The 72089-nt window shown below is 40.6% G+C and overlaps 2 protein-coding genes across 2 annotated transcripts in view; both read right to left on the minus strand.

The window, feature by feature from the left end:
- Positions 1-10949, minus strand: part of LOC119731969 (E3 ubiquitin-protein ligase MIB2-like) — a 19967-nt gene extending 9018 nt beyond the window's left edge. The window contains exons 1-9 of the mRNA XM_038205309.1: positions 10943-10949; positions 10273-10349; positions 9700-9835; positions 9136-9396; positions 7658-7789; positions 6583-6687; positions 6217-6388; positions 1492-1598; positions 1013-1222 (exon numbers count right to left, since the gene is read on the minus strand). Coding sequence (XP_038061237.1) covers positions 1013-1222; positions 1492-1598; positions 6217-6388; positions 6583-6687; positions 7658-7789; positions 9136-9396; positions 9700-9835; positions 10273-10349; positions 10943-10949 — 1207 coding nt within the window. The remainder of the gene's footprint in view (positions 1-1012; positions 1223-1491; positions 1599-6216; positions 6389-6582; positions 6688-7657; positions 7790-9135; positions 9397-9699; positions 9836-10272; positions 10350-10942) is intronic.
- Positions 10950-23845: 12896 nt separating this feature from the next.
- Positions 23846-51568, minus strand: LOC119731970 (E3 ubiquitin-protein ligase mib1-like). The gene is made up of 17 exons (XM_038205310.1): positions 51562-51568; positions 49901-49983; positions 49622-49766; positions 49079-49306; positions 48646-48777; positions 42759-42863; positions 42380-42554; positions 41747-41853; positions 39478-39488; positions 37531-37729; positions 36987-37112; positions 30056-30150; positions 28676-28827; positions 28120-28285; positions 27654-27817; positions 25298-25424; positions 23846-25005 (listed from the first exon to the last, which is right to left on the minus strand). The coding sequence occupies exons 1-17, from the start codon at positions 51566-51568 to the stop codon at positions 24883-24885; spliced, it is 2145 nt and encodes a 714-aa protein (XP_038061238.1). The 3' UTR covers positions 23846-24882.
- Positions 51569-72089: the final 20521 nt, after the last annotated feature.

Raw genomic sequence — 72089 nt, forward strand, 5'->3', positions numbered from 1 at the left:
TGATCCAAGTATGTGCTAAAAATCGTTGTGATAATTTCTTTACTTTTTGTTGAAATTGGAAAAAATAGGCCTGGCTACGTGCACATTTGAAAGCTGTAACACTGGCGTTAGCAATGTTTGTCAATCTTTTCAAGCCTCACAAATATTAATAAGGTTCTTTTCCATTATGATGTGCATTAAAAATTTGCATAAAAGCCTTCTTCACGAGTTATTAATTAATAAATATCACCCTTTTTGCCGGCTTCCATTGGTCTATACCGAGACCCACGCAAGTCACGCCAGGTGACGCTAATGAATAGGCTAATATACCCGTCGTTATTGTGCTGTGCCAGGCCGAAATCGGTCAACCGTAGCGCCTACGGCGCTATGAAAACCATGCAAGTGGGTTGGGTTGGAAAAGATTTGTGTCGACATTCCCTTAGAGATAGTTCGAGCTGTAACACAAGCGTTAGCAACAACAGATTAAGCTATAATTCGGAATATACTTAGATGATATAACTGTTCAACTACTCGTGAAATAACAACTTTTGTAAACTTCTAGAAATTGATATAATTACATAGATTTGGGGACGTTTTCTTCCAGACTTGAAGGTCTGCTTTTCCCGTAACCAGTATTGAGGTTTCGGCATCGATGACGGCGATTTTTTCACTGACATGAAGTTAAGAATTTCTTCTTCGATATAATTTAACATTTCAATCATACTTAGCATAATTATTTTCTGAGAAACAACGTTCAAAAGGCCATGGGGGGGGGGGGTTCACGTGTTTCACTGCCCTGTTACAGCGTCTAAGTACGTAATCGGATTAGCTAATATACTTGACAACCAGCCAAGCTTCACCCTCGCAACCATATGGTTAACTACGAGAAAGAAGAAAGGAAGAAGATACAGCGGCGTCTAACTTTATGCACTGGTGCAGCATGCAAATCACTGGAATGCTCGTTGAGCCTACGTTAGTTAAGCACAGTTTTATAGCACACGTACAATGAGACTGTAATTTGTACGTAACATACCGAGCACTGGGAGGTGATCGATGAAGAATTCCCCGTTGCTCGCTTTCTTGAAGTACTGCAAATCCATTTTACCCTGAAAACTGCATCGATAATTGTAGGAGTTTCCTGCAGGCCAACGCACCCTCACCAAAGATCGATAGGAACTTCCGGGGCTATCGCCATCTTTTCCTTTAACATTTTCTACTTCAGTAACAGTTCCAACGCTTTGTTCTATGTATCGGAAACAATGAGATAACAACTTTCACTTGAAGTACTTGAAAATCATTACAACTTCTCTACATCTCGTAATTAACGGCAATGAGCATTTTGTGAACGTGTATTTTCTGCCACATTATTATTTCCTGCCTACATTGATCACTTTAACAGTATTGTTTCATAACTTTAATTTCACTTATATTTCAGTGTTTTGTTCCGATCCCTGATGAAAGAATAAAACTTAAACGTGAAGGATATGGAAATGCGTGAACATTTTTTTTTACCGTCCTGGTCTTTCCATTTCCAATCGGGCCCTCGAACAACCTTTGCTCCTGGAAAAATTCCGAAGGCTTTTAATCTTGTGGCGCCCAAGCGACAAGGTACCTTAACACTATGGAGAAAACAAGATTCACCGTCTCAGTTGATTTTGAAACAAATAAAGCAAATTTAAAAACTGATGTAGAACCCTCATTCATCTATCATCCTCAGGTAATCTTTGAATAGGGACAAAGTGGACTGAGTAGCTTCCTCAGTGGGTCTTTCTAGAGAAGAAACAAACTAACAGGCCTGTTTCAGACGTCATGTCTATGCCGTGTCGAATAGGAAAACAACTTGAATTTTCTGAGGCCTGTTTCCGGCCTGTTTCAGACGCCGTGTCGAAAAATTGACTTTAGCGCGACGTTAGCATGGCGTTAGCGCGGCAGTAGTTTCAAACGTCGAACTTAATTACAAACGCCTGGTCGAATATAAATACATCCAACATGGCGGACCATGCAACCTGTGGCGTAGCCACGGGGGGGGGGGGGGGGGGGGGCGACAGCCCCCATGAAACCTTGTCGCCCCCCAGTCGGCCCCCCCCCCACTGAGATTTTGAGTTTCTAAAAAAAATGTCATTGATCTACATGACGCCCCCCCCCCATGAAATGTTCAAGCCCCCCCCCCCCCCAGCGCCCCCCCCCCCCCCCCCCACTGAAAATTCCTGGCTACGCCACTGTATGCAACAGTCACAAAAAGACGTGATTTTGTGCTCTTAATCAAAATAGAGTTGCACGAACAAAACGAATTTGCTTCAGCGGGTATTTCTTAATCAAGTTCCTATTCCTGCAGGAAAGCTGTGAAGTGCCTCATTGTTGTCCTTTTGTTGTGAAGGCCTAATGAGAACGTTACGCTAAATCCCCATCTGCCTATGGATTCACCTCTGAATTAAAATTCCCATAGAAACAAATGCTAAATGCCCATACTTCAAAATTCTTTTACAAAAATTCAGAACTCTCACAGGTATTTAAGCTGCACAGAAAAACGATGATCAACATGTTATTTTTCATTTTCTTTTCAATTTGTTGGTGGGTTGACCATTGACTTTTCGAGAAATCCTCACCCAAAGAAGACGTTCCCTTTTTTTCCGAAGCGGAAAAGTACTGAACCATCTTAAAAAAACGATCTTTCTACAAGACTGCAAAATAGCAGCAGTTTCGAGTCCAATTGCATCAAAAATGCTCAGAATTGGAACCCCTTAATCTGGGCCAGAGGTTCATTACCATATCTCTTCAATTCCCCAATTTTATGGCTTTCAAAATATACTATTTTGATGGTATAACTTTAATTCATGAGCTCGACGGGTATGTTTGGACCTATTTACAGGTGTGCACCCCTATGATTCTGGAAAATTGTCAATGTAAGTCGCCATATTTGTTGATGCGTTTGTTAGTTGATTATTTCTATACTCGTACACACGCTGCGTGTGTATAAACGATGTTCACGGCAGTAGCTGCACGACGCGCGGTTTCAAACGTCGTGCTACTGAAGTTGGCCGGCCTGTTCATAATTAGGAATGCGCGTGCTCGAATGTGTGAGCGAGTTAAGAAATAATCAACTAACAAACGCATCAACAAATATGGCGACTTAAGTGGAAAATGTTCAAGAATTATGGGGGTGGACACATGTAAATAGGTCTAAACCTATCCACCGAGGAGCGAGAGTTCTGAGAGCCATGAAATTGGGGAATCGAAGAGATTATGGCAATGAACCTCTGGCCCGGACTTGGGGCTTCCAACTCTGAGCAGATATTGGGCTCAAAACTGGCGCTATTTTGCCATGTCACGGTGGAGGGATCGTTTTTCAAGGTGTCTACTTTTCGACTTTGGGAAAAGGGTTGTCTTCTTTGGGTAAGAAGTTCTCAAAAGGTCAATGGTCAACCCACCAAAAATTGAAAAGAAATTAACATGTTGATCATCATTTTTTTTGTGCAGCTTGAATACCTGTGAGAGTTCTGACTCTTTTAAAAAGAATTTTGAAGTATGAGCATTTTGCGTAGGTGTCTATGGGAATTTTAATAGAGGGGTGCTTCCATATGTAGATGAGGAATTAGCGAATTAAATGTTTTCATCAGCTAGGCCTTGACTGCAAAAGTACTAAAATAAGGCACACAGTACCAGTATAGCTTTCCTCCGAAAATAAGTACTTGATGAAGGAGTACCCGCTGGAGCAAAATTCGGGTTTTTTTTCATGCAACTGTAATGCAACTGTTGGGCCGCCAGCGATTTTTTTTCCATACCACAAGCTCGCTACTATAAATAGAATTATGCTGGAGAGCCCTATATAGGCAATAGTATACTATTTAAAACTATCGCATCGATCGATCACTGCTGTAGTGTCATGGATACTACATCGGATTACAAATCCGATGGTGTGAGTTCGATTCCCATTGAATGTTTTTTTTTACGTTCCTCTTCTTTGCTTCTTTTTTTTTTCTCTTAAAAAGGTTTGTTAGTCATTTGGAGCATTTTTCTTATACCAATATGTGGTTTGGAGGATTTTTTTATAAGGAAAAATAAAGTCCGAGAACCTGACTTCCAACTCAACGTACTTCGAAATACGCCCATGTGTACGTAAAAAAATATCGCGGGCCGCCATGTTGGATGTATTTAAATTCGACTCACGTCGTGTGACAAGGAAAAGGTCGTATTGCAGCCCAGGCACGCAAAAAAGCACTTTTGGAGATAATCGAGTTGAAAGGATTTGTGCTGCAATTTCTAGATAATAAATCACGAAAGGTTGAAATTTTGACTGATGACTTTTGTTAATGAATAAAATAACAGGGTGCATTTTTATGTCAAAATATTTCTAAATTTTGAAGTTATTTCAATTTTTATGCAAACGACCTTTTACTGGGACCTTCAAAAGCCTTAAACGTACGCTTAAGGGGCATGTTAAATCCTTACGACCTTTTGCCGGGAACAAAATTGGCTTTGCGTACCCACTTGAGTGGGACGTTAGGGCGCTTGGAACATTTTTTTGTTACATTAGAGTTGCACGCTTACGACCTTTTGCCGGGCACAAACAATGAAAAACCTCCTTCCGTCCTTTGTTTAGCGTTAATTACGTCAGAATGACGTAGCCGCTAATTATGTTCATCAAATAAAAGATATTTCCAAGCTCTATCGATTACCCAAAAAATCCGAATTGGACGTTTTGAACCATTTTTCCAGGCAACCGACGTGACAGTTCATCCCTTCCACTTAGTTTGTGCGCATGCGCCAAAATCTCGGCTAATACCAGTGACTGTTGAAATGGTAGCGCGGCGGAGAGGAAAGACATATCAGTTTTCATCTGGCAACCGACGTGACAGTTCATCCCTTCCACTTAGTTTGTGCGCATGCGCCAAAATCTCGGCTAATACCAGTGACTGTTGAAATGGTAGCGCGGCGGAGAGGAAAGACATATCAGTTTTCATCTGAAAAAAGAAAATGTAGTTTTTGATCGTTGTTTGCTTTCCATTTCCATGCAATCATCGGAAAAAGGGCCGACTTAAATTGGGATTTTTTTAATGTTCTCCAGTTTCCCCAAAAATTTGAATGAGATATTAAAGAATATTATTACAGGATTTACGAGTTATTGCAAATAGGTTTGCGTTCGTTATGTGAGTGTTGTTTTTGAAGTTTCCGACCGTAAGTTTACATGTACGAACCGCGCGTCGTCAAAAACGATGTCACCGTGTACGGACGGCCAATGTTGGGCCGTCCACTGGAGCACTGGCCAAGCTTGCGCCATGCCGAAAATCACGCTGCGATAATGGGGTCAGCGGGGGGGGGGGGGAAGTACACAGGTCGACAGATACGTCCTTCTTTCTTGAGCTGTCCAATTCGCAATAACTCGGAAATGATATCATTATTTTCATCTATTCTTTATCTATATGGCAATGTCTTTAATTTGTCCAGGAAAACTGGGAAAATATTTTTTAATTTTGGATTGATTCACGTAGGGTTGGAAGAACTTTTTCGCGGATTTGGTTTTTGTTTCCAGCATGATTGTACAATTCATTTAATGTTCTCAGAATTGTTCATGAGTTTAGGTCGTCTGTAACTTGTGGAAATTATGTGACATTGTTTTCACCTGATCAACGGGTGAGGAATGGCGCCATCTGTCGTCTGTACGATTTCAGAATCTTTTGGTCCGGGACGCATGCGGGGAAAAAACTGGTGGTGCATTGGCATGAACATGAATAGGCGTCTGTAATTAATTCCGACGTTTGAGACCACTGCCGCGCTTATGTCATGCTAACGTCGTGATAAACTCAATTTTATTCGACGCAGCATAAGCACGACGTCTGAAACAGGCCCAAGAGAGAAGTACTTCATCGTTGTGAGCATAAAAATGGCACGTAGTCCTGATCCTAAGAGAAGAATCATATCACATATTACAGGCGTTTCGTTTGGTAATTAAGTTTGACAGGTTTATAGCTGAAGGCTGACAGGCCTTTACATTGACATTATTTTTGTTGCTTGAGAGATCAGGCTTATTCCATGATACATTTGGCCACCTATCTCCTTACTTTGTACGATTTGTTAGCGTCTGTTTCAAACTAGAGACGTCTCCATTCGTAACATTTCTCATATTTGCATGTTGTGTATAAAAAAAGATATCGGGATAACTTCTCAAATCAAGCCGATCCTGTGTATGTCAGACACGAATGTCAGAAATCTAGATTTTGTATATTGTATTGCTCCTACCCAGGCACACCAGGTTCATCTATCCTCATAAATGGATGATCAAGATCGTGTTTGCACTCGTTGTAACAGCTGTGGCAGAGATCGTAGTCATCACATTGCAGACACTTCCATCGGATTCCAACAACACCATTCTCCAGACAGCCATCACATGCAACACGTGGATGTTTAACTCCTGTTTAAGAACCATATTTGTTCGTAACTCGTGAAAAAAATAACGAGCTGTGTTAGAGCTGAATTTTTATATTCTGGCTTGTTCTTCTTACTAGTTTGCCTCACAATGCACTCCCAAGAAACTAGAGCAAACAACAATATGGTATGTCCTAATGACGTGTGTTTAAAAGTTTATGTTTCCAGTCTTGTGATTACCTCTTTGGGCGTTGTCGAATATCCGCAAATCAAATTTGTGGCCCTCTCTTCCGCCGTGATACTCGGCCAAAATACCAGAGTCCCATCGTACCCATATTCTAGATTCTACAAATTAAATTGAAAAAGATTCCTATGTATTAACATTGTTTGAAACCATATCGTCGCCTCAGTGCTATAAGAGATTTTGTGAATTTGAAAAAATACAGTTGAAGTTTTGGTGGTCAAGGAACATTATAAAACAATCTGTCAACCACCCTGAATATGTTAGTTGGGAAGATTTATATCAATTTTTTCAATAAACTAAATATTTTTTTAACCATTTTTTTTTCTCTGAGAAAACTTAGTTATTGTTGTCAAAACCCTAAGGTGTCGTTTGCAACAAAAGGTCGTTATCCGTTTATTAATAGTGACCTTTTGTCAATAACGCATTATGGAGATACTTTTAATAGGTGCCGTATGAAACAAAAGGTCGTTTTATATCCGTGAGCGGCCTTTGGTCGATCACATGTAAAACAGAACGACCTTTTTTCGGTAATAAACAGCGGGCTTCTCATCATAAACAAAAGGTTCTTATCATGCTAGATACTTTTAACCGTAGGCCTATATGTCGTAAATTAGCGACCTTATAAAAAGAATACAAATGTGAAATAAAAATAAGGTCCTTTGTTAATTAGTTAATTTCTAGTATAATTAAAAAGATAAAAACCTTTTTTTTTGTGAGAAGCAAACTTTTTGATAGCTTAATAACATGCAACAAAACGTCAGTTTAGACAAAATTGCCTTAACGACCATATAGCACTGACATAAAAACTATTCAAAAGAATGAAGAAGTGGTGGTTTACATTTTTTTGACTGAGACGTATCAAATTTGGTAGTGTTTCTTTAACAGGCGATGTCACCTTTTAAACATGAATCGCAACTTCTTTGCGTAGAAGAAGGCTGGCGAACACGGTCCTGGTTTGATCCCGTGAAAAAGACGATACAAAAGGATTGGCCACATAAATTAACACTTAACATTGATGTTCATAAAACTGAAGGTTGTTGCTCGGTTAAAGATCGATGTTCATTTACTTACTGCTCTCTGCGTCTTTTACCGTCACCACCGTTCCAACGCACCCACATCCTCCATCCTGGTCACCCTGCTGCCAGTCCGGACCACGTACAACTCGCATCCCAATAAAAGACCAGTCTCCTTTCTCCTGTTTGTCTGAATAATCAAAAATCAAAGTTTAACATTGGTTCACAATGATCATTTACACCATGTTTTCACATGATGTCTACTTCTTGTGATGTGTTTAATTGACACTAACTTAGTCGGGGGTATCTCACTGCTGAGCTTAGCTGGCAATGCCTTCTCCCGTGTGCTACTGCCTAGGCTGCAGGTCATAATTGCAAACAAGATCCTTCATGAGAGTTAATGCGGCTTTCTCTCATCTCGCTCTACTGTTGATGCGGTATTCTCTCTATGACAGATCCTGGTGAAATGTGTTGAGCAGCAACGCCCGCTATCTACATGTTGTGTTCATCGACCTGACGAAAGCATTCGACCTCGTGAATCGGTCAGGCCTGAATGACATCCTGAAGTATATGGGCTTTCAGACACCTTTCTTTCCATCCTGATTGGATTTCATGGGGACATGAAAGCTACAGTCCAACATAATGGATAGATTCAGGAAGTTCGTCTTTCATCAAAGTATCATACAGGAATGTGTGCTTGCTCCAACCCTGTTTAGAATCTGCTTTTCTGCACTACTTCACCGTGCATTTCCTGACCCTTCAGGATTACCGCGACGCAAGCACAGTTCTGGGAAGTTTTTAACCTCTGCCGGGACCTTTCCATCAATCTGAAGATACGGGTTTACACGGCTTGCCTACTGAGTGCCCTATACTCTACCTCAGCGAGCCTTGGTCATCCCACCTCTGTTGCCTTCGTTCCATAGGTGGCATCTCCTGGCATGATTGCGTCCTGGAACACCTCCATCCTCGAGATCACTGGAACAACTGATATGTTGTACCATGTTGAGAGTGCATCACTTTCGCTGGACTGGTCACATCTTTCTAAGGACATCTTCTATTGTGAACTGGTTGGCGCCCCACACCAATGTGGTCGCGCTAGGCTGGGCTTCAGGGACGTCCTTAAGCGAGACCTGGCTACGTTTGCGATCTCAGATATCACGTGGGGAACAGTTGCACAGGATCGCACCCTCCTGACGCTCTGCTATCCATTAATTTTAGGCGTTTAGTCTCTTCACAGACATGCTATAATGATTGTGAAAGACGTCGAACTCGTCGTTTATGACGGGACAGGCCAAGGTAAATTGACAATACCTCAGTCAGGAGCACACACACATCCAAGATATGTGGGTATGCTTGCAGGTTTGGGTCCAGCACGTGCAGCAAGATTGCTGCCAATTGCTTGGTAGCCTGCTTTTTGCGCCTGAAAATTGCACAATACATATTATTACTTTAGGAGCCGGTATATAACAATGATGTAGAACCGACATTTCATGGTAAGTGCGCTCGATGAATACGCGTAATTAAATTATTACTTACAAGGAGCAGCAATGCATTCCTGGACAGTATGCTCTTCTTTGCAAACGTTCTCCGCAAGTTCCTTCACCGTAGTATCTTTTATTTCTCGACCGTCTTCCTTGAGTTCCAGGTCTTGCTTTTTTGAGATCTGTCCTGTGTCTTGGCCATCTGCTTTGGGTTCTTTGTCCTCCTGTTCTTTTAGCTGTTCTAGGCCCGTGCCTGTCAATACTTTGTGTTGTTGTGGGTCTGGGGGGATAGCAACGCCTTTTGCTCCGTTGTTATCTGTATTTTCAAGAATGCACAATTGATGGATTGTCTTAACGTCATCTTCTTAACGAGATAACTGTGGAGTCAAGCCAATTTAATAGCCAAGTACAGTCCTTAGAATTGCTGAACTGAGAAATGTATTTACACCAAGGCAATGAAAGGTAAGCGAAACATCTCAACGTTCTGTTAATGTTTTTCTTGAATTTTGGAGACAAGTGTGCGATGGCCACCTTGAAGTTGACCGGTACTTCCATTTTTGTAAAATATCATTATTATGTGCTTCTAAATGAAGTGACAGTATTTTTGAAGTGTACATACCGTACGAATAGTTGATATAGCTGTCCTGGAGATTTCCACCTACTATCGGACTGTTGGCAATGTTGTAGTTGAAGTGCACTACGATTGGTTGTGATTCTCTTACTGCCACTGTGCCACCACTCTCAGGTTTATCGACCTGTCAATTATCGTGAATTAAAAATATCTTGGATGAATACTTCGCACGGCGACATGGGCGTCGCCAGGATTTTTTCTAGAGGGGGGCAAAACATATTTTTCCCCAAAAAATTCTTGTATTTCTCAACATATTCTCGATTTATCAGTTTTAAGGGGGGTAGGGACATTTTGCCCCCTCCCCCAACCCATTAAATTTACACCACTATGACTTCGAGCCTCTGTTTCTTTTCTTTTTTCTCTTTTTTTTCTTTTTTTTTTTTTGCTTTTCCGGGGGGGGGGGCGCAAGCGCCCCCTCTCTCCCCCCCCCCCCCTCGCGACGCCCATGCACGGCGAATCCCCATTTGTATCGTTTTTGAGAAAGCTAAAGTAAATTTGAAGATTAAATAATGGGGGTTATGTTCAAACGAATTATTTTAAGCAAAAACTCTTTTTGTTTACCTTTACTGATTTTAGTGCGGCCTTGTATTGAACCGTCTTGGCGACCAAGCTCCGAAGTTCGGAACCTAACTGCTGTTCTGTTGATATCAATTACAGAAAAAAATATTGAAAAGATGATTGGTCGTAAATTTTGATAATTCTGTTAATAACAGGAGCGCATCCAAGGTGGTTTAGATTGCACAACGTCACCTCCCCTGGAATGACCCATGATGAAAACAATCCGAATTTTCTCAAAAGTTCCGTGCATAGCGTAATCAATATTGCAAATCTTGATTCACTACTTCTACCCCTTTCACTTTTTACGCGTTTACTGCAACGCTTCACCCAACCCAAACCATCGCTCTTAGGAAATCCTGGATCTGACTTTTTTAAGTTAACTGTGCAATGCAGATAGAATTTGCATCAAAATAACTGCAATGTACAAAGGATTGCAAAGGAATAAAGTATGTTTTTTGTCGATACTCAGTAATCAATTTATTCTATCTTGCATGTACACTTGACGATATGTCAGTTAAAAAAATCTTTCATCTGATCTTTCACAAAATACGGTAATAAATTAGTGTTTAAATTTGTTGCAAATATTTGAAAAATGTGACTCAATGTAATGTCACCGAGAAAATTGTGAGAGAATTGACGTTCTCAGAATGAAATCTTTTGTCAATATACCTACCATCCATCATCAACCTTTTAAAATTCTGTATTCAAGAAGTTCTGCGGGGAAAAAAAAAACAGATAAAGAACAACAGTTACCTTCAGCACATATTTGTTTGGTCAGGTAATAACTTGACTAATAATACTGGAAAAGAATATATCTCTGCAAACTGTTGGATAAGTGATGCAGAGAAGTCTATATCGAGTGATGGTATGATTTTTCTCAAGTTTCCCTCAACAAAAACGTCAAGGTAATAGGCTACTAATTTCCAACCGAGGTAAGAGATTTTTCGTTCGGTTAATGAATAATAAATGCAATGATGTCGTTTTGAAAATAAAATGTTGGTTATTTGATAAACTCTCTGTTTATTTGTGTGTCATATACAGGAAAACTCGCCACAAAAATTGTACAGAAACAAAAAATAAAAAGATAAATGAAGCAATAACAAACTATAAACAAATATCAGCCACATTTGACCTTAAACATTAATTGTCCAAAAGTATACATGTATACGGTACGATTTACAATAACAACGAGGTATACAACTGTTGCATATTTCTCTCATGGACAATAAATTGACAGTTTACATGTTAATTAGTCTATGATATCAGAGACCATTTTACCTGGCGCTGCTGCCTTTCACAAGGAAATAAAGGCAACATACGCTACATTATACTGCACATGTCTCAAGGTAAAGCTTGGATCATAGAGACGGATATAACTGTACACAATATCAATATATACGAAAGATGCATTCGCAATAATTGTAATGCCTTTCGGCAATTACGGTTCAAGAATCCAACTTAATTTCACGCGAAATGGGTCTAAATCATCTGATTTCCTATACTTTGAATATAATACACGAACGTGCTCAATTGATTGCCTAACGAATCAACGTATATAACTTCCGATGTATTGTGGAGGCAATGATACATAATCTTAAATATTTAGGGTTTTCAGTTTATACCTTTGTGATAAAGAGCATCTCAATGGTAGGTCCTTGTAATTTCAACGACCAAAAGATCAGGTGCTACTGGTTGGTGGTTCTCCGGTTATAGAAGTACCGTCCAGACAGGTACATAGGAATCAATACACAATAAATGACAACAAGTACATGTTGGGAACCCAGACATTGTTGAAAAGCGTGTGCCGACTTGGAAATCCCCTCTTTTTGTGTGACCGTGCACAGACACAGTGTAGATGTCAAATGTGATAATTGTTCACCTTTGCACTGCATATATAGTTGCATACGGAATCTGTACTCAAGCTAAACACGTTGGAGCCAGTCATATACGCGAACCGAACGCTTCTAGCCTCGTTTCCCTTTTCGTTTCCCTTTGCTTTGTTTAGGAGGCCGGGGGCTGAAATACTAAGCTCAATTTGAATGAAAGTGGGAACTCCTACAGAAAACATACAATTGCAGGCGTGTTTTACGGGTCGTGTAATTTCTTTATTATTCTAATTGATTGCATAATCGAATTAAATAAACTTCGAGGGTTGTTTTTAAAATACTGACCTGGTGAGTTTATATTACGAAAATCTTTCCAGTAACTTTTCAAAATAATGTATAAGCACTGTTTCTGTTTTTAGATGTTTGATATTCAATCAAGTCCCCAAGTCCGTTCCAAATGCCATGTTGACTTAATTGGGCTCAATGGGGCTCCAACAGGTCCGTAATATGAGATTTAATGAGATCTAATTGATCCAATGGGATTTTAGTGCGTTCCCATTGAATATGTCCCAAATTATATTTTGAGTCATTATATCAATGGAAAATAATGGGATTTCATGGAAATTATACCTTATAGGACCCAATTGGAATTGTTTTCGTAGGCAACATTCCCAGAACGAGGGATACTTGAAACAGAAAAAAAATGATTCTCAAATCTTCTTCTAAATTAAGAAAAAAATCAACACTTACTTGCAATTATTCTGGCTTGGCAAATGAAAAATCGGACACTTTTTTGCCAGGATCACAATGAAACGATTGGGAAATCCTGGTATTTTTTATTTTTTTTCATAATCTTCAAATGAAATCCACTAAATTATAGATGTTTAGAAGAGACTTGTTCTTATCTGTACTTCCTATTATTTCAACGATCGAGGGATCAGGGGATACTAGAGTGGTTGTTCATTAACATAAGCACTGTCTAGCCGGGTACCGACATAGGAAGAATAGTAATTCATGATAAATGACAACAAGCACAAGTTGGGAACCAGACATTGTTGACAAGCGGGTGCCGACATGGAAATCCCCTGATATGTTTATGTCAAATGTCAACATCAGTTTGCCTGTTTTCTGCAGTGTGTTGCATGCAGACTCTGCATTCAAGTAAAACATGTCAAGGCCAGTCATACACGAAAAAATGTATAACAGCGGCTTCTAGTCTCATTTCGTTTGTCGTTTCCCCTCTGCTTTGTTTCGGAGGGGATTAATAATACTATAAGCTTTGAATGAAAATGGAGATTCCTAAAGAAAGTAACTAATCGAAGGCGTGCTTAATACGGGTCATGAAGTCTTTGTCAGTCTCATTAATTGCATAATTGATTTAAACCTTGTGGATTTGTTTATAAACTAATGATCTGAGGAAGGAAACATACTTAATGTATAATTACGGATTGTCTCTGTTTTGGATAACATTACCTGAACGAGAGATACTCGAAACAGAAAACATGATTCTAAAACTTCTTTTGAATTCAGAAAAGAAAAAAAAAAACTTACATGCAGTTATTCTTGCTTGGCGGGTGAAACATCGGATGCTTTTGCCGGGATCAAGAAAACATGAATGGGAAATCCAGGTATTTCAAATACTAATGCAGAATCCTCAAATAACATCCCTCATTTTACCATGAACATGAACGTTTTTAAAGAGCATTGTTCTCACCTACAGTTCCTTATTATTCCATCGCTCGAGGGATCAGGTGATACTGATGGGTGGTTATCCGCTTAATTATAAGCACCGTCTAGTCGGGTATCGACAAAGGAAGTAGTAATACACAATAAATGACAACAAGCTGAAGTTGGGAACCCAGACATTGTTGACAAGCGTGTGCCGACGTGGAAATCCCCTCCTTTGTGTGACTGTGCACAAACAGAATGGTACGGAGCCCCTAAAGGGACATCCAAAAATAGTTTTGTTTTTATCTGGTGCGCACGACAGAATATATCGTGCGTACGACATATATCTCGTGCTCGCGACATAATTATCCCGTGCGCACGAGAAAATTATCTCGTGCGCAAGAGAAAATTATAAGTAGAATGGAGCTAGCTGCACGTGCAGCGGACGAGTTTGTGTTTGTAACGAAAGCAGCGTGTTTTATTGGGAGGGGGCTAATAATACAGGCACTATACGTTACATTTTAAGTCATATTATTCAGGACCCGGATTATTTTAAGGGGCCGCCACGGGTGATTAATTTTTTCAAACTTTTCCTTTTTTAACAGTTTTTTATCCAAGAAAGAACCGGTACATGCAGGCAAAGTTCAGGGAATTGCCTTAAAATAGCAAGAAAATTGCCGACGTGAATTAAAATTTATTTAAATGGGTAGGAAATGAAGATATGTTACCAGCATCAGCAGTTTGTATGGATGCGAGTCAGACGGTCTTTCTATCCCTGCCATTTTCAAACGAAGTCTCATTATGAGGAATGAGTGGGAATAACGAAGGATGGTCGACCTTTAAAGTTTTCTAAGGGTGGGAGAGCAATCAGTTCAATAATTGACAGCTTTCTAGCCTTATTGTCTTTGCCTCATTTTTACGCTTTATGCAAATAACGGGACTGGTCAGATATTTTAGATTTAGATTTATTTTGTTGGCTTGCTCATAATTATTGACATTTTTCATAAAGAGCGACGTAAACATAAATTTCATCACAAAATGGGAATTCGTGCCAAAAGTAGATACATTTTCGGTTTGAAAGAAGTACACATGAGCTTCTCATTGATTGAACAACTTAGGCCTTAAGATCGAAAGTCGAGTTCAAGACAAATTCCCAGAAATCCACATAGATTCTACATTTAGTTTGTTTGGGACCGAGTTGACCTGCAAACTATGTGTGTTGGAGGGAGGGAGGTATGACAAAGGACAACAAAAGGCAGACACAGTAGACAAGATATTGTCACAGTGTCTGTTGTTGTTTATTGACACACCTTCAAGAAATAAATGTAAAAAAATCATACATTTGCCTATCAAAGTATACACAAATTATTGCTTTACTGGTCTACAATCAGTGGACATTTTATAACTTAAAAAACTGATGTCTTACATATTGTGCTTCTCAAAATTGAAAATAAAATATTTTTTTGTGTATCATCCAGAGATTATAACTATCATTTGAGTCTCCATTGCTTTTGACATTCTAATCTCGAATCTTTGGATCTTCGTAATAAACGGGTGTCTTGTGTATCTTCTTCCATTCAATAATTTATTACATGATGTTGAAATCAGAAACTCAAATTGACTCGAGCATAAATTTGACTCAACTTGACCACAATCTGTGACTCGACTCGACCTTCTTGACCTAATGACTCAACCCAACAGGAGTAATCTTTTAAAAATGACTCGAGTCACAAAATTCAGTCTAACAACCCAGTCAACACTACTTATTGGGCCCTAAATGGGTCCCACTAGGGCTATTTCATGGGGCCCATGTTGACTGCCCAGTTGGGGCCCACAGAGTTTTGTCCGCCGGCGGCACTTGGGTCCCACATGTGTAAGCCCAGTTAATTTAATGTGGGTCTTATGTGGGTCCCATTTACACTTTAACCAGGTCATAAGTGGGCAATATGTACGTATGAATGTGGGCCCTAAATGGGTCCCACTTGGGTGTTACCTCATGGGGCCCATGTCGGCTGCCCAGTTGGGCCCCACAGAGATTTGTCCGCCGGCGGCACTTGGGTCCCATATGGTCAAGCCCAGTCATTTAAATGTGGGTCCCATTTGGGTCCCATTTGGGTCCCATTTACACTTTAACCGGGTCATAAGTGGGCAATATGTAGGTATGAATGTGCGTCCTATGGGGGTCCCTCCTACACTTTAACTGGGTCATAAGTGGGCAAAAAGTATGTATGAATGTGGGTCCTATGTGGGTCCCTTTAACACTTAAACTGGGTCATATGTGGTCAATATGTACGTATTAATATGAGTCCTTTGTGGGCTGCTAAGCTGGCTCAAGTATGGGTCCCATCTAGGCCCTGTGTAATTTATACAAAGGCAAGCAGCAGGTGAAGCATGGGCTCATTATGGGCACTCCATAAGGTGGCATTGGTTTAATACTTGGTGGTCTCAGTGAGCTCTCGTACAGTTTGGTTTTGACTCTGGCAACCAGCTAACGTCAAGGTGACTAGAAGAAAGACCTTCAGAGCTTTGTTGTCCTGGATGTTGTTTGCTCCGTTCGGGTCGTTCGCTCTGGCGCGTTAATCATGCCGTCGGCTGATTTGAATCACACGCGAGTAGAGGCATATCATCACGGCAGTCGGACCAATGTCGGTGATAAAAAGATGCAGAATACTCATTTCAGTCCAACCCGACCTCATATAGCATGTGGACGAAATTGGGAAATATTCGGCAGAAGCTTTAGATCCGAATAGTTATAGATTTTACGAGCGACAGGGTCAAAGATGCAATTATTAGTATGATGGTGCGTCGCCGGGAGCACCAGATGGGGAATTTGTAGGGCCGGGTGACGGCTATGAAGCGCTCAATGTTCAGGTAAAAAAGCGAAAGAATTGATATGAAACACACGTTGGTCACAACGGTGACTATTAAGCAAATTGCATAGCCAAACGGCCATCGGTCCAGCGCTGAAGGGATGATGTCAAAGAGCACTATCACACCTACTAAGAGGTCCCATACAGCCAGTGACGAAAGCAAAACTTTTGTGCTGTCAGCCAAGATGGGCACGCGGCGCGTCACGGCGATGCAGAGTACATTTCCTCCCACAATCAGCAATCCAAGGATCGTGATGAAGCAAGTACGCACGGCAATAAGAGGCGGGGAAAACCCTGAAACTTCCGTTGCCATAGAGTCGTTGAACATTTTCAGCTTCTTTAGGAGTATACCATAACAAAGCCAGTTGCACAAAGCTTGTTCTTCGTCAATTGTCTATTCCTGTCCCAAATCCGAAGTTGGACAACTAAGAGAACAAAATCACTTTCCCAAGAAAATGTATGCCTGCTTACATGGAGTCAGTCATCTTCAAAATCCTCAGCTTATCGTAGTCGCAGAAAATAACAGAAACAGACTTGCCCAAGCTGGTTGTTACAATGTACAATGCGGTTCATCCTTTCTTGTACCGCTTGAGAACCTCAGTCGTGTTAACAAACTCCCCAGCCAAAATTGTTCTTCGGAAGAAACCATCAGTTGAGCAAACACACGCACGACTTCATCAGACTTCTTAAACAATTCGTCGTCTTTTCAGCAATTGGAAGTTTGATGTTCGTTCCAAAGTTGAAATAGACCGGCTTGAAACACGGGTATTAAAAATAGCCTGCAGGATGTCCAAACGATGCCAGATATACATGAAACATGTCTGTCACAACAGTTCGTCATTTGCCAAGTGAAGAACAAATCCAACAATGCACAACAGATACATCCAGTGCCCAAATATTGAATTGTAATTATGGTACAGTATAACAAGCTGTGCTTCGATACAAAACGCAGTAGGGTTTGAATAAGAAGCCTATCTAGCAATCGCATACCCTAGTCATGTAAGCTTATAAGAATAATCTGCTCTACACCTGATTGACACAAGCAATAAATACCTCGTTTTGCCTTTATATGACTATAGGTAATGGACAATGGACTTGTCCACATTGACGCAGTTTTCAATAAAACTGTCCTGTCTTTGATGAGAGTTTGATGAGTTTTAGTCTTTGTGCCAAGTCGCCTGATGCTGTTGTAATGACTGAGACAAATTGAGATTTAATGAAAGAGACTTCGATTCGCTATAGAGGATTCTGGTGATCAATTTTCCGCGTCAAAGTGTCAAAAAAAGAGATTTGTTTTAAGTTTGAGTTAGTGCGTGTCAAAAACTAGATTTGTTTCAGGTTTGAGTTTGTACATATCCCCAGTATAATGTAGCAGTGTCAGTACCGACACGAATACACACTTATGTTAAGGCTCTTTCATTAAATCTCAATTTTGGTTGATTAATCCACCAGCATCAGGTGACTTGGCAGAAAAGACCAAAGCGTATTAAACTCTCCTCAAGACGGGACAGTTTTATTTAAAACTGCATCAATTTACTCGAATCTATCTTCTTGTCCTTCAAGACATGAATAAGGTCCTTATTGCCCGTGTCAATCATGCATTGAGTACCGGACAAGACAGTTCTTATTCAAAGTTCATTACCTAGTCACTTAAAGACAAAACAAGGTCTTTACTGCCTGTGTCAATCATGCATTGATTAGATTATTCGTATGAGCTATGGCTTTGCAATTGCCAGACAACAGTTCATATTTAAACGCTGACGCATTTTGCATCGACGCACAGCTTGTTATTGTGCCACAATTACCAGACAACGTTTCGGACACTCGATGCATCTGTTGCGCAATGTATGATTGGTTCTTCGTTTTTACAATATTTTGTGACACGCATATTCCAGGTATGACTGGCATCGTTTCGACACCATGCAGGCTATTTTAATACACGTTCTGTGATGCAGATTTATTACGCCAAACTGGTTGCTTTCTTCCTCAAATGTAGAGAAACAGGGTAAAATGGACATTAAACCCTCATTATTGCTGACTTGACCAAGACAAGCAATTTTGACAGGGGACAATTTGTGGCATGGGAGTTCGTTTAATACAACTGAGGTTTCAAAGCTTTATGAGAAAGGATAAATTACATTGTCAGCAAGCGGCTTGTGCAACTTTGTGTTGTTTTCTGGTACTTGTGTGATAAGCTGAACATTTTCAAGATTACTGAGTTTATGAAAACTGATATCAAATGGGCAAGTGATTTTGATCTGAGTTGTCCAACTGCGATGCTGGAACTGGACACAGAGATTTGATGAACAACAATATTTTTGAAACTTGTTTTTTTTCTGTAAGCGCCAGGGAAGCATACGACTTCCACGATGAACAACTCCGTAGCAATAGGCGGTTCAGGACTTTCCCCGCCTCCCATTGCCGCTCGTACTTGCTTCATCGCTGTCCTCGGAATGCTGATTGTGGGTGGAAATGTACTGTGTATTGCCGTGACGCGTGACTTCACTTCAGTTTTGATGACTTCACTGGCCGTGTGCGACATCTTAGTCGACGTTTAAGCACTCTTCTGCATCATCTCTTCAGCGCTAGACCGTTGGCCGTATGGCGAGGTTGTTTGTAGAACTGTCACCGGTGTTGCCACCGTGTGTATCGGTTTGTCATTTCTCTCGCTTTTGTACCTAAACATTGAGCACTTCATAGCCGTCACCTGGCCCTACAAATTGCCTATAATGGTGTACCCGGCGACGCATCATCATACTTATAATTGCATCCTTAACCCTTTTACTCTCAATGTCAATACCTACCCTAATCTTGGCTCTGTTTTCTGCAAACTATTTTCCGGTTCCGGCCCCATGTTTCATTAAGAGAGGTTAGACTTGTGTGAACCTTCTGTTGCTTGTTTTTACCGACATTGGTCCGACCATCGTGATGACATGCCTCTAATCGCGTCTGCCGTATTTAGTCTGGAAGACGGTGGAGGGTTTCACGGGGAACGCCATTCCGCGTTGGCTGGAGTTCATCCTAACTTGGTTGCCAACGTCCAGTTGTGCCTTCAATGTATTCATCTATTGTCTATTCCATCGGGTTTATCGGAAAACGGCGAAGAAAATCCTAGCGGAGAGATTTCCTGCTTTAGGGGCTCTGTTGCACCGGTCAATATGTAATTGGTTATCAAAGTTACGACAAAGGCAGTGAATAACAGAAAAGTAATGAACGGAGCCAACGCAGTCATTATAGTAAATGACTTTTCCAACCAACAGAACAAAAACAACTGCCTGCTGTTGCGGTCTGATAATTTAGGACGTGATAACCATGGGTTAACTACAAAGGCTATCATATCAAAATATAAACTAGAGATGGTTAGCAAATAACAAAATAGCAACAAGATTTTGCCAGCTGGGATGGTAACAATAGCTGAATTTTGGGGTCCAGGCCTCTAAACTCATTGTATTAATTCAGTTTCTATCCTTGGCTATAACATTAATATTGCCCTCTAAAAAATGCTAACATTTGCCGGCACTAGTATTACATCTTTTAAGCCTTCGATTCGAAACACTCAATGGACGGCTGAAAGTTATCAGAAACATTTGTTGGTAGACTAAGAGACTGGGAAACTTTTAACCTAAAATCCTGGTGTACACAATATATTCAGCAAATTATCAAAAAAAAATGAAGAGCCAGGGATCAATTAATCTGAAGAAATAACGCCCGTCTTGCTAAATGGAATTCGCGAGATCGTCCATGACAATGGGAAAACTGATTATTGAGCAGTAACTCATGGATACATATTTTCAAATGTCACTTATTATTCCAGATATATTATATTCATTATAAATGTACATAGGTGCACGATAACAAAGTACGTATATCTGAAGGGTTGTTTTAGGTTATATTGCTTTTGTGGTCAAAAAAACCCGTGCAGTATTTTTATGTTTCAATAGAAAGGGAAAGTATTCAACCTTGCTCCGACGCTTATCCGAACCAAACAGAGCGAAATGACACGATAATGTAAATACGAAGATAAATATTAACTGTGTCTTTTTTTACTTTCTATTGGGGCCAGACTGTGTTTTATGGACAGGAAGTCAGTTGTATTTGCAATGAAATATTTTTGAACTCGATTTAAAAAAGCATATACATCTGTTACCGTTTTGTTCGAACTGCTGATAATGCAACTTTTTGTTTGACATGTAGAAAGCCTGCTCAGCGAGCAAATAAGGTGAAGTTAAACTTCAACTTGGTTGCTGAACTTACTTTAAGCATAATGTTAAGACTAGCGAAAAGCGGAATAAGTAAAAAAGAAAGTGATTGGGTTAGATACAATATATTAAAAGAAATGCTGCTCGCTCCATTCAATAAAAATAACATCCGAATAATAAATTGTCCGGTTCATAATGTATTTTCTTTGTTTGATCCTTTTTTTGATTAGCAAAACTATACATTAAAAAAAAAACGTTAGGATCTGCTGAATCCCAAAAAAAATGTCCATATTTTTTCAACTTTATTATGTCGGCGATCTTGAGGGGATGGGTTAACGGGGAGCTGATCTAACACCCTACTCCAAGATCTTGGCTGTGCAAAGAGAGATTGTGTTGAAATGTGGAATACTTGCGAAGATAGCACTGCTGAGTACATCTGAGTCTCAGCATTTTGTAGTTACCTTTATTTATAATTCAAACGACAAATGAGCCGTTTAATAATAAAGTACTGGTTCATGTTATTTTATGTAATTTGCATACTCTATTTACAACTTGTTTCAAAGTAGAAGTACATGTACTACACAATTCGCTTTTCCACTACTGATTATAAATGGATACGCATTCACGAATACCCTTTAAATATAACTAACGAAAGTGTGCAAGGAAGCAGTCTTCGTATAGCAAATGTTAAATCTACTCAGTCACGAAGGCCAAGTATCATGTATAGTTGCATTTTTTGCGTGTATAAAATGCACTGAAAAGCACACACCCTATATAGCATATTCTATTATATTCGAGTATTGCCACCTGCAATCCCGGCCAAAATGGTTGGGACACTTCCTGAGCCTGCCAAGGTCACCCACTCCCCCGCTCCCCCGCTCCCCGGTCAATGTGTTCTCTCCAGCTGATGGAGCACACGCCGCGCAATGAGAGACAACATTGAACGGTTACCCAGCGAGACTTGGCCAGGATTGTTGGATTGCAGCAAAGACAATATGTACAACTGGGAGTGAGAACCAATGTTTTTTCCCCCAACACTTTACCGGCTGGCAATGGGAATTTTGTGATGGAACTTTTATAATGCAATCCTTAAAATCCATTTTGCTTACGATAGCTTAAAGGCAATATACAACATTTGCAAACTTCAGGCATTATTATGAAATACCTCACTGGACTTTTAATAAAATGACAGTGTAAATTATCCTGTAAAATCATGGCACCTGGTGTGCTGGTATTTTCAATAAAAGGGCTATTTTTGTATCAATTTCCAACGCTGGTCGTCCGACCAGCGTTGGAAAAAAAACTGGCTTTTTGTAAATACCGCTTAATTCCTAATTTATCATATTTAGTTAGTCGGCATTTCGTTTGCAAATCGATTACATACCTGAGAACGGGTACAACCAGCTAGACTGAATCCCTGACCTTACAACTCCCTGAAGTCGATAAATTGCTCCGTTTAATCGTAAGTGGGGTCAGGGCACCAGACTACAAGAACATGATTGCTTTTCTTGGGTTTTTTTCTCCAGAATCTACGAACCCAAAAATTCAAGTCAGTGTAACAATATTTGCTATAGGACACTAACACCCAAAATCCATTTCTGAAAAGTACAGCAAAATCAAATGTTGTATATTCCCTTTAAACTTATTCCCTGGATGGTCACTTAAAGCTTCTGTATGAAATACGGTCAACCGAAGCTTAACTTTACCACCTGCGGTTCTGCGTTTTCCTGATAAAATCACAGATTTCACAGAAAGAACGCTGAGACATTTAATACTTCTTTCCAAGATATCTCATTATGGAAATACGTCTTGTTCTGACATCGTATCTCGGAAGACGCCTTTCCGTGATACCTGGACGACAATCATCTGTAGTTGTTGCATTACGTGCGCAAGCTGATTTTCACGAACAACTGTCGGTTATGTCCGACATCCCTTGGGTTATCTCACGACGCCCATGTTGTCAATGGTAGAATCTGCTACGATCGAAAAATAAACAGTCTCACCTCGCACTAACACTGCATTCCCCTCTCCTTCTTCCCTTCTTATTCACCCTCGGAATGGGTCTGTTTGGAAATGCGCGTCGTGCCCATGAAAGGGGAAAGATTCACAACATGTGTTTTTGATTCCTTTACTTTAATTCATAAATCTCCCTGCTGTCTGAATATTTTTGTTGTTGTCTTGCTCCCTTAACCTGCCGCGCTCTTGGATAACCACCAAGGCCTGACTCGTTTGTCTAACGCGCTTTTGTGTGACTTGATTGACAGTTGACGATAACGCGGTCCAAGTAGGGTTCTTTCTTGTTATTTCAATAAAATTCCACACAAAAGAAACTGTGAGGAGGGACTAACTTCTGAAAATTAATATAGACATCATGTAAATATTGTTAGTATCATGATCTAAAGAATATTACGTCTAGCGATACTAAACATAGTGAGAATGGTTTAACCATCTTAACTTTTTAGCCTGACGGAACACTTAAAAAATGTCAAATACCAGAATGATGCTGTAATTTGCAATTAAAGTTCAATATTAAATGTTTACATATATCCTTCCGGACAATGTGTCACCAACTATTCTACACTCCAGACATTTGTTTCTGTTAGTTATTAATTTTAGAATGACATGAATTTGAATCAGTTTTGTCTAATAAGCACTGTCATGTTGCGGTTATTTAAAAAAGCTATAAAGGAGAATAAATATTTGAATTTAGTAACATTCAATGGATCCGTAATATCATGTATCGGAAATACATTTTATGACTGAAAAACTAACACTTTTCGAAACCACGACAGTCAAGCTTTGCCCATATTGAACGTAAATTGCATAATGAAAATGAAAACTACGTCCAGAAATTAATACACATATTTAAAGGTACATTTGCAAGGTTTTAATGTGGCTTTGTAAAATGATACACTTATATAGGACGTCGAAAATAAAGTAACCCACAACGAGATAGTATGAACAAACTGTGAACATGATGACTATAATTATCAACATGATGAATATAATTATACTATGGTCCGTAAGCTTTCATTGATATCTTGCATGCATGCCTCTGGTCATGCATTTGAGTTTCAATGTTGGACAATTGTATGTAAATCTCAAAGGAATCTTCGTGTAAAATGACTTCTAAGTTAACTACACTGGATTCGTTATTGTGACTTGTGTATTATTTTAAGGGATGTAATGAAAACGGTTTTCAACATTCCACTTCCCAACCTTACAGGTTTGCATTTAGCACGAGATTGAGAAGTTACGTGATCAACACCCAATGTTCAGGTGAATTGGGCCCTGGAAGAAAAGCACCACCGATGAAGACTTTGTGTAAGAAGCTAGGTGGATACCTCGGGATGCATGTAAGGTGTTGGATTCTGAATGATTAAGATTATCAAATAACGGAACAGTGATTCTGTGTTTTTTTGTGGTTTTTTTTCATGCTTAATAAAGTGAAATATAAACGCTTGAACCCATTCGCTTATGTCTGGCTGTGTGCAAAACCGAGTTTACTAAAAATTTAACTCAAAGTCTATAATAAACCATTTTTAAAACAATGGAAATATGGTACATGACCAGAGGTCTACATCCAGGGTATCAACGGAAAGGTCATTACTCCTGGTTTTTGGTAAAACATCATTATGGTTATTCGCAGTTAGTTAAAAATTATCTCTCTATCTGTCCCTCTGTCTGTTGCTCATCTTTTTTTATTCGGGCTGACACCCTGAATTTTGTATTATGCAAAACACGTTTAAAAAGCAGCGTACCAAAACAATGCACGTCACACTGCTATGCCAAGCACCACAGTAACGAACATTGGGTATTTTACGATTCTCTTTGGCGCCTGATAAAGTTGGCCAAAATGTGCAATTGCGAGCGAAAACTGAATAGCAAATAATTGTGTGTGGATCCCGATGTGTTTGGTAGCGAAAGAGTTCTCCATAAAGGTTTGGCAACAACACGTAAAAGATGATAGCCTGACTACCGGACATAATCGCATCAGAAAGCCTATGTATTTCTTACTTGAAAGGAGTGAAAAATTCAGGTATACTTTCGCTACTTTTGTAATGATCCGTGGGCGTCCAAAATGTTGATGCACTCTTGGTGGCTCGCTTCTACAGCAAGATCTCGAGCTGTCTGCCTTTTCAGCACAGTTCGAGCACTGATGTCGCAATTTTCCTGAAACACAAACGTCATTGAACAATTAGGTATTTCAACATTTTACAGCATAACATAGTCCAGATTTTTAGGCCTTTTATATTGTGCAGCAATGCATCTGCTGGTATGCATAAAGAATTATATTTCATTTGACAAGTGAAACATTAAAAAAATAAGCTGAAATTTCTGAATTTTAATGGGCAGGTTTTTGAAAACATGAATCGCGTAGAAAATTGTGGCAAGTTTGATTTTCTCTGGTTTTCAAAATTACTATTTTTAAGGCAAAATGAACCACATTCCGAATAAATCTGACCTGTTTGAGTAATGTCTTTACAATCTCTGTGTAGCCATTGGTAGCAGCGAGGTGCAGCGCCGTAAAACCATCACGTTTAGCTATGTTGATCATGGACGGTAAACGTTTCAGAATCTTCTCGACGGCACTATAGGAAAAACACATTATTGCGTTTCAAATACCAAGTTGGTATTGTGTTTGTTGGTACGGGGGATTGAGGTGCATTCAATCACTATAATTACAAGCACAGCCAGGATCACGGGCAAACGTGGGCAATTCCATATCTCTATAATGTACTCGAGTTTTATAATTGTATATTTTTTTCAGTTCGATTTATTTTAACAGTGTTATTATAGCTAATCTGTGAACGATTTACAACTTACATTGAAATAATGATTTTTTCAATCCATCCAGATTTATATATCGCAAAGGTGTGCAATATACTTGGGCCTTCCTTCGGTGCCTGTGCCTCTCCCACTCTCTCTAACAGAACCGAGCGGCTCCATTCAGAAGGCAAGCTTTTAATAGCTGCAAACTCATCAAGTGTCACATCAAAACAAAACAAAATTGTTACGTTTGAGCCGGTCGGCCGACATGGTGCGCTTTTCCAATTTGGCGTCTGGACAAATGCCCCTACCAAAAAGACTGGGTCTTTATTTTTATATTTATTGTAGTTTATAGTTACATGTTTGCATGGTAAAAGAAGTGGTTCGTTTTACAATTTGTTTTATTGTTTTGTGCTAATAATTAGTTATACAAAAGAAGTGTTTCAGCAGACATCAGGGCTTGAGTGTGTTATTCTGATTTTTTACCAAAACCCTCCATCCCCCAATCCTAAAAGGACCAGGGCGGAATCCGCCCCCTCCACCCTCAACTTTTTTTTCCGCAATACCCTTAAAAATCGCGACCCGAGCTGTTCTGACTTTTTAGCCTCGAGTCTTGCGCATCTTTTGATACTAAAAACATAAAATTCGGATCACGGGTTGCCGCGCGGTGAAAAAAAACCCCTGATTTTCCCCATATAAGTAGTGTACACAAAGCAGAATTACTATTCGTGCATTATGAATAATTAATTAGCCATAATTCCAAAACCCTTAGACCTATAGTCATGAAATATCTTGGGTATGTTTCTGATAAGTTGTTCTATGCATGTACCAAGTCTGATCTCATTGGCTTGATCCACACTACAGCCTATCATTCAGCAGCAAACGGCATGGTTAAATTATTACATCGCCAGTCCCAGGCTTTGCTTAAAGCGCAAGACGATCCAACGAAATGGACAGAAACTCTCCCACTTATCATGGGGGAATTCGTTCTCCATTTGGAGACTGCCATGCCAATTCTTGGAGCCCGACACTCAGGCTGCAACTATGTTGGAGCTAGTATGTTGACCGGGCTCAATTAGGCATTCACGTGTCAGCTCCATCCAACCAAGGGCGGATCCAGGGGGGGGGGGGGCAAAGGGGGCCATGCCCCCCCCCCCAAAAAAAACGAAACCATTTTTTTTTGTGTTTATGTGACATCGCAATAAAGGCAGGCAATGAGTACACCACCATCTTTTCCTCAAAAAAACATTGGTTAAAGTGGTCAGAAATTGCCTCAGATCGCATCACAGAGATCATCTAGAATCCAAAAAAAATTCGGGGCCCATAAGCGGGCCCCGAACCCCACGCCGTAATTTTTTTGACCCACTTTTTTGGGGGACCAACATTTTTTGGCCCCCCAAAAAATTGTGTTCTGGATCCGCCCTTGCATCCAACACCGCCTCGTCCACGGCATGTATAGCAACAGCGATCCCTACACATATATCCCAAAGAACCTGACTACATGTACACATGTTTTTGTGCGTTATTATGGAATACACAAGCCAATTCAGCCACATAATAAGCCATACAGGGTTATCAGCCGCGCAGACAAAAGCTTTTATCATTGACATCACTGGCCACACAGACACTATAGTCTACATATTTGGAGGAGCGTCATTCTGACACTCTTATTCTGTCTCGCGCAACCGAACCAATGATTACTCCATCTATGGGACAGAACACGATCAGGTCGCCATGTGCATTGGTCTCAGACACTAACGCATTACATTCATTAACTTCATTAGCATTCACTTGTAAGGGGCTGCTGCAGTAGCAGAGTTGTTGTTAATTTAAGGGCACCCTCTCGTGACAGCCTGTGAAAAGTACGTAAGGTCAAGATCGCTAACGCCTTAATTTTCAATTTTTCGCTCATGTGTCTCTAAAGCTGTGCATAGTGATTTTCGCTGTTTACTTGCCTTGTAAATGAAGTTATTTGTTCCGGATTATAAACCACTCTAAAAACAAATTATTGTCTGCAGCCTCACATGTATTTGTAGCAACCATGTACATACTATTTCTTCCCATGGTAGGCTGCATAATGTAAGGAGTTGAAGCCTATGTGGTTCAGCAGTCTCAGACCGTCATCTGTCGTGTGTTCTATCAATAAACCTAACATCGCCTTGTTATCTCCCGGACGTCCAATTGCGATTAACAATGGTGTGTCTCCGTTGATGTCCTGTCAATTTAAGAGGAAAAACCACGTAACAGGAACAAAATGTACCTTTTCAGTAGGGCAATCAAGTAACGTTATTAAGAGACTTGGAAAGCCTAATAAAGCTGTTTTTTGAAATAGATTGCACACGTACTCAGTGTCCGTTCTACTGTCTTTTATATTATTTCATAGCAGCGGGGGGTACCAATATTGAAACAAATTGTACAAAACGATCCAGCTGATCCAGTCAAGTATTTAGTTTACGTGAAATTGCCGTTTTACTATATCTTTGGTAACGTTATATAAACGTATCATACTTAACTAACCTGGCTATTCACATCACACTTTTGCACTTGGGAACTCAGCAGTGCTTGTACACATTTGTCATTAGCCTGACCAGCGGCTGCATGGAGAGGAGTGAGTCCACGTTCCTCGGATGTGTTTGGGTTGCTTCCGACGAGCAGGAGGTACTGGACAACATCTGGTTTGTTTCTATTGAATGATTGATTATAGGCAGGCTAAACAATATGATTTGCCAAACTCAGACAAGTATTTGCTGGAGGTATTGGATCACTAATAAGGCACATTTCCTTTGGAAGTCCTGATGTAATTCTAACGGTAACGCACGGCTGCAGGAAAATATACGACAAACTTAAGCTGGACTTATGTTTCAAAATTGTGGTATTTTGAAAGTTGCAACATTTTTGTTTACTTAACGGCTAAAGGTATAGTCGTTAGTGCAGTCTTGTCAACATTATTTTCTCGAAGTACTCAGTGTCACTAAATTGACCACTGCCAGGGACATCTGACCAAAGGTTATGATGTGACCGGTCAATTCGCTGTTTGATTGACAGGTAGAAAGGGTCCATACAAACTGCTCACCCCACAGCAGCAAACATGAGGGCGGTATCTCCATATGTATCCTGTTGTTCAAGGGGAGCGTTGCCTTCTACCAAAGCATGAACGACATCAAGGTGGCCGTGATGAGCAGCCAAGTGAAGTGCAGTTACGCCCTGCTGATTCTGATAATTTGCCTACCCAAAATATAAAAAAGGTGGGTTTCTGTGGGTGTGTGTCCAAGCATTACATTCACTGAGTTGACTTCCGAACAAAAGAGGTAAACATAAACCAGGTAGCAGCAACGTAGTGTGGACTTGCCCATGTCCACACAGTGTTTCCCCCTCTCTGGAAAAAAAAAGGTTAAGAGGCATTTTGGGGTTAGGTTTATCTATTACAAAATGAAGAGAAACACTAAAGGGAATCATTGGTTGGAAATGGGTTGAAAGATTTTTTGCAGTGTGAGTAAATTTTTTTATTTTTTTACAGATGTTCTGAACTACACGAACAAAAGAGGAATGTCCACACATGTGGGCGTGTTCATCTATTCAAACTGTGGACGAAAAATTCCAGAGAACAAAAGAGAACAAAATCGTCCACGATTCCCAGCATACGTCCGCGATTAGGGTCGTGTACAAAACATATGGGAGTCTTCCCAAAAAATTGGAGTACTAACAAAAGAGGGACAATAGGACGTCCACCATCGTCGGTGTGAGTAGGTTTATGGTGTAAATCGAGGACAAACACGTGCAGCATCATCGGTGAATCGAGGACAGGAACCAAATCGAGGACGACCTCGATTGAAAACGTGTACAAAACCAATAAAAGCTGTTGCGAAAAAAATAGTACAAACAAAGGAAAAGGAAAGAGGAACGAACGAAACCTTCGATTTACACCATAAACAAACGTTGGTTAACATGGGTGGATGTGCGTGTACAAGCATGACATTCACTGTAACAAAAGATGTCCACATAAACGAGGCAGCAGCGACGTTGTGTGGACTTCCCCACGTCCACACATGGTTTTCCCCTCTCTGGAAAGCAGGTTTAGAGGCATTTTGGGGTTAGGTTTATCCGTGGCAAAATGAGGAGAAACACTAAAAGGGATTAATAAAAAAATAGCTTGAAAGAGTTTTCACAGTTTGAATAAAATAAGTTGTTTCACTGGTTTTTCTTAACTACACGAAAACAAAGGAATGTCCACATAAGGTATGTCAAACAATCAGGTGTGTGTCTTTCCATGCATTAAAGGGGACATCCTCCTGAAATCAATTCAAGATTTTTTTTACTCATACCTTTGAAGAGACCTGGTTAAAAGGAAAATCACCTAGTGCCTCACTGTTTCCGAGAAAAAAAAGATAGAAAAACTCTGCGGACACTTAGTTGACTACGTCTATGAAAAATATGTTGTGTTGATTTTTCTTACCACATCAGGATGGTTGGTAAGGATCTCTTTCACTTCACTGTCATCCCCAACTATCGCTGATTGGATGAGAAGATTACCATTTTTCACGCATGGACCTTTTAAGAAAAAAAAATTAAAGAAATCTTACAAGTTTGTGCATAATTCACAAAGTATCTATATATATCAAATGGGCAATATTATAATTCGTTTAGACTGTGGGCTGAATAAGAGCAAGTTAAGGCTAGGAGTATGAGTAGCCAAAGCTCGACTAACTCACTAAAAGTCAGCGTTGATGGACTGATGGAGTTCAGTGTTTGTAACCTGACCACATGGCACTATTGTATCATAGAGCTAGGACCCAAGGAGTTCGAACTCCAAGACTTCAAACGTAAAAGGATGGTCGCCGCGCTCGAAAGCAACAGCAGAACGCCGCGATCGAAAGCAACAACAGAAAGCACCTGCCTGTCAGCTTGCTCAGTTGCTCACTACTCTGATCTTTACGCAATAGAGATCCGTGCTCACTAGTGCTAGAAGAAAGAGTTTTCGTTGCTATGTAGACAGTCCTTTATATGTCTCTCTCAAATTAGTGCAGCAGATAACTGTAACCATCTTTCAAATGTGGATACAAGCACCAAAATCTGTATGTTCATCCCCCTTGAACCATTTATTTGAACAATCCCATTATAAGCCACTTGAATTTTCAAATGGCCGCCATTTTCCAAGATGGCCGCCATTTCCTGCATGAACACCTATTTTACCACACACAATTTTAACAACTGAATCCCACTGTTTTTGCCTATCGGGAAGTCGAATTTACAATACTACAGCTTATTCAGAGCTTCTTTGTGCCATTTCTAACAAATAATGTGAAAATTCATACATAAAAGACCGAATAATTGCAACAGAGGAGAGAGAAAGAGATGCACTCGGTGGTGCAACCACGGGGGACAATTTGGATCATGGCAGGCAGATGAAATGCGAGCCCAAGCCGTTTCAGACTCAGAGGAAGATAAGCGGAATCCCTGACTGCCTCCTCATTCAGCTCAAGAGATTCAGGTTCAGGCCTCCAGGCCACTTTCAGAAGCTCCAGACCATCGTGACTATTTCTGAGTTGCTCTCACTCCAAGGAGCACAGTTTGAGTTGACAGCAATCATCAACCACGATGGGACAACGGCGCTCACTATTACACTCTACTCAAGAAAAGTGGCAACTGGTTCTCTTGCGACGACTCCATGCCCAAAGTGGTGCCATTTGAGCGGATACATGCATGCAGCCCAACAGAAAAATAACTGTTCCTGTCGCTCCGATCCCCGTTCCCTCCAGCCCTATATCCGCTCCCCCTCAGCGGAAGAAAGCTCTGACCACTGACAAGAGGAGCCGGTTGTCAGTGCCACAGGATGTGTCTGCAGCCGCTGTCCGTCTCAGTCCCCTTCCTACCCTTCAGTCACATTTCTCAGAAAGCAGCTGCAGAAGGGAAAAGGTTACAAAGGGAAATTCACAAAAGTGGGGAAAGACACCAGGAACGACTTCAGAGCCAACAGAGAATGGATGCCAGGAGGGAGCAGGAGAGGGTGGAGGACCCGTCGTAGGACAGCTTGCAAGGAGGGAACATTATGTGTTTAGGGACGCACATATGAACAATAGACACAGAAAAGCTTATCAACACACTCACGTCACTTCGCATCTGGCGTGTCAAAGTCGGACAATTCTGGCTGGCACCTAGATACACGAGCCCCCTTGTCCGGAACCTTAAGTGGTATGCCTGCCTCCATCGGACTACACCAATTGCGGTGACCAACAGGCTGTGTTCACAACTACGGTTTCACCGCATCGTCCAGCATCCAGCGATGCGATCGCTGGCTATAGGTTGTGGCCGTATCGCCTGAATGGCCTATTGCATCGCCTGAATGGCCTATCGCATCGCCTGAATGGCATATCGTGAAGTACCCGCCCACGAAGTTCGCCGCGTGGTGACCTCTTTGGGCATTTTCCAAGGAGTGCCCCTTGCAGATAGCATACTAGCGGCATGTTGGAAATCCTCCAACGCCTTCTGTCACCTCTCGTTATCTCGAAAATGTGCTGCAAATGGACGGCAGAACTAGTCGTGCAGTCTAAACTGCCCCAGTGGTGCAACCGGATCCGGTTCCTCCTCCGCTGGCGGCCCAAAGTACCAACCATTGACGGCTTACTCCATTAGGTAAAGCCGATTCATATACGATTTACTTTATTGGGTTTTATTTTGTTGTACGAGAACCCACCTACCTAAAACAGTACTGCTTCTGCATATGTAGCAATACCGTACGGGTAAGTAGAACCCTCAGATTCTACTAGCACATACAAACCCGTTGAGTGCCAACCCCCCCCCCCCCCTACTTTCACAAAGCGCCGCTAATGCCTCTACTACTTACACCACCATGCATGTTAGCCTACCCAGCGCTCGGTTAGCAGATGTTTTTGTTGCATGGCTTAGACAAGGAAGCTTCTGGGTAATTCCAGAGTTCTAAATTCAGCTTCTGCATGGTTACAAATGTATTATTCAACACCCAGTTCATTCAATGAAAGCAACGTCTGGGTGATTTTGTTGAAAAAAAAAATCTTGCAAGAAATGGCGGCCGCTGAATTTTCGAATGGCTAATGGGCTTTATCGAATGAGTAATCCTTTATAGGAGTATTTATGCCGATTTTGGAACTTGTATCCACATTTGAAAGATTGTTTCAGACATATAGTTTTAAAATGGAGCTTAAGGCGGAGCAAAGACTCCACCTCTGTCTTCGTCAACAGTGTCAGTCATGTTCTTAATTAATGGAGCTGACACCGGAAGTAATAGGCTTCGTATTGATTACCAGCCTCAGACATGTAGTTTGTTAATGGAGCTAAATGTAGGCTGAATGTAGTTTTGAAAATGACCTAAATAAACCTGAATAGGACCTAATAGACCTGATGTGGCACCACGCCATTCTATTCTAGCCACTCTTGCAAAAATATGTTGTGTCAACTCATTTAGAATAATTAGTTACAGGATATTTGCATGCATAACCATGCAGCATTCCTTGCTAACCTGTGAAGACCTTACAAGGGCACTGCGTCCTGAAATCCACGAAATGTTCATGTTTTTGAATTGTTTGCTTATCCTATTTCAAACATCTGGTTAAACAACATAATGTCTTACCGTTTCCGGAAAAAAACACACGAAAAACTTCGGTTGTATACATCGAACACGACGGAGTACGTATCCGATTTTTCTGTCGTTTTAGTCACTTTACGATGTACACGTTGTTTATGTCACATAAATTACACACAGCACCAATGCACAAATGTGGTTTCTTACAGGTCAGCAAAAGGCGAAGACAGTCTTTATGTCTGGAAACATAGCTAGCATGAACAGTCCAGCATTCTGGGTGCGAAAAAAGTCGATCCCAAAAGTCGTTCCCTCACGCATATCACAAGAATAAAACCAAAACGCCCACCTTTTGAAGGATATTTTTGTGGTTGTTATCCTGCTTTTAAAGGTTCCTTTAAACAGTTTGTTAAAGGCGTGTTCAGTAGCCCAATTGGGCTCATTCCAGGACACATTTCCCTTTAAGCACATGACATTTCTACTACAGTACCCATGGATTTTACGCTTTAACGCTTTATGACCACTTTTAAAGGGGCCCAATAGGGGAGGCATGGATCTAGAGGGGAGATCGTATCAGTGGCAAAAATGCATAAAACAGTCTCGCGTACTTTTACTTTGTTCTGCACAAGCCAGAGGGCTATATTAAATTACGAGCGCGGACCAGTACGCGCACGCACTATGTCCCGTGGCTCTCAAGCTGGCCAGAAAGCGCTCTAGTCCTTTGTTTGTGCAAGGAGCCATCACGAAATCCGTAGACTATTACTATCGCTATCACTGATACGACTGGCAAGCAAAGACTATTTTATTTAAATTCACTAAATTTCATCATTTGGAAGCTGCGTTGACATTGTTTTTAATAAATTTTATTATAAAAATAGAGTGAAACCTCTAATGACGAAGTCCCCAGGTGTCTTTTTTTGAAGACAACGGACATCGTAGAAAAGGAGAGATCTGCCGAATTTGACGTGAACATCTCCCATACTGTTGACCATCTTAACTTCACCCACTCGCCCTGGAAACTGAGTTGAAAAAGGAAATAAAGGTTAATCTTAAATAACTGCAGAATTCTAATATTGAATTCCGTTTATTTTTTAGTTCACTAATTATACTCAGGCTATATTCAGGATTTAACTGAAACAACACTATGATTTTGCAAGCTCATCCATGTTTTTAATATGTCATTTGTTCAACTTTGAAACTTGGTGAGTTCTTTTTTTTTCTGTTTTTTTAGCTGTTTCGGTGTACACACCGAAACAGCTCTTGTTTTCGTTAAGATTTGTTTTCTTTTTTTCCCCTTCTTTTTCAGACTTTTTCTCCATAGGTTTTACACACGTTTCTTCTACCAGTCCACCTTGGCACTTTTTTTTTTAATCGGATCGACTTCAGACTTGGTACACACTTAGACCACCTCCCACAAATGGTCCTAGAACAAATTCGTGTTTGTGACGTCATGAGGTGTCGGGTTACGTCACATTAAAGATGCATTTTTTCCCATATGTCTTGTACACGTTTTAAAACACTCCAGTTTGGCATCTTCGTAAATCCAATCGACTTTAGACTTAATTCATACTTACACCACCATTCACAGATGGTCCTAGACGAATTTCATGATCGTGACGTCATCAGGTGTCACGTTACTTCACATTAAAGATGCACATTTTCCCGATTGGTTTTGTATACGTTTTAAAACACTCCACTGTGGCACTTTCGTAAATCTGATCGACGTTACACTTTGTACACACTTAGCATACCACACAGATGGTCCTAGATGAAATTCGTGATCGTAACGTCATCAGGTGTCACGTTACTTCACATTAAAGATGCACATTTTCCCCATAGGTTTTGTACATGTTTTAAAGCACTCCACTGTCGCACTTTCGTAAATCTGATCGGCGTTACACTTGGTACACACTTTGACTACCACCCACAGATGGTCGTGGAAGAAATATGTGATCGTGAGGTCATCAGGTATCATGTTACGTAGCATTAAATGATGCACATTTTCCCCATAGGTTTTGTACACGTTTTTCTTCAAACCATACGCTTTGGCACTTTCATATGTTTGAATGACTTTAGACTTAACACACACTAAGACCAGCAGCCGAAGATGGTCCCCGATGATGTGTTACAGATGAAAATTGAAGTAACGTCATCATGACGTCATCACATTTCATGTGACGTCACATTAAAATGGCATTTTCTAAGGCCTATATGTACAGAACCACCGGTCTAATTGATTGTTACTTGATATGTAACCATACCTGGATGTGTTACAGATGAAAATTCAAGTGATGGCATCATCAAATGTCATGTGACGTCCATTAAAGGGGCAATTTTCTATTAAAGGCCTATATCTACAGAACTTTATGCTCGATTTGGTTGTAACTGTATAATGTACGTATAATGTGCTGTAGTTACAGATGGCATTTGTAGTGACGTCAGTAATTGTTCATCACGTGCACAGAGTACCGAAACAGATGAACCTGCAAACAACTAAGTTGTTAAAATGTAATAACAACCTGTGCGATTTTACTGAAAGAAAGTAGCCATCTTTTTTTGTTTGTACCGCTGACCGATATAGCGCGGCGTGATCTTTTTTTTTGCATGGTGCAAGACGACCCAACGTAGGCGTCGGTGCACGTTTCGTCCAACAATTGTTTTTTGAATAGTGTTGTTATGTGTTCACCCTTTTATTTCATTACAACTAGAATTATGCATTACAATTTGTCGGAATTATTCAACTATTATTTTAGATTTAAATGTATTTATCCAAATGGCGTTTTTAAGCCAAAATTGGAATATCGCGATAGCGACTTCCTTCTGCTTACAGGTAATCATACGATTGAGGGCTGGGACGATGGGGTGTGTGCGATAACAATGACGAGGACCTGAGCCGAGTCCTTGGGAGAATTTCGTGTAAAAACCTTATTGGAGCTGTCGAGGAAAAGTTGGAGTACAAACGAAGGGAACAAAAGAAGGAAACAATGGTGGGTCTTTATGTGTCGTGTAAAATAATGTGTGTGTCAGTTTGTATGTGTAGACAAGTATTACATTCACTGTGTGGACTTCCAAACAAAAGATGTCCACATAAACATGTAACAGCGACGTTGTATTGCCTTGCCCACGACCACACGAGGTTTTCCCCTCTCTGGAGAACAGGTTTAGAGGCATTTTTGGGTTAGGTTTATTCGTGGCAAAATGAAGAGAAATACTTAAGGGAATCATAGAAAAACAATTGGGTTGAAAGAGTTGTCACAGTTTGAGAAAAATTAGGGTTTTTTTTTACACTGGTTTTTGTTAACTACACGAAACAAAGGAATGTCCGCACTAGGTATCTAAAACAAACATATGTGTATTATAAATGTTCGCTTAGGTGAACTGTCTAGTGCTGTTAGTTGAAAAGCTGCTGAAACATTATTTAATTGCTATGATAAGTGGTATATATGGGGAAAGTAGAGAGCAATTCAAAAGTCTCAACCGAAGTTGTCCCCTTTAACGACGATGGCTTGGGAATGAATGGAAGACAGATAATGCTCGTAAACGACATTTCCTTAAACAAATACATTTAATGAAAATCACAACATATGGTGAATAAACCAAAGAAATAAAGGTATTTGATTTCATTCAGAAGCATTTATTTCGATAATCTATCGAATTATGCACGGTGCTTTCAAATAAAAATCGTTACTGTTTCGCAGTAGCAAGATTTTGGCGAATGCGCACAAATAAAAGTGGAGAGGAAGAACATACGTGCCGGATTGAGAGGCGCTTAAGTTCAAAATAGAAGAGGCCTGATTGGGACGGAGTCTTGAAAGTACGGGGTGTTTTTTACTTGCATTTTTTATCTTTTCTACCCAGCCGTAATGCTCCTCCTGAATGTCCTTAAGCTGGGTTAAGTCGATGTCCCTCAAACGAACTTTGTCTCCGATTTCGAACAAAGAACTGCATGTTGTTGCATCTGTAGAAGAACACCGGTTAATTTCCATGATTAATTCGTACGGAATATAGGTGAAGGCTGGATGGGCGAGTTGATGCTTCGGTGATTGAATGAACACGGTGATTGCGATCACTGTAAACTATTTTGTGTTTATAACCAAAAACAAATAGCGCCCTCTGATTGTGTCCGCCTTGTCGTAAAACACTAATAGACGCAGATGGTGTTTCGCTTGAAAGTGGTGCTGTTGGGTTATTTCAAATTCTAGTGTAAAACTATAAATACTTTTGTTCAGGATCACCCTTGTATGATTCTGCTAGCAGGGCAACCTTGCTGATCTGCTGGTGTAGCAATAACGATAGAGTGCTTGTTGAGTCCGCATAACAGTAAGGCAAAGTAGTTGTATGTGCCAACAATGAAATTGTTATTATATATAACATACCGAGCGTTGGGAGGTGCTCGATAAAGAATTCCCCGTTGCTTGCTTTCTTGAAGTATTGCAAATCCATTTGTCCCTCAAACCCGCGTCGGTAATAGTTGGAGTTACCTGCAGCCCATTGCACTTTCACTAAGGAACGATAGGAAGTTCGGGAACTATCGGCAGTTTCATGCTTTTCTATTTCTGTAACAGTTCCAACGGACTCCTCTATATGTATCAGAAAGGGAGTAAATAGTACCTTTAACGTTGAAGCAGTTGAGTTTCTTGGAAATCGTTACATTTTCTTTATCTCAATATTTATGACATGCCAGCAGTGAGCATTTTTTCAAGTTGTGTAATTTCTTAAACTTTATTGTATAGCTGCTCCTCAAAATATTTGTTATATTGTAACTAAAAGTATGGGCTCCGTGCACAATCCGAAGTTATTTCGGGCGGGGATTAGTCTGGAATACCATCGCAAGTTAAATTCGATCGAATTATCGCGAGCCAACGACGCTTTCCGCTCCGTTCACAAGTACCACCTCACCGGCAAAGAATGTACAGTTGGGGGGTGACCGAACGACGCCATTTTGCCTGACTGCAATATTTTGCCACGAAGCGCGGTCAGTGCGTGCACATGGTAGAAATCTCCTGATGTACGCGTGTCACACACAAGGAACGGTGCGACATGTATGTGTCCCGCCCATGTGAAATTGTTGCTAGGTAAAAGGGCGCCCTCTTGTTGGCGCACGGAGCCCATGGCTCATCTTTGTGCACATTCAGGCTAAATATGTCGTGCGTACTTCGCGCACGAACCAGTATCCGCTCCGTTCACAAGCACCCCCTCACCGGCAAAGGAAGTACAGGTGGGGTTGACCGACTGACGCAATCTTGCCTGACTGCAATTCAATTGCCGCGAAGCGCGGCTACTGCGCGTAAATAGAACAAATCCCCTGGTGTACGTGCGTCACACACAAGGAACGGTGCGCGTCAACCAGTGAAATGTCCCGCCCATGGGGCGTCGTTGTTAGGTAAAAGGGCCTTCCCTTTTGGTGGCGCACGGAGCTCATAGTACGCACACGCGGTGTCCCGTCCAACTGAAGGGGCTCTCAAAAAATGTTGGCGCACGGAGCCCATAGTATACCGATATTGAGTGGCTCATGATCAGAGTGAAATGGGAGGAATATTATCGCAAGGTAAAATCAGGACTTTTTGTCGTCTCGTGAAATAGAAAATATTGCATATTACCTTCCTAGTAAGCTATAAATACATTGGTAATATTTTTTCCAACTACCATGTGGCGGCCATCTTGGATGTTAAATTGGCCTCAATTTTGGACCTAACTGATATCATAATTCGGATCTGATTGTCATATAAAGTCCGTTTTGGTGGCGAGCCCATTGTGTTTGACACCAAGGAACCAAAGTAAATCTTTGTTGACCGGCTATTCCCAATGGATTGCAGCCAACTTGGAAATTTCAAAATAGCCTCCATTTGGGATTTATTTCAAATAATAACGTTGCATTTGAATGTCAAATGAAGTTTATTTTGTGCCAAACCCCATGGGTTTTTTTGCTACCAAGGAGCACATGTAAATCATTGTTGATGTGGTTCTTCCATTAAATAGCAGCCATTTTGGACATTTCAACATGGCTGCCATTTTGGACATAATAATTTGTGTTATGGACTCAAAGGCATTGGTGGCAAACTCACGTCAACATGATCATGGTCGTCTGAGCATGTGATGCAGATGATTTTGTAAAGGATCTATTGCAAGGTAATAAGTGTTGCCCTTCATCGACTGGATTGTTAATTATTGGTAATATATAAGCGGTATAGTGACAGGATACTGTGCACTTTGTGGTTAAAGCATGAAACTTTGCATGTCAGGTCTTCATGCCATTGAAAAAAAAAGGCATTTCATATCTGACCCCTTGTGACCTTTCTGAGGAGTAAATGGACTTTGTATACCCCGATTGCCCCTATACAATATAAATAGTGCAAAAGAAGTGTATTTTATCAATTATTCTACAGCATGTCATGATTTCAGACCCCCAAAACAATCAAGACCTCTGATATTTATTTCCCCTTTTAAGGGTTGGGCGCAGTCACAAAAAATAAGAGGTACATTATACCAGCATCACTCTCTAATAGTGACAAGCGGGCTTGGTAAAACGAAGGTTAAAATGTGGTTATTCAAGTCCATCTAAATACAATGGAGTGTAGTAAGCAAACAAGATTGAATACTGCTTGACATTTGTAAATATTTCATTGCATTCTATTCCAATCGCGTCATATTGAGTCTGCCATGAAAAATAGAAAAATGGAGTTCAGAGGTCGCCTTATGATGTTTGTGCATGGGGGTCTGAATTCATAACATGACTGTAAAATAATAGATGCAATACCTCTTTGGCAATATTGAGGCTTAGGCAATGAATACACATGATTAATAGCGACAATTACAAACAATTTCACATCCAAAGATTCCTATCGTGGCACAAAGGTTTAACTTTTAGACTTGGAACATGAAAAGGTGGAATTGACAAGAGTAAATCTTATAAATATCTATAAATAGGTCGACATGATCGACCTATCGGCAGGTCACTATATATGCTCAATATGAAACGTCCTACATGTATGTACAGTACATAATAGCGCATTTTCTGTTCATAGCATTAACACCTACCAGAGAGGTGTGGGTCCTAAAACAGTTCGGTTTTGAGAGTAAACCTTACAAATAGCCATAAATGAGGTTTACTAAGGTCAGTGGCCTCTCAAAGATTACAGGAGGTAAGATATGATTGTTTCCAAATCTGATCATCATTGCATGGAGACCAATGAGGAAGGCTTGCGTCATAGAAAAGTTGAGTTTTGAAGATTAATTGTTAAAAATGGTAGTAATGTAAAGGTAATCGATTCTTATAGGTCACCAGAGGTCAAATATGAAATGCGTCTTATATCTGAATAATTATCTTCTACATGGCATGAACAATCAGTATGCGAAGTTTCATGTTTTTAACACGAGGTGCACAATTCTTGGAAATATTTGGACAGTGCCGCTGATACAAGAACGTGTTAATGTAAGTTTTAGTATCTACTTCAGGTAATCGGTATGCCTGGGTTGCTTTTGCTGGGTGGCTCTCTGCATCATCTGCATCACATGTGCAGACCTACCCTTGTCCTGTCATGGCTACATTATATATGGAAAGCAGCGAAGCTTCAACATCTCAGTAACCAGTACAAGGGGAAGTGGTGGATGCTACCTGGCGCTTTTCACAGCAGTTTCTGTGCTGTCAGGTGAACAGTGGTTTATAGACCTAGCCCGGGCTGCTTCTGATCTGTACAGTCAGGTAGCAGTCAATTAAATCATATCCAACAGTCATTAGAATCGTGCTGTGGGTAACCATTAGGTAACACTCAAAGTATTGTCCCATCTGCATGAGGATTGAAACATCTTTTATTAAGAGAAACATGCCATCTATAACGGTATAACAACTTGTTATTTAGTTTCCTCGTTATTGAATTGATGGGCTTGCCACAAAAGTACCAAAGATGGTTGCCATCAATTGCGAGTACCCTGCCAGCAATGATTTGCTCGGGTTCCTCGGTATCAAAAACAAGGGGTTTACCACCAAAATGGACTTCGTACGACATTCAGGAGCAATGTATCTATTTCACTGAAATCCAAGATGGCGGTTATTTAGAAATATCCAAGATGGCTGCCATCAATTTTGGATGCCTCACCAAAAAATGTGTTAATTAGATTCCTTGGTATCAAACTGATGAGGTCTGCCACCAACTTCATACGAATTCCTAGTCCAAATTTATTATGCACATTGGTTTAAAATTGCGGCCATTTTGTCAACCCTGTCAACAATGATTTACGTGGGTTGCTTGGTATCAAAAACGTAGGATTTACCACCAAAACGGGCTTCATATGACAATCGTGGCCCAAAGTTATGATACAAATTACCGTAGGTCCTAAATAGCAGCCATTTTTAAATCCAAGATGGCTGACATTATGCTAGATGGAAGAAAAATCACCGATAGATTTGTCGTTAAGAAAGGTAAAATCTATTATTACAATAATTCCAATATGAAAAGTTTCACGAACAATTCAGTTCTGTCCACTTCCCACTTCTGTCTACGGCTCCTGCTTTGGCTGAATAAACGGAAAGAACGTAAACAAGAGGGACAAATACAGTAATTTAGCAAATGCGTGTGGGTGATTTGTGTATACCTTCGTGGGCTTGCCATTTCCAATCGGGCCCTCGCACCACCTTTGCTCCTGCGAAAATTCCGAAGGCCGTGAATCTCTTGGCGCCCAAGCGACAAGGTACCTCAACACTATGGGAAAACAAGCAAAAGCAGTGACTGATCCGTACAATCTCAGTTGATCTTGCTACAAAAAGCCAACTTAATCATTGATGTAGAAACCTAATTATATTGAACTTAGTAGCTTATTTAAGTCATCTTTAGAGAGCCTTAGGCCGTAGTTGATTTGAAAGAGCTCTGTATCAGTTGATGTTGCCGTTTGTCGGCATTTCGCACTGAAAACCTTCATCAAACCCTTTATTGTTTTGAGCAGCAAAATGACACTTAAAAAAAGAAATTTAGGACTCACAGACGTTTTGTTTTTGTGATTAATATTAACAAATTTGCACTGACACTATATTTGTTATCTAAGAAGACATGCATATTTTCATTTGAAAAATTTAGCCTGGTATCTCTTGTCCTATTTACATTTCTTTGTCAAACTGGGTACTTTCCGAATTCCAATTAAAACATGACTTGCCCTGATAACGTTGTGTTAGGCAAGCTCGTGAATGACACAGGCATTATGGCAGAAATGGGAATCTATATTTGGTCGTACCCGGGTTCATCACCAGGCTCATCTATCCTCATAAATGGATGGCGCTGATCATGTCTGCACTCGTTGTAACATCTGTGGCATAAGTCGTAATCATCACATTGCAGACACTTCCAACGGATCCCAACAACACCCCGCTCACTACAGCCATCACAGTCAACCAGTTCGTGTTTTACTCCTGTTTAAGACACAGAAAAGATGTATTCATAACGCGTCAAAAATAACCAGCCATGTATACATCATTTCATATTCTAGCCATTTGCCTTGTACACTTACGATGCACTCAAGAGAAATTCTTGTCGCGTTAAAGACATAAGTAAGCAACCAGGTGATATGCACTTATGAAAAGTTATAAAACCTTTGTTTTTAATGTTGTAATTACCTCGCTGGGCGTTGTCGTATATACGTAGATCAAATTGACCACCCTCTCTCCCGCTGCGATACTCGGCCAAAACACCTGAGTCCCATCGTACCCAAATTCTAGATTCTAAACAATAAAAATATTGTCTAAAACTAAATGCAAATTTCCACGGATTATTGCAGAGGGTGAAGAGAAGATGACACTACTTATCAAAAACTTCACTTCCTGCTTTTGATCGCGAATAACTCTGTTGATTTCTAATAGAATTAAACCAAACATTTAAATCATGTAAAAAAAGGTTGGTTGGCCGCGTCCGATCCATGAGGGTCATGCCACCGCGCCTTGGTTCGTTTGGTTTGCTCAATAAGCTCCTCAACTCGTTTCTCTATCTGGCAGTGTCGCAGTTTGTCCCGCACGTGGTCTTGGAAATGGACTAGTGGTCTTCTTTGAGCTCGGGCTCCAGTTCTGACTTCGCTGAAGTGGGTTCTCTTTGGAAGACTATCTGAGCCGGCGCGCCGTGAGGATAATGTGCATGCTTTCACATTGAGTGCGCTGTAGAAGCTTCACATTTGACACTCGATCCGACCACTTGACGCCCAGGATCCTTCTCAGTTTGCGCAGGTGGAAGCTGTTGAGACTGGTGATCTGCGCAGCATAAGCCGACCAGGCCTTGGATCCATACAGCAGCACAGACACACAACATACGCATTGTCGGCCTAATCTTGTTGCTTCCCACACGCGCCTCCTGAGTTGTCCAAATCAGCCCGCAACTCGTCAAATGCGTCTGTTAAGGTCCGCCTCCATGGGTACTTGAGACGCAAGACCCGAGGTAGCAGAGATCATCCACACGCTAGCTTCTTCACGTTAGCTAAGAACACCTAAGGTGTTACCTGGCTCTCGACTTATCAACCCATAAGGACCGTCTTTGTCTCACTGATCTGGAGTCCGAAAACAGGGTCAGAAGATCGGCCGCTGAGTGAGCAACGAGCGCGGCATCGTCAGCAAACAAGAGGCCCGTGACAGTGGAGCAAGACGCCGCGGTCTTGGCTCGGAAACGCTGCACATTGAAAAGCCCGCCGTCAGAGCGAGTGTGCTAGTAGACTTCCAGGGTGTTGCCGTCCAAGGAATGTTGTAGGAGGCATGAGTAGTAGTTGTTGAAGAGACATGGCGCCATCACCCAGCCCTTGCTTCACTCCGCATCTGACAGAGAAACTGTCCAAGACGTCGCCATCGAAGGAGACGCGGGATTCAATCCCGTCATGAAATGACTGGACAATCTTGAGCAACGTCGGTGGTCAGCCAATCTTCTCAAACACTTTTTTACAATCCGTCTCGGCATACCGCGTCGAAGGCTTTTGTGAGGTCCACGAATGTGGTGTAGAGGTTCGCACGCTTCTACCTGCATTTCATTTGCATCTCTCGTAGATTAAAAACCACGTCGATTGTGAGACCTTCTTGGTCTAAAACCGCGCTGACTCCCTGGGTAGACGCGCTCATCCAGAACCTGAAGCCTCTTGAGCACGAGCCTAGTCACAGCTTCCCGAACACGTTCAGCAAGGAGATCCCGAGATAGTTCTTACAGTCGGATTTTCCCCCTTGTTCTTGTACAACTGCATAAACTGAGTACCCTTGACACACTGAGGCACCTGCCACGTTTCCAGTGGCTGACGACCGAGTGATAGAGTTGCAGCAGGGCAGGGCTGTCCTGTACAGACCTTGAGAATTTCAGCTGGTATGCTGTCGGTACTGGAAGCTTTGTTGTCGGAGAGTTCACTGATGGACCGCAAGAGTTCCTCAACAGCAGTGACGGAGTCCAATTCAGACATACATGGCAGGTCTGGGAGTTTGTCAATGGCTTCAAGATCGATGTCAGAGTTTCTGCCGTACAGAGCACCCGTAGTGCTCCATCCAACGTTTGAGCTGCTGATCCGTGTCAATAAGAAGATTTCCCTGACGATCCTGCAGGGATGTCAGGGGTGCTTCCTTCCTTCTGGTTCGGTCAGACGCAGTATGTGTGCCGTCGTACATCTCGCGGAGGTTCCAAGTTTCTGCCGCAACTTGGATCTTCTCACAAAGATCCAGCCAGTATTGTGCAGCAGGTAACTGAATATTGCAGGGAAATCTTTCAATTGTGGATACAAGTACCAAAATCGGCACAAATACTCCTTAGGGGTTATTTTTGTAATAAAGCCAATTAGCTACTTAAACATTCAAGATGGCGGCCATTTTCAAGTTGGCCGCCATTTTTTTTTTTGCTTTATAATCACCAAGAGGGGGGCTAAATGGAAAATCTTGGCATCAAATCATACATTTGTGACCATGTGCGTGGAAGCTTGAATTTATAACTCTGGAAGTACTCAGAAGCTTCCTTATACCATATCTAAGCCATGCAGTCAAAACATCTGCTAACAGAACGATAGGCAGGCTAACATGCATGGTGGTGACAGTGGTAGAGGTATTAGCGGCGCGGCGCTACATGAAAACAGGAAGGCAGGTTGGCACTCTACAGACAAGTATCCGCTAGTAGAATCAGCACACATCTTGGTGGTGGGATTCTTCTGCGCTCTTCTTACCGGTAAAGAGTATTGCTACATATGAAGAATAGCACTGTTTTGGGTAGGTAGGTTTGCTTACAACACAAGAGTGTAAGATGTGGAAGGCGGGCGACGAGGAAGCATGAGCCATAAGCCAACCAAATTAAACCCAATAAAGTAAATCATATATGAATCGCCTCTTACCATTATCGGATAAAGCCGTCACTTGTTGGTACTGTGGGGCGTCAGCGGAGGAGGACTGGATCCGTCACGATGGTCTGGAGCTTTTGAAACTGGCTTTAAGGCCTGAACCTGAATCTATTGAGCTGAATAAGGAGGCAGTCAGGGAGCCAGTTAATCATCCTCTGAGCCTTAAACGCCTTCGGCTCGCACTTCATCAACCACATTGTCATCTCTTCTCTGTTGTAATTATCTGGCGTTTTATTTATATCTTTTTTTATACATTTTTGGTTAGAAATGGCACAAAGAAGCTCTGAAGAAGGAGTTATAATGTTGACTTTCCAATAATCAAAAACATAGAATTCAGTAGCAAAATAATCAAAATCCGTCAAGTGGGTTAAATTGTGTGTGTTTAAAATACGTGTTTATGCAGGAAATGGCGGCCATCTTGGTGGAATCCAAAGTGCTCCCAGATCCGTCCGGCGAAGATTATCTGACCATTGCTGCTCATTTTGCCGACACCATGTTCGCCAAGGCTGTCGGGTCAGTTCCCGCAGTCATTTTCAAACTCTGGCGTTGAAGTCCCCAATCACCAACAGCGAATCCCGTTCTGGAACGTAGCGAATCTCTTCTTCCACGATCACGTAGAAGCTGTCCCTCACAGAGGTGGCAGCAAGTCATTTTTTGCAAGTCCACGTCAAGTCACAAGTCATTGTTTGCAAGTCCAAGTCAAGTCACAAGTCATTAGGTCCAGTCACAAGTCAAGTCACAAGTCATTAGGTCCAGTCACAAGTCAAGTCACAAGTCAATTGGTCTAAACACAAGTCAAGTCACAAGTATCTTTGTCCAAGAACACGTCAAGTTGCACATTATTTTGTCCAGCTGTAATAAGCTAAAAGAACCTGGCGTCAACTTACGAGTTATTTTGAACATGCCTCCTTAATTCCCCTTTTTCAATGTGTTGCTATTACTATTCTTGTAGTTTATCACATATCTGTCGGATATTAGCCCTTTGTATACTTTAATAAATTTACTTTACAGAAATAAATTTTGAGATGACATGAAAAAAAGACTTCACTCACTCGATTACATGTAGTATACTAACACTTTATTGTTCAATGTTCATGTATACTAAACGCCTACCAATGGGTTAGGCTATCCAGTATTTTACATGCAATTGACAAAGGCCTGCTTTCTTTTCATGAAAGGTTCCTTTCAAAGTTTGTTCAACCATTACATTAAGCAAGAGACTTGGTCATTGAAAACTGTGTAGTTTGTTGTGACAGTCGTATTGAAAACTTTTGAAACTAGTGGGAACTATTCATTTTACTGGATTTAGCATCTGACTTGGGTTTGTAACAAGTCATTTTTTGCAATCCCAAGTCAAGTCACAAGTCATTGTTTGCAAGTTCAAGTCAAGTCACAAGTCAAAGCTGGTATTTACAAGTCAAGTCACAAGTCACAAAAATAGCGACTCGAGTCCGACTCGAGTCCAAGTCACATGACTCGAGTCAGCAACTCTGGTCCCTCACGTCCTCGTCCCTCTCCAAGTCGGTGCATATACACTGAGCATGGGCAGCTATCCGCTTTCAGCGCGAATCTGGATCCTCTTCAACCGCGGGGAAACGCTTACAGGAGTATCCACGTACTTCAGCAGGAAGTTCTATAGACCGAAAAACCGAAACCGTGCTCCTGAGCTTCTGTTCCAGGTTTGCAAATGCAGAAGAATGTTTTTTATGCTGCCTGTCTCCAACCATCTGGTCTCCGACAGAACCACAATGTCCATATTCAGCCGACTGAGTTCGTTGTTGAGTTTGTTGTTGAGTTCCTAAGTTTAAAATCACTATCCGAAATCCGTGGTCCAGTCCAGTTCGCGGCGTCCGTATATTTCAAGGGCCGGCCCAAAGAAAAGAGTTGTGCCCGGAAAGAGGAGGGTTTGAATGTTAAACACTCCTTTTATTAGGCCCTCCTCAGATTGTGGCGAGCAGGCCACTCGTAAATACGACTGCTCGGTCGCTGCAGTAGGACACGAAGTCCCGCTATACCACGCTGGAGTGACGACGGCCATCACACTGCATTCTTCGGCGCGGACGCCCGGGCAACATAGAGAACACGTGCTTGCCCAAAACGATGTGTTCCCCTTTAAGGACGAAGTCGGTGAATTCAGGGGCAGACGAATCTGACAGCTGCACCAAGAAGATCCTGTAGATTTTTTTTTTGTGGAGTGAGTTCTCCGGAGAATGGCCGTTGCTCCACAAAGAGCTCATCTGCCCTTTGACGGGTCTTAGTTTTCTTCCTGTCGGTGCCCTCACAAGATACGTACCGTGCCGAAGCTTGGTGGGGGAGCCGGTTTAGTTACAGGCCACCCGACCGTGAACAGGTTTTACTGGGTTACAACTGCTTGCCGGTAGCAGGAATACCTCAGCCTGTGAAGCAGAACACTGAACTGGCAGACAAGGTATGACCCATTATATTAAGACAGCCTCTTTCAGTTTTGTGCCGGAGGGTGATATTTAAACACCCATACGGTAAAAAATGCCCACTTTCAGAATTTGCCACTTTGAACTTGACGTCCTCCGATGTCGATCCAGCACTGGAGACGAGCTGAAGCCACGTGCTGAGGTTTGAAGCCTCTGAGGCATACAGCATTACTCCTGGTATCCTTGCAAACGATCGATAACGATCGAAGAGGTGTTCAATAAAAGTTGATCCTGTATAACTTTAGAAGCTCTAGGGCGTAGCACGTGGCTTCTGCCCCGTTTGCAACGCATTATCAACATCGAAGGACGCGTCAAGTCGGTAGTGACAAATCATGAAAGTTAATATAGTTTTTAAATCTCACTCTTTTGCACAAAGCTAATGAAAATTGCTCCATAAAAGTTGTCATATTTTGTTAATCACATGATTTGAAAGTTTTTAATTCCAATCGAAAACAACAGAGTTATTAAGGATCAAATGAAGGAAACGTTTTTTCTTTCACATGTGGTATTTACTGTGTGTTTTAATAAGACGTATATAAATTAAAGTGGATTCTCTTCAACAGTTAAGGTCACATCCTAAGGATGTATAAACACTGTCTTCTTCGCTGGTAAGTAAATTCGTGCTTCGATCTCGATAAAAAATAGGTTCAAAGTGATCTACCGCAGATATTGATATTGAAGTTTTAGTTTGAAGATTAATTTTCATATACTCACTGCTCTCTACGTCTTGTACCGGCACCACCGTTCCAACGCATCCACAGCCGCCATCCTCATTACCCCCCTGCCAGTCCGGACCACGTACGACTCGCATCCCAATAAACCACCAATCTCCTTTCTCCTGTTTGTCTGATTAATCAAGAGTGATGATTTAACATAAGTTTAAGCTATCAGTTACATCATAGGATGTTCCAGGGTGTTGGATTGTCAAAACTTAGTCATGAACGTTTTATTCCAGCACCATGCTGGAGCGAGATTGATACCAATTTCTTTCCCCAGCCGGGAGTAGGCATAAAGGGGTCTAATGTCTATAACTTACGGAGCATGGATAACAATGTTGTAGTTCAATTGGTGGATATATGCGCTTGGTAAGTACGCGTTATTGAATTAATTCTTATAGAATTACCAAGTGGTTCAATGCATTCTTTACCAGTTAGCTTTTCTTTGTCATGCACATCCCTCCCAGTCTCTGCGAGTTCCTTGACCGTAGTATTTCCTATTTCTCGACCGTCTTCCAGAGGTTCCAAATCCTGTTTGACTGAGATCTGATGTGTATCTTGGCCATCTGATTCAGGTTCTATGTCATTCAGTTCTCTCAGTTGGTCTTGGCCCAACGCTTTTGGTCCAGTACCTTCCAATGCTCTGTACTGTGGGGGGTCTGGGTAAATAGCAACATTTTTCTACCTCGTTATAATTTGTATTTTCTAGAATGTACAAATGATGTAATGTGTTCATGTTATTTTCTGAACTATATCGGTCGAGTCGCGCCAAGAATAGTCCTTAGAAATACTGAACAGAGATATTATTTACATGAAGGTAATGGCAGATAAGCGAAACATCTAAGCGTTCTGCCTATTTTTCTCTTGAGTTTTAGATACAAGTGCGACCTTGAAGTTTAATTGTATTATGTAAAATATCAGTTATAATTATATGCTTCTAAATGAGACGATATTGTCTTGTAAAGTGTACATACTATAATAGTTGATAGTGTCGCCCCGGAGATCTCTCCCAATTATCGGACAATTGGCAATGTTGTACTGGACGCTGACTACGACATTTGGCAGAACTGAATGTGGTTCTCTTACCGCCACTGTGCCATCAATCCGAGGATCATCCACCTATCAATGATTGTGAATTAGAAAATATCTGTCAGGAATACTTTTGCACGGTGAATCCTATCCGCATCGGCCTGGGAAAGAAAATGATTGTGCATGTTTTAATAATGAAGGTCAAAGAAATATATATTTTTTACCTGTATTGATGTTAGTTCGGCCTTGTATTGAGCAGTCTTGGCGACTAAATCCTGAATTTCGGGGCTGATCTGGGGCTGCTGTTCTGTTGATAACGATTACAAAAAAAATGAAGGATAATTGGCCGACAATAATTTTAATAACAAAAGTGGATCCGAGGTGGTTGTTTGATTTGCTCTTAACCACTTCCCCGACCGAATTATGGTAAATGTTTGCGTAAAAATTATAACTTTTCCTTAGTTCTCTGAATAACCACATTGATTCACCTCTTCAATTAAGGTAATTTGTCTTTTTTTTCGTGCGATAACTGCAACGCCTCCCCACTTGGACCGGCCCAAACTAACTGCCTCAAGTTGAAAACTGTGCCATGCTTTCCAGAGGCGAAGCGCATCACCAGTACTGTATATACATGTATACAGATTTATATTCTCTACGCTCTTTTCGTGTTCGTGTTGGTTTTCCCTTGACAATTTATTCTTCGCGCCTATTCTTTCAAACGGAACAACACACGGATTTCAAAATTGTTATGGACATCAATTCTGATACAAATGTGTGCATATAGGTGACGTCATGATGACGTTATCGGGTATCAAATTACAGGCGATTTTAGTTCCAAAAGGGACTGTGACTCTGTCTGTTCAGTTTAAATTATATTTCATGTATGCATTCAAAGTTCCTTTTGCATTAGGCTCGCTAGGCCATAGGTGTATGCACACAATTTTAGCAAATAATTGTGACATCATCATGACGTTATCAAAAACTTGCTTTCTGAAACTTATATAAGCGGATATTCGATCGTTATGAAACTTGGTGGGTGGGTAGGTACATTGATAGTAATACAAAATATAAGGTCATGTCATGCCATCAACTGATTTTGTATTATTTTTTTAAGTTTTAATGTTTCAGTATGTTTTTTGAAATTGCAAACATTGACAAGAATGGCAATACGATTAACTTCAAAACTAGACGCAGACTCAAAACCGAATATAACGTTGCGTTTTTACAAATGACTTCTTGATGACGTCATCATTAGTTATGTGACGTCATCTAACATGTACATAAAGCAAATGTCTATATCCCGAGTTCTAGCAATCAAATTGGAATGAAACTGTACAAATACATAGTAATATATGTGTTTTACTTGGGAAATATATTGACGTCATGATGACGTCATCATGTGAGATTTTACTGATTTCTCAATTGTGTCAATTTAAATAACACTTTATTCACTTCAACACAACCAATTTTTTTTCAGAACCTTACACGTGTGTTCATGTACATCCTACTTTGATGAAACTCCTACATGCCAGATACCACTTAAACTATTCCCGAGACAGCTATGTGTTTGTTCATAAACACAATTCTAGTTTTAAAAAAAAAGGAATGTGATAATGATCGAGTCCTGAGTCACGCAGTCCGATTCCGAAGCATTTGTCATCGTGACGCGAGTCCGATTCAAGGAAAATGGAACTGGAGTCGGTTTCGAATCCGAGTCACTAGTCAAACAAGTCTGGTGCTTATTTAACGTCATTGGCGTCCATTAAGATCGCACATATCAGTTTTAAATTAATCAGGACAATTTCATAACGACCTATTACAATACAATTTGTTGCAAATATATCAAAATGCAAGCCATTATCCCAGACACTGTTTATGTACCTACCGTCCATCATCGACCTCTCAAATATCGGTAGTCAAGAATTTCTGGGGGGAAAGACAAATATAGAACAACAATTAACTTCATCACATATTTGTTTTGGCCAAGTAAGAACTTGATTTATAACATTAATACAAATCTGTGGAAATTGGTGGATAGTTTGTAGAGATGTATTCAGTGCGATCCGCGCTTACGAAGATGTTGGCCATTTTAATTATCGCCGTTTCCATGTCAAATTGTCCATTATTAACAGATAACGTTTTACTTAGCACTGCTGACTTCTAAAGGAATAGAAAGTCACGTTACACTATACCGCACATTCCTCAACGTGCATTAAAGATGAACATAAATGTGTGTTACGACTAAAATATAGGAACAATACATCGGCTATAATTACTGTTATGCATGTAATGCCTGCAAAAAACAGTCATTATGTCATTCTTAACATGTCATTCTTTACGTTTAAGTTATTTAATTTAATAAAGTTTTTGAAAAAAGTTTTGAAAAGAGCATTGTTCTCACCTGTAGTCCTTATTATTCGAACCATCGAGAGATGATATGTTACTGATAGGTGGTTCTCCGATTAACTATTATCAGCGTCTACACAGGTACCGACATTCGGAGCATCCATCACAAATAATATATGATTACGCGCAATTAAGGTTGGAAGCCAGACATTGTTGACTGTCTATTTGCGTGCTCCGATACGGAAATCAAACAAACAAACTGCTGATGTCAAATGTCAAATTGTCTTTTACCTTTACACAGTAGTGCTACATGTAGACTCTGGACCCAAGCAAAGTATTATGAAGCCACTCATTATTGTAGCACGAAGATTAACAGAAATCGAAAGAAAGGAGGCTTCTAGGGCCTCGTTCGTTTATCGTGTCCCTTGCTCTGTTTCTGAAATATCGAAAACTGCGCCAAGCTTTGAATAAAATTGTCAAATCCTAAAGAAAATAAAACGAAGGCGTGTTTATATCACGAGTCACGTTTTTTTGGCGTGAGATCTTGCTGTTGCAGGGCGCCACCGACAATCTAGAGCCTGTTTGCACAGCGCGCCCTCACTGAGGACAGGTTATGTTAGAATGCCCAATACGTCTTCTTAAATTTCTTTGGTAGGTAATTCTAAAGCTTAAAAATAAAGCGTCGGTTGGGCATGATAAAGAATGTAAGCACATGCTAGTAAAAGAAAACTCGTGAAAGCAACCCCAAAAAGGATAGAAACAATTATATATTCAAAAATGTCCAACGTAGAGGATTTGATGTACAGTTTGTGTTAATCGTGAAAGGCACATTAGGATACCAAACAACGTATAATCCTCTTCAATTTGATTTTATTCCCTCATCCCATTATTTTGACGAAAAATGCATCGATGATCCATCGAAACCATAGTGTAACCACGGGTTACCACTGTAAAAGAGAGTCACTCACTTCCTTTATATGTTTGTTTCGATGGATCACTGACTGACTTGTCAAAACAAAACGAAACAAAATAGCCCCTCAGATGGCATGACATACATGTTAAATTATGAAAGAATTCAGACAATCCCGGCCAAAATGATCGGGACACATGACAATAAACCCTCGCCCTCTCCCCGGTCAATGGAGTCTCGTTCCCAGACCAAATGATTCTGACTATTCCTGATGAATCGTTGTCAGGTAGCCGTCAGTGATAAATTGTATTACAAATATTCGTCACGTGACTAAAACAAAAGTAATTCCTCCTTTTTCCAAAAATGTCCGAAGTTTGCCTAATTCCTTTGTCGACAATCGGATAGCGCCCGAGTATTTCCGAGTATGATTAACTGCTAACTGCTTATTAAAAACCTTTAAAATGGGTTGATAATAAATATTCATTGCTTTCATTTAGTAAACTTGAAACTCAACGACGACTTTGTGCATCAAGTATACTGGGATCGTATACGAGGGGCGAACTTTTTGCTGCGTCATGTACTATTTTGAATTTGACGACCGTTACCAGGATTGTCTAAAACTCGACGTGATCTCCATTCGGCTCTGCCTGCTAACAGTGCTATTTGGGTGCCTAATTTTGAAGATTCCAGGGCAACATCAGTCCATATTTTCTTGCAGAAATATATAACTTCCTATCATGACTGTATGTCAAAAATGATATATGAAGCAAGTGATTTATTTAGAAATTTAGACGTCTGGACGTCGAGGGAAAATTGTCAGGTCATGGAACCAGACTACGATCAATGTTGTTATCTAAATCAGCTGGACCACAGACCGCGCAATGAAAGACAACCCTCCCCTAAACTTGGCGCTGCTTTTGACACGGTTGATCACACAATCTTACTTAACCGCCTGAAGTCTAAAATTGGAATATCTGGTGCAGCTTTAAACTGTTTTATTTCTTATTTAACCGGTAGGAGTCAACGTGTTTTATTGAATGCAGAATTGTCTGATAAGTTCAACTTGAATTGTGGAGTCCCACAGGGTTCATGTTTGGGACACTCCTTTTTAGTATTTATTCATCTAAACTATTCGACATAGTAGAACATCTTCCTAACACTCACTGCTATGCCGACGACACCCAATTATACTTGTCGTTTAAACCTTGTAGTTCAGACAACCAAGAGCAAGCGGTGACTGCCATGGAAAACTGTATAAGGGATATACGACTATGGATGCTACAACATAAACTTATGATAAATGATGCCAAAACTGAATTTATCATTATTGGTAGTCAACAGCAATTAGCTAAACTGACTATATCTGGTATCAATGTGGGAGACTGTACTATATCACCTTCATTACAAGTTCGTAACTGAGGTTGCTGGTTCGACTTAAAATTGAGTATGCATTAGCAGATTACTACCACATGCTCCACTACCTTTTATAACATTCACAATATCAGAAGAATCAAGAAATGCTTGTCAAGAGATGCATTGATTACTTTAGTGCATGCCTTCACAACCAGTCGCCTTGATTATTACAACGGCTTATATTATGGCTTACCAAATTCACAATTAGTTAAGCTTCAACGAGTTCAGAATGCTGCAGCAAGGCTTGTTTGTGGCAAACCATCGTGGAACCATGTTACTCCTCTACTTTATCAGTTACATTGGTTGCCTATACAATCTCGAAAACACTTTAAAATCTTTCTGTTGACCTTCAAGGTTCTTCATGATCTTGCTCCCAGATACATTATAGATATGTTGAAAGTTAAGGTCCATTCCAACTATTCCCTGCGGTTCAACGGGCGGTTGCTTTTAGATTATCCGTCTGGGAGAATGCAAATGACTATGGGGGATCGTGCATTTGCACAAGCCGCTCCTAGCTTATGGAACCAGCTACCACCTGAAATTCAGGCTGTTCAGTCTCTAACCGTTTTTAAAATTAAGCTTAAGACTTTTCTTTTTACAAAGGCATTCGTATAAGGTTTTACTATTATCTATTTTAAATGCAGGTCTTGTTTTTGTAATTTAAGTTTCATTGTTTTGACAGTGTTTTCAAAAATGTGTAGTGTTTTTTACATTTAAGACTAATGTTTAATTCGAATTTGTACTTTTAATATTTTAGCTACTTTTGGATTTTGTAATGCACATCAGACTATGTTCTCCCCAGCCAGTACTCAGCATTTCAAGCGCGTGCAGGGTAAGTTCTCAGGGTTTCCCCAACAATCCATTTTCTGTCGTGCCCAATATTTGGCAAGGTAGTTATATTTACCACGTGAACTGGGGTGCTGCCTGCCTGCCCCCCTCCCCACGCCCTCCCCCCCCCCCGTGCCTAGCATGGGAAATGGCCCATGCTCGGGGCACATAATTTCGAGGGCTAAAAACAAGACCCGGCTATGTCCAAAAATGACATTTGGAGAAAACCAAGTCTAAAAGTTTGATTGTACCTATATAATCAAATATTTAGCATCAACTGTCATCTTCCAGATTTTGCTAAGCTCATACTTTGTCAAAGGGCATCTGGGGTCTCAGCTAATTAAACCCCTTGGTTGGTCAAAAACCGCCAAAAATTGACATAACCAGTTCCGGTTCATTATTACCATGGCAATATCAGGCCACTCCAACAATTGCTTTTGGAACAAAACAGTAAATGTTGTTTGTAAACAAAGAATTTTAAAGTATTAACAAATGCCATTGTAAATTGACAATTTGAATATTTGATGGCGGTTGGCATCCGAAGCAACCCCAAAACCTTGTGTCCTGTCTATTCTTCTTCCATCTAGGGCCAAAAGAGACATAGCATAATGGGTATGACATAATTATGTCGGATATAATCGCCGACGAACACAATGTGTCGGACAAAATCGGCCTTGGACATAATTGGCCGGTCAAAATTGGCCTTGGACACAATGGTTCGGACACAATCGGCCGTCGGCCGTAATTGGTCGAAACGATGGGCCGTCGAACATAATGGCTCAGACATAATCGGCCGTCGGACATAATTGGTCGGAGATAATCAGCCGTGTCAGTCACAATTGGTTCTGCGGACGCATGAGAAGCAATATTCGTTGATATATGTGATGTGTGTGTGTGCATTATTTGACACACACAACCTGTACATACATTGAATACAGATGGCTTAAAATAGGTATACGTATGTGATTTCCTGGGAAAGGTATTAGTGTCTAGTGGTGCGGCAAAGCCACAATATGTTTAAGTATTGTGCAAATTGTGATAAGGGCATGAAACTTCGCATGTTTTTTCTTCATGCCATGACAACATTTTTCAGATATGGAGGCATTTCATATTTGACCTCTGGTGACCTTTAGAGGTCAATGAATTTTCCATACACTTTTCATAACTTTTGTTCTTCAAAAGTTCACTTTCCGATGACCCGAGTCTATGTCATAGTTCTTCATACAATGAAAATAATGATCAGATGTGGAAAAATTCATATCTGACCTCTGGTGACCTTTGAGAGGTCAATTACCTTTCTTAACCTGTTTTTAGCTATTTGTAAGATTTATTCTTTAAACTGCATCTTTTTTTAACGATTCATTACTTAATGAAAGGTGTTCATGCTATAAAGAGAATTTTCATATATAGGATATGCAAAGTTCACTGACCCCTTGAAGGCCATCAGAGGTCAGATATGAGATTTCCTACATATGAAATTCTTTTCATAGCATGAGCCTCTTAACATTATGACTTGGGGCTTGAAAAGAAATTGGGGTTTAAAGGGTATATCGTATAAATAACTATAAATAGAGTAAGTACAGTTAATACAAAAGTCATTGACCTATGTAAGGTCATCAAAGGTCAATTGTGAATCTTTTTCGTATTCGGTCGATATTTACCTTGTATGAAGACTATATATAGACTTAGGTCATAGGAAAGTGATATTTTCAAAGAACAATAGGTATACATTGAGTATTGAAAGGTCATTGACCCCTCAAAGGTCACCAGGGGTCACATATGAAATTCATACCTGAAATATTTTGTCATGGCATGAAGAACCAACATGCGAAGTTTCATGCTTTCATCACAAAATGCACAATTCTGTCACTATGCCGCACCACTAGTCCTTTAACTAGACCTTTCAAAACTATTCAAAACATGGAATTTTGGAGAATTTCAGGCCGTGATGCTCAAAAGGAGAACAGTACGATCTAGATAACGGCAAATTCGGCATCAAAACGCGTTTTAAACGGACAAATAAATAATAGAAGGAGCTTTTAATGGTACCATTTAAACGTCTACACAACCATCTTTTTAAAACTGGGTGTTCTGTGTTATTCTTGCGAGAACCATGCGAGAACAAAATTCTATGGGTCAAAATCTAGCTGTTCAGTGCTAGTTGTAAGTCTTGCCGCACATGCACAGTGGTCCTCTTCTGCGGATATGTCGGAAACAACATTTGTGTATTTGTGTTATGTGTAATGTATGCGACAAAAACAACACGTATCGTACATAGAATGAAAACGACAGGAAAAAAGTATGAAGACTCCGTCGTGTCCGTGTAAACAACCAAAGTTTTGCGTCTTTCTCGGGAACGTTAACACATTAGGCTAGACCTTTAAAAAGTATATATTAACAGTTCAAAACATGACCTTTTGAGGGATTTCAGGCCGTATTCGGGCGGGTTGCTGTTTGCATGTAGATGAACATTAATTTTAAAGCGTAGACAAACATTCCTACATACAATAGACTGGTTCACTGATAAATTTATTTAGAGCGCATCCGTATTGGTTATAGCGGTCATATTGGAGCACAAACACGACTTTGGTATAAATGCAGTGGAGAACTGTCTTGATCCTCATTATCAAACTGTGCAGCTGTTTCCTTCCGCATTAAAGAACAAAATAAACATACCAATCTAAATATTCCCAAAGGAGAATACAATCAATAAAGATAAAATAATAACCCCAATAATTGTTTAATTTGGCTAGAAGTTTAAGGCTTATAGGTTAATGTTTGATGCATTATGTTTGGACTGACACCGAGGACTACCTGATGGAAGTTCGAACCACTTTATTCAAATTTTCCAAAATGATCATTTCATTTTAATTCTGGTAAATATATATTACAATTCAAAATAATATTTGACAGTATGCAACCTATAAAAAAATGTTGCTTTTACCATTAGGACTGCATATTATGAGAATCACGCAACACAAATCAGAATGTTGTTACCAACATCATTTTAATGTTGCTAATTTCATGATCGAAAGTATAATGCATATGGCAATACAACAAATAGTGGGAAGGAATCAACCATTTCAAAGTCTTCACATGGCAGAATACGTTTTAAACAAATCTGCCCGAAATAATACCACAATAATGTTTACAATTGCGAAATAAGTTCAACAATCAATCTGGAAAATTAGCAAACTATTCTACATTCACGACATGTGATTATGTTTATTAAGTAAATTTATACTGACGCAAATATTATTAAGTTTCGTCTAATAAGCACTGTAATGTGGATATGGTTTTAAACAGACAGGCAAAGTAAAACCGAAAAATATTTGAACGTAGCCATCTTCAACGGATCCAAAATTGTGGGAAAAATCAACACTTTTCGAAAGGACGACATTCACCGTTTCTTCATACATTTAGCGTAAATTCCATATTGAAAAAGAAAACCACGTCCAGAAGTAATATGAATAACAGTCTACTTGAAGGGTTTTAACATGGCTTTTTATAACAATTTGTACGAGGCGTCCCTAATAAACCAACCGATAAACAGAGGGGTTAATATTAACAAACTGTGAACGTAATAACCATTATCAAGGGAATCAATTTGTGATTGGAAGGTATTAAACACTCTGTTTAAGACCGGTTGGAGTCTGGACACCAACCGGACTCACACAGAGTGTATAATACACACCAACACATAATTATTCCCACTTAAAAATACCTTTTCAAAAAAAAATATGTTTGGTCCACGAGAGTTAACAAAAAGTCAAAAACCATTACTTTTCAATGATTTCGTTCAACGAAACACCCCTCGACCTATATAAGGCCACTATGGTAAACAACTCCTTGCATGGAGCTTGGCGCGCGCGTCGCGAGAACTGCGTGATGTCGCTCAGAACGCAAATGAACCATTGTTGTGTGAACTAAGGACTATGAAATAATTGCGAATTTCTACGTGAGGAATGTGGAGGTTCAACCGATAAAATGGTTCTGGCACCGGATTCATAGGTGTCCAAATTGTATGTGACACTGGAAAAGTGTTTAAGACCAGGGGCCAATTTCACGGCGTTGCTCAGCACAAACATTTTGATTAACACAAAAAAGTCTGGCTTTTAAAAGCGGTTAACCAGCCAAAACTTTGGTTAAGCAAATTTTGGTGCTTAACTGCACCGTGAAATTGGGCCCAGTCAGCCATGTCTTTATCAACCAACCTCGTTTTCACGGGTACAATCTTGCTGCGCCATGTTGTTTCCCATCATGCTTTGTTAGGGGAGGAACGCGCACGCGCCTATGGTGCTGAGGTTGTTTATCAACCGTTTCAAACCGGCCACGTGAAGGCCTCTCAACTAGTAGGAATCGGTAAACTGTCTTAGGCATTTGTGGAAATGGTTTAATCATCAAATATATGGTTAGTAATCTTTTCATTGATATCTAGTAAGCATGCATCTGGTCATCATGGTGACCGTTTTAGCCGATTTTTGGCTAACTTTGACAGATATTTTGTTCAAAAATGAGTTTGACAGACAATTGAGAGAATGGATTTTTTTGGCAGATTTCTGGCAGAATTCTGCAAAAATGGTTATTTGACAACAAAAACATTGCAATTTAAAAAAAAAACCGGTACATTTGTTTTAAAAATCTTCAATCTTTTCAAACAAATTCGTTCATAATGGGACAGGACAGGTTGCCTGGTAGGTGCTGAGGTTCACTGTGAACTAAAATTCGTCGTGACGCGCACCGCGTTTTGCCTAGGAAATTTACGCAATTTCATAACATCTTTATGTGACCGTTGATTATACTAAAATGTGAACCTTAAGGCAAAACTACAACATCTGCATGTGATTTTAAGGAAACTAATTCTGGTTGAAATAGGAACATTTGAAAAATGCTTTCGACCCTCTGACCATTTTGCACACGAAAACAAAGCAATGTCTCAACAAGGATACAATTTCCAGTACAGTGGAGCACCTGGGGGAGGGGGCGGCGGGCTTGAGCTCCCCCCCCCCCCCCCCCCCCAGGTTCTAATCTTTTTTTTCTTCTTTTTTTGGTATTTATTTTTTTTAGTCCCACGCTTTTACCTTTAAGTTGGTGATACGTATGTGTAGAGGTATGCATGCTTCAAAGATATCAATGGACTATGATATCAACAAGCTCATTATTCCTGGTTTATGATAAAGCATAGTTATGGTTTTATGAAAAAACAACCTTCAAACGTAGACAAGAGTGCAAATCACACTGCAATTCCCATTACCACATTGAGCTATTAGGGCTATACAAAGAACTTTTGCTACTGACAGCATTTTAAATTTCGGCGTACTGTTCCCCGCTATTGGCCGTAATGTGAAATAGCGAGCAACCACTATTGCAAACATTTTTGTGGGAATCCCCTTGTGTTCGATTTTCAAAGATTTCTCAAAAACAAAGGTTTGGCATCATCAACACACGAATTAGGGATAGTGGTTGTCCAGTAGTTGAAAGTAGTTACGATTATGAGTTATACTTTCGCTAGTCTTTTAATGCTCCCTCACGAGCGTCCAAAATGGCGACGCACTCTTGGTGGCTCGCTTCTACAGCAAGATCTCGAGCTGTCTGCCCTTTCAACGTTCGAGCACTGATGTCGCAATTTCCCTGAAACACAAACGTCATTGTCAGTTAACGTTTTGCAACGTCATCATTGTCAAGATTTTTGGCCTTTTATGTTGCACTGCACAGCAATGTTATTTTTCAGTCTACATAGAGTAATGTTTTTCAAGTGAAACTTGAAAAATAAGCGTCAACCTCTCGCTTTTTATGGGCACGTCCTTGAAAAAAAATGGACCGCGTAGACAATTTTGGATTTTTTTTGTGTGGCTTTCAAAGGGACCGTTTTCAAGTCAAAATGAAGTACATTCCCGTGAAATCTAACCTGTTTAAGTAGAGTCTTCACGATCTCTGTGTAGCCGTTGATGGCAGCGATGTGCAGCGCCGTATAACCATCACGTTTAGCTATGTTGATCATGGACGGTGAACGTTTCAGAATCTTCTCGACGGCACTATAGAAACAGACATAATCACGTTTCAAATACCAATTAGTTGCTATTGTTTGTGTGTTTGGTTCCAGTAGATGCGTGTTTATATTGAAACTTACATTATAGGGGAATTGAGGTATAATCAGTGACGAAAGCCAGAGTAGAGAATGTTTTTTTTTGGGGGGGGGTGTCTAAAGGTCTTAGGATGATGGGGGCCTTGAGGAGTATTGAGCCACTCCCCTTCCATCAAATGTCCCATATGATCAGCATCTTAAATAGCCTTTCCTAATTCAAACTCCTACTTCCCGGCTTCAGGTGCCGATTCCCGTTTAGACATGAGGGCAGGGGTCATGGATCTAAAGGCGGGCTTCTGGCGCCTCAAAACCAGAAGGAAATAGACCCGCTCTATTTCAGGAAGGTCGAGAGTGAGTACCGCTTTACCTCATAAGCTTAGCTGGACGAGGCACAGGACTGGTATCACAGGCTGGGTACGATCAGCATTTTTAATTACAAGCGCAGTCATGATCATGGGCAAACTCCATGGAGGGCCCCCCCCCCTCCCCCCAACCAAGTGGCTCTCCGTTTAGAGTTTAAGGCATTCTTTGAGTCGGAACATACTTATCGAGTGATAACTCCATAAAGAAATAGCACATTCCCAGCGCTCCGCCCCCTGTAAATTTGACACAGGCACGCCATAATGCCCTACTGGGATACTATGATTGCAAATGATAAATGCAGCGGATAAAAGTATACATACTATTTCTTTTCATGGGAGGCTGCGAAATGTAACGAGTTGAAGCCTGTGTGATTCATCAGCCTCAGACCGTCATCTGTCGTGTGTTCTAACAACAAATCTATCATGGTGTCGTTGTTCCACGCACGTCCAATAGCGATTGACAATGGTGTGTCTCCATCGATGTCCTTTTGAGGTAAGATGAAAGCCACATAAAAGAACCAAAAAAAACCAGTCCAGTTTAGATAAAGCCTAGTAATTTGGGTATTAAGTTAAGGTAAGATTTAAGCTGAGTCAGTCAGTCATTTGCGCAAAGCGCCACACGTACGCGCCCGAACCCCGGGTGTTCCGAGAAGAACATAGGTGTTGGTGCTGGCAATTAAAATTAATTGGTGAGGTATACATTTTCCGTTTTATTTTGTGTCATATTATGTCAATAAAGTGGGGGATGTTAATGTACGACACCGATCAAGGGGATGTAGAAGGTGTATCCAAAACGGGAAACCCATATGTAAATATGAATTATATAAAGCATGTAATAAAAAATATTTTCAAATCAGTAAAAAATCATGTAAAAGGCCAATGTTTTTTTCTTTCTAATGATATCTTGCTATTGAGTGTCTTTGGCCAAGCATGACTTGGCATTCGTTGTTATTCTGTCAAGGGTCAAAAGTTGTACTGGGCCAAGTTTTACCTGGCTAAGATTGCTGGCTGGTTTGTTATGCAAAGGTTAACGTGGACTAGACTTTGTGCAAAGCTTTGTGTGGAACAAAGTGGTGCACAGGTCAAGAGGGGATAACTTCAACGATAAGAGTGGTAAAATCACTGTGTAAAAATGAATAAATTCTTTTAAACAAAAGGATGTCTTCCTTCATTTTAATTAAGCCGTTCCACGTGCCCAGAATACGAGATATACCCTTTTGCACAAACTTGGCCCAGTGCAGACTTTCAAACTTTACAAAATAACAACAAATGCTTAGTCATCATGGACACAGACGCACAATCAAGGTGTAATTGGAAAGAAGACACATTTGTGTTTCACATGATCGCTACCTTATTTGAACACATTTTGTTACATTATTGGTTTGTTTTATAATTTACATTGATCTCGGATTCCTTTTGTTAAACAGCATGTACAGTAAGGTTTTTACTTTACGTGAAATTGGCTTTTGTACTAACTGTTTTATTACGTTATATCAATTTATCATACTTAACAAACCTGGCTATTCGTATCACACTGTTGCACTGGAGAACTCAGCAGTGCCTGTGCGCATTTGTTGTTAGTATGACCAGCGGCTAAGTGGAGTGGGGTGACTCCGTGTTCCTCGAATGTATTTGGGTTGCTTCCAACGAGCAGTAGGTACTGGACAACATCCAGTTTGTTTCTATTGGATAAGCAGTTTAACTATATCAGTAATCAAACTCAGATAAGTATTCGCTAAAGGTATTAGAGCATTCATAAAACATTTTTTTTTAAGTCCCAATGTAGTTCTAACTGTAACACACGGCCGCAGGAAAATGTATCACAAAGTAAGCTCGTGAGCTTGTTAACTGGACCGCTAATTAAAGGATTGACCGTCAACCTTGTCAGCATTTGTAGAGGTACTCAGTATGACAGGGTCTAACCACTGTCATGGTCACCTGACCAATAGTTATAATGTAACTGGTCAATACGCAGATAGGAAGTGTCCTGCTCACCCTACCACAGCAAACATGAGGGCTGTATCTCCACATGTATCCTGTTGTTCAAGGGGAGCGTTGCCTTCTACCAAAGCAATAACGACATCAAGATGGCCGAGATTTGCTGCCAAGTGGAGTGCAGTTACGCCCTGCTCATTCTGATAGCTGGCCTAAAAGTATAGAAAGAAGGGTTTAACAATCTATGTTTTTGCCTTTCCCTGCATCAAAGGGGGGACATCGTTCTAAAATCAGTTTTCTGTTTTAAAAGTCCAATTGAAAGGAAACTCACATAATGCCTGACTGTTCTTAAAAAAACGAGGTGGAAAAAAGCCAATTGTTTACTTCGGACGCGGCGGACATTTTGTAGTATATACGCATAAGCATTTCTAGTCGTAATAGGTCTCATTGGACGACAGGTTTGCACCCAATTCTCTTTCCATGATACCGTTCCCATGCGTGTTTTGCCTTTGAGCTAATTATTTACATATTCCCATACTAGCACCAATACACGTGTCGAGTATTGTCCGTTTCCGGTATTTCCACACGCTCCATTCTTAGCACCGTTACGGACTTTAAAATACAGGCACTTTTATTTAAGGTTAAAATTGAAATTGTGTTTCTTCTTGTCACGTCAGTGGATTTCGTTATACACTAGGCCACAAATTTTAGTGTTACGTTCTCAATTTATCACATTGAAGTATTGAAAAGCATACAACAGTTTAATAAATAGTTGTGGTTTGAAAAAAATCAGAATCTACTGATAGGTTGTATCTTGCAAGGAAATACTTTGCTTGCTTGTTTGAGTGCTTGTTGGGGTGTTTGTTGGGTTGTTTAATTTGTTTTTGTGTGTGTTTGTTTGTTGTCTTACCATAATATGAGAGATTGCAAGGATCTGTTTAACTTCACTGGCGTTTCCAGATATCGCTGATTTGATCAGTACATTACCGTCTGCCACGCAGCATCGACCTTTGAAACATGAGTCAATGAAAATCTTACTAAGTTATGTGTAATTTGCAGTGTAGTTGAACATTCAAAATGTGCGCTACGAATGCGTTTAGACTGTGGGCTAAGGGCCCTGTCACACTTCTGCGTATCCTCATTCCTTATGAGTTGCGCATTAACATTTTTTTCATAAGCAATCGTACGCACAATACGCACCTCATATGCATCTCTATCGTTTTGTGTAAGTTTTATGTACGCAGGCATACGCATGGTACGGCCCAGTACGCCGGATAGTTTTGGGCATGCACAAAACTACGCTGCGTACGTAGTTACGCTGGTCATAAGTTATAAATACGCAGCGCATCGGTCCCGCATCGGTCGAGCTCGGTACGAGTACGCTATGTGTTCGTGGGGGATTTAGCGGCTCATACGCGGTAATACGCTAACCTCCCGCCACGCACCCCGTCAGCATAATGAGCCGCCTATATCGGACGTATACATAGCGTACTTGCAGCGCAGATACAACGCACGCTGAACGAACTCATAGCGAATGCCGACGTATTGCGTTGGAAGTGCGTCAGGCATGCGGTCGGCATAAGTCGGGTGCGTCCGGAATACGCTCGGCATGCGCACTGCATACTGACCTATTCGCAGCCCAAACAAAAATAATGTTGTGCACTGCATACGCAACTCATACGCATCTCATACGCAGTGGATGCGCTGTATTCGTTACTTGTACGCTAGATGTGCGTCGCACATAAGTCAAAGTAATCAAAACATTTCGACGTTTTGAGCGTACGGCTGCGTATTGAAAAAAATTGATAAGGAACTCATAAGGAATTAGGATACGCAAAAGTGTGACAGGGGCTTAAATCAGCCACTTCGGCTTAGGACTTTGAGTAACCTCAGCTCGATAAACTTTCCTGAAATGAAAACTGTAGTCCACTGTTTGTAACCTGGTCATAGCTCCCTTAAGCACACGATTTTATGCATTTACATAAAACGTGACAGGGAACAGTGCGCGCCAGAAATTTCATGAAACTTGAAACATTTTTCACTCGCTCGTACCGGGCCATTTTGTTTTTCTGAAGAAAAAAAGAGTTTTCTGTGGGAATGATAATTCGCGGGTATCTTATATGTGCACTTTACTAAACAAGTTCAATACTCAGGAAACGTCGCTGATGGAAAAGTCGAAATAGAACATCTTGATTGTTTCTCTGGCTGCGGTGCTACGTGTATTAAACCTTGGAGGAATAAGAAAGAATATAGAATCTTCCGTTTTGCCACTGGTTTTATGGGGACGGGTAGCTAGCTCCCATTTAAAGCCATTGACTAGATGACCTCTCCGTGTGCAGCATGATTGTTTATTTTTGAATCACTATTGAGCATGAACGATAGTGTTAACACATGGTTATCCAAAAAAATGACTTTTGTCTTACCACCATTCTCCATGAAGGCAATTTTCCAGCATTTCAACTGCTAAGTTGTAAATACTTAACAGTAATGCCCCCTCACTTTATTGATACTTGCCAGAGACGCTATCAAATTCAGCAAAAATCGAAACTCATCACCACCGACATTCCACCTTCCTGGCCTATTGGCAGTTTGCAACAGGCTGATTGTGCGCAAGCATAACCATTGTGGTTTTGAACTCAGGAGTTGGAAGGCAGACCTACACACGCCCTGCATATAATTTGCATAAATTAGAAGCACAGCCTCCTTAAGTATTCGTGATTCACTGCTAGCTACATGTCCCCTTTATTTGAATTCCAAGGACAATGGAGATTGGGAACCAGGCTACCGTCCACTGGGCTCTCAAACTGGTCAGAAAGCGCCACCTTTTTGGCGCATGGATCCCCTACGAAGTCCGTAGAATATCAGTGCACATAATTTCTACTGCAGCAGAATCGTTATTTCATTTCACCGTATTCAATCATTTGAAAGCTGATCATGTGAAATGAAAATCGTTTCAATGAATAATTGTATTATCTGATAGAGGAAAAATAATTAAAGAATAAACAAAACCTCCGACGATGTAATCCTCAGGTGTCTTTCTTTGAAGACAACGGACATTGTAGTAAAAGAGAGATCTGCCAAATTTGACGCGAAGATCTCCCTTACTGTTGACTTTCCTGACTTCGCCAACTCTCCCTCGAAACTGAATTGGAAAAAAGCCAATGATATTAAACAACTGCCGCAATTTAACTTTCATGTCCGTTTATATTTCATAACAAGAGAACTTGGACAAAAAGACGAAAGTGCTTTTCGACAGCCCATCAATGTTGTCAATCTGAGTCGTGTTTGATTGGGAAATTTGGTGGGTTTCTTTTTTCTAATATTTTGTGTGCTTATTTTAAGAAGGTTAAAGAAAGTCACCGATGAGTCGAAAGTATTTCGACTAATTTTACAGCACCTCAACGCAGCACGCAATAGGCCCCATAAAAAAAGACGCTATGGAGATGGGGATTTCAATAAAGAAAAAGAGACATCTTTTGACGTCTTACCCAGAGGGTTTTACTTTGTTTGAACAAAATGTTGCGGCTGATAATATATTCCGCGTTTTTCGCTGTTTCTTTAGGAATGTTTCTTGTTATGGTTTCTGGTTCGGATTTGATAACATAAGACTATAGCCTTTTCACACACTAGACAAATCGAAGAGGTGGACGCACGGTTTACGCAGGGGATCCACACTTGAAAACGTTTTGTTAAAACTGTGTCAAAACTCAGATGTTTTCGCCCTAGGTTGAAGTCACCCCAAACTACACAAGGGTTGAGATTTTCAACCCTAGTTGAAACTTTTATTAGGGTTTGAAATAGCAGCAGCAGAGAGAAATAAGCTTTGTTTGCAAGAAACAAGTGCGCAACGAAACAGGGGTCAACAACTGGCGGCTGATCAGGGGGAGGGGGAAACCAGGGGATCATTGCCCCCCTCCTTTTCAACTGGGGGCATGGCCCCCTCCCCACTTTTTGTAGTTCACACAACACTCAATCTCTTGAAAAATGGCGCCCCTATTGATGAAGGAGGTTTAGGGCGCCTGCTATTAATGATTGAGGTTTAGCAACCCCCCTCCCCCCACTTTTGTAGGGCACACAATAGTGTAGTTGGAAAAGGGCGCCCTTATGCTGAATGAGGTTAAGACCCCCCCCCCCCCCCACACACACACACACACGCTTTTCGAATTTCCAACGGCCAGCCGGCACTGGTGGTGCTTTGGCCCCCACTTTCAACAGTGTTCTGCCACCGCTGGGGACAACGCGAGGTTGAAAATCAAAAAATCATCAAAGGAGGCAATTGCGTCAACCAGGAAAAAGTTCAACCTGGGTTTATATTTTGTATTGTAAAAAGGCCTTGCAAAAAGGCCTTATACGGAACTTGAAGAACTTGCATTTTTCATCTTTTCTATCCAGCCGTATTGCTCATCCTGCATGTCCTTAAGCTCGCCTAGATCGATGTTCCTCAACCGCACTTTGTCTCCAATTGCATACCAAGGACTGCATGTTGTTGCATCTGAAGATGAGAACAGTAGTCAACTTTCATAATAAGTCCATACTGATAATTGTTGGAGGCTGGATGAGTGAGCTGATGCTTCGGTGATTGAATGAAGAAAGCTTATGAATTGGGTTTTTGTATCCCAGATTTAAAAAGTGCTACATGCAGAACTTCACTGAAACAATAGTCACGATATTTGGGTTTCGCTTTTTTTTCACTCACCCTGTATTTCGCTTCCACTCTAAAAAACAAATTCACGATCGTCCTTGTATGATATGCTAGCAGTGCAACTGTGCTGATTGCTGCTGTTGATAATGCACCTCATCAAAAACCATATAATTTTTATCACAATGAAAACAAGTAGCAATCACGATAGAATGCTTATTGGATCCGCATAGTAGTATAGGCAAAGTACATTATATATTATGTACCTACAATGAAATCGTAATTGTGAATAACATACCGAGCGTTGGGAGGTGCTCGATAAAGAATTCCCCGTTGCCCGCTTTCTTGAAGTATTGCAAATCCATTTGTCCCTCGAAACCACGTCGGTAATAGTTGGAACTCCCCCAAGGCCAGCGCACCTTCACCAAGGAACGATAGGAACTTCGGGAACTTTCGGGAACTTCATAACTTTCTACTTTTGTAACAGTTCCAACGGTTTGTTCTACGTATCAGAAACCATGAGATTACAATCCCTTTAACTTCTTTAAAATCGTTACATTTTTGTTATCTCAATATTTACGGCAGTGAGCATACTGTCACTTATTGTTTGTATTTAATTACTTGCAGATTATTATCTGCTGCTCAAAATGCTCATTTCATGATTTCATAACTTGAAATTTAAATTTGAGGCTTATGTCCGTATTATAAATTTACAAAAGTTTAACATTCAGGTAGACGTGGAAGACATTCGATGACACCATCATTATGTCAGAGTTATATGCACCACTCAGGATGAGGGTCAATATATATTGAAAGTTACAAGTTCATACCAGAAACCATTAAATTAAGGTAGAAACTCGTTGAAAAGTATTGAAAAAAATAACATTATCAAAAACGTTTTGAAGTCGGGATGTGCCGGACCACTCCAAAATGAAGGCAGCCTGACGTTGCGATCTTAATAAGATCATCAATGGCAATATGATGGAGGCACAAGGAACAAACACATAGGAACTCATAATCATGCAGGGTTGGAAGAAGAAACAAAAAAGGGGACAGACCAAGAAAAGGCACACAGTACCAGTATGGGTGAGGCTTACATGGAACTGAGTGGAAGGACTAGCAGAGGATGGATTAAAAATGGGATAACAGCCCCAAAGAATTAATATGGAAACATTCCATGATGGCGTGAGATCACAGAGAGTGGTAAGACTAACAAAGATCGGATAAAATGGGGCAAAGACGACGAGTGATTAATATGGTTTCAGACCAATGTAGGTGAAGACAGCGACGTAGCCAAGGGGGCATTGACAATTCCCCCACCATCCAAAACAAATCCGTTGCCCCCAAGTTGCACCCCCACTGCAAATTGGGGAAACCTGAGAAAATGAAAGTCTTTATATTTACCCTGCTTAGCAGGTTTGACATCATTGCCTTTGTCCACGTTTTCTGTTAATTTTGAACTACAGCTCTGTTTTACAAAATGGGCCGTTTATTTTAACTTCCAGTAACTCGGTTTTGAAAAGCAATACCATGGGAAGTTGGTATTGGGTTATTGCAAGTCATGTTACCAATAGTTATTTAGTGCCAGTGGCCTGTAAAGGAGTAAAACGCCTGGATGTGGATCTGACAAAAACGCATTTGGAATTGCACTTGAAATTTCCATGCTGGGTTGGAGGGGACTTCTGCTCAGTCTATATGAGTCATGATTATTTAAGCCCCCACCTTAGATGCATCCTCTCCCACTTGTTTGCCAGATCCACATCCACGAGTCTGCCAGTGACTCTTTTCTGACTTCTCTTCTGGCAATACTCAGAACTATTGGCAACACCACTTGCAACACCTCTAATGTCATATATCTCATCTCTTGCGGGGTCTGTGAAGTGCAGTATATCGGTGAGTCCAAGAAAACGCAAAAGAAGCGTCGATCGGCTGTCAACACCAAAGGACTGGACATTGCGGTTGGTCACCACTTCAACCTGCCTAAACAGTCCATTTCTGATATTATTCTACTGGGTTTTAAATCATTTGGCCATCGCAAGGATTCAGTTCGCCTCAGCAGGGAGAAAGTGTGGATGAATTGTCTTTGGACTTTTAAACCACATGGGCTCAAGATACAGGTAAGAAATGATTAACCACTGCGTTTCTTCCGGCATTGTCATGTGTAACAGATTATTCCGTTGTATTTAACTCTTAGGGCGATTCCCCACCTATCTTCCACATTTGCTGCCCCCATTAATCCTCGTGGTCTGTGCCCCATCATCCCTTTGTTCGTCTTTCCACTCCATTCCCTGTGATCGCACTCATACTGGCTCTGTCCCCTAATTCATTCGTATCTTTCCCCTGTTTAACCCGTCGGTTGTTAGTCCTTTGGCTCCATTCCACGTTATTCCCACCTAACCTGGTGTAATACCCCTCTCAGGTAATCTCTCTTGGTGTGTTCCATGCACATTTTTTTCGTTGTTTGTTCTTCTACTCCTTTCCCATTGATGTTCATCCACATTCGTTAGTCCCCTTATTTAACACCTCTTTTGTGTTTACTTCCAACCCTGCATGATTGTTTGCCCCTACATGTTTGGTCCTTGATGTAGATCGATGTATGATGTATTTCTGTTCGATTTGTTTCATAATTTAGTTTCACGAATATTTCAGTTTTTTCTCCTTTCCCCTTAAGCAATAAGGTCAAATATTGTAACTTTGAAGACTTTGAAATGATTTCTTTTGTTACCTTCGTGGCCTTGAAATTTCCAATCGGGCCCTTGCACCACCTGTGCTCCTGAGAAAATTCCAAAGGCCGTGAATCTTTTGGCGCCTGAGCGACAAGGTACCTCCACACTATGTGAAACAAACAAACGCATTGACTGATTTATATACACCCAGTTGATCGTGATTCAAAAAGCCAACTTAATAAGTGGTTAAGAGTTTAAAATCAGCAACTTATTTAGAGCCTTGGGTCATCCTTGTTCAAGGACAAAGTGAACCGAATAGCTTAATTAGAGTCTCAGAACTGTTGGTTACAGAAAAAGAAAACCAACCCATTAACATTTAGAGCATGAAATCTCGTGTTAGAGCAAAAAGGAATTTAGCAATCTTTTGAGATCGGTAGTATCTCACTTACACCATGACTTGCAATGAAAACGTTGTTTAAAGAGAGCTCGTGAATTGCATGCATTATATCATAAATCTGAATCTATATTTGGTCCTACCCAGGCACACCAGGTTCATCTATCCTCATAAATGGATGACGCCGTTCATGCTTTCCCTCGTTGTAACAGCTGTGACATAAATTGTAATCGGCACATCGCAGACACTTCCATCGGATTCCAACAACACCCCGCTCTAAACAACCGTCACAGTCAATGCTTGGATGTTGTACTCCTTCGTAAGACAAAATAAATGCTTGTTCATTGTAATGTCTTCGGTAGAGTTACTTAGAGAAATAATTGGAGCAAAGTCGGCGCGCATAACTGTCAAACTTGTTCATAGCGGGCTGTCATCTTGGAACCCTCTTTTATTACGTAATTATAATGTCATTCGACATCCCCAACTTCTGGAACAGAAATATCCTGATTAAGATAAAGCAATCACAATACACATGATTGAGTCTGAGTGTTCCATGTTATAAGAGTCTGCGAAAGGTTGAATGTCCCAAATAAACTTCCAGAGTCCAATGTTTTTCGTTCAAGCAGATTTCTAGAGTTCTTTAATTAACCCAGAATGAGTATGCAATTCAGAGATGAAAATGAGATAATGCAAGAATGATTGATGTGAACCGAGTATGAGTGATTGATTGAGGACAGTTCAGAGTTCTAGTACATGACATAATCGTTCTGCCATGATGGTGGTTTCCTCATTCGCTGGGACTGTCTACCTCCCTGTTGCTGATCATCTGGGTCAC

Source organism: Patiria miniata, unplaced genomic scaffold (genome assembly GCF_015706575.1).
Source record: "Patiria miniata isolate m_02_andy unplaced genomic scaffold, ASM1570657v1 HiC_scaffold_24, whole genome shotgun sequence".
NCBI classification, from domain to species: domain Eukaryota; kingdom Metazoa; phylum Echinodermata; class Asteroidea; order Valvatida; family Asterinidae; genus Patiria; species Patiria miniata.

Excerpts from the sequence above, each read along its gene's own strand:
- LOC119731970 (XM_038205310.1), bottom strand. Across the intron at positions 28,828-30,055 it reads TTACCAACCATCCTGATGTG|GCAAATTATCAGAATCAGCA; the intron begins GTAAGAAAAATC and ends TATTTTGGGTAG. Across the intron at positions 28,286-28,675 it reads CTCATGTTTGCTGCTGTGGG|AAACAAACCAGATGTTGTCC; the intron begins GTGAGCAGTTTG and ends ATCATTCAATAG.